The sequence below is a fragment of the Nannobrachium achirus genome, assembly GCF_963921795.1.
Source record: "Nannobrachium achirus genome assembly, chromosome: 6".
Taxonomy (NCBI): domain Eukaryota; kingdom Metazoa; phylum Chordata; class Actinopteri; order Myctophiformes; family Myctophidae; genus Nannobrachium; species Nannobrachium achirus.
The window spans coordinates 19,527,020-19,599,108 of record NC_137815.1 but is presented as its reverse complement, the minus strand read 5'-3'; the positions used below and the strand labels follow the sequence as shown (position 1 = coordinate 19,599,108).

Here is a 72,089-nt window from a genome sequence, read left to right as displayed (position 1 = left end):
TAAAGGAACTGTCTTTGGTCTATACTGTGTAACTCTAACTCTAACACACACACACACACACACACACACACACACACACACACACACACACACACACACACACACACACACACACACACACACACACACACAATTTGTGCCTTTACACAGTCATGGAAAATGTGTTGCAGGTATGCAGCACCTTGTGTGCATAATGTGACAATGTTTGAGGTGCAACGAAGGAAAACATAAATTAGGATTTTCTATAAGGGACATTTTATTAACTTATTTATCAGCTGGTCCGGGGAAAGTGCTGCATCTGGTGTGATCCAGGGAGTTCCAGCTGTTCAGATATGAACTGCAGCAGTATAGTAAGAGGGGTGAACAGGGGATGATGATGAGTGGAGTCATGGACCAGGGACGTGCTGGCCATTGGGAAAAGCGGGACAACTCCCGAAAGGCCGGCTCATTCCTGGCCGGTTCAGGCCGGCCATTAGGAGAAAATAAAAATAAAATGTAGGCCTTCGTTCCATTTTGGGGGCTGGGCGGCCAACAAAGTAAATCGTCACTGTCGGGCAAAAACCTTGTCTCCAAGTTTCAAATTTGTACATTTTTTCGCAAAGCCCTATCATCATACAAGGCCTTCGCACAACAGTAGTGAAAACAGCAGATCTACAAGCACACAATGCCTTGCGGTGCGAGGCGTTGTGTGCTTGTAGATCGGCTGTTTTCACTAGTTTAAATCATTTTTAAAATGGTTTTGGACATGAGGTTTCCACCCGACAATGACAAAATATAACTCATGTAATTAACCCACTGGCTTGTCACTTGTCATGATCTGAAATGGCAAATCTGAGTAGCAGCAGCGCTATAGAGAGAGATCTCTCTCTATAGCACGCAATGAGGGCCTCTACAACTCTTTTTCCCGGGCTGAATCAGGGGCCCAGCATGTCCCTGTCATGGACCACAGGTGCGTGGTGTATTTCACAGTTCAAAGTGAAAGCAGCTTGGGCATTATTGACACTTCAAAGCCTCCCAAACAGTGAAGGTGGAGGGAGGGTGGTGTGTGATGGCTGTGAAAGGATCATTTACACATGATGTAGGCTACTCTGCACCAAGAGCACAGAGTTGCACACAACACATGCTCTATTTACAGTATAACCGTTTGTTTTTGGTCATTAGAGTATTCATAGATTTTTCAACAAATAATATATCCACGGGTTTCCAACACCCCATAGTGCATTGCGCAGACGTTGTACCGAGCTTCCGGCACCGCAGCCGAGTGTGATACAACGGGTTGCATCTGCGACGCAACGTGAGCTTGTATGTCTGCTGTTAAACCGGAAGTGTGGTCCAAATAATCTCCAGTAAACTCCCGCGGAAACAGGTGGATATAGGCCTACACAGACAAAAGTAAAAAAGAAAACTAAGACAACAAACAAACTATTGTCTATACTATACAGTAACACTGATAGGGGCTTTTAAGCCGTGACATCATTTTGTAGTCAGACCTCCAAGCAGATTTATTGTCAATATCTGTCCCTCGCTATTTCAGATCCGTCCTTTCAACAATAAAGAGAAGAAAAATGTGTAAATAGTAAAAATATTTACAAATTGCACTGGGACCTTTTGGCCCCAAAAGTTCTCCTTATGTCAGACTTAACAGCCCACACACACACACACACACACACACACACACACACACACACACACACACACACACACACACACACACACACACACACACACACACACACACACACACACACACACACACACACACACACACACACACACACACAACACACACACATGCATATGTCTGTGTGAATTTATACTAAATATATCCAACGAATTCTATCAAATGAGTCTTGAATTGTGTGGCCATTGTTCTGAATGATCAACTACATATAGGCAGGGGATATCTTATAAAGTCCTGGAATTCCTTACCAAAACATTGTGTTTGTAAAGGTGTCTAGTAACACATCTCACAAAGACTGAAATTCAGTTTCCCTAGGAGAATCCGTTACAGCTGATGAAAGTTGGGATCCTATTAAATTAACTATACAGGATAAAACACACCAAAATAAATATGCTTCAAGTAGCATGTGTGGGGTCAAACTAGGGGCTTTTCATAATTCTGAATCCATTGCAAGCATTCCTTGGGGTAAAGGCGGCTCCGACAAAACTGTAAAAAGTGATGACTAAACCATATTTTTGTGGGGCTGTTTTTAGCCCAAGGAATGTTTTTCGTGCAAAACAAATGCTTGCAATGGATTCAGAATCATGAAAAAACCCTAGTTTGACCCCACACATGCTACTTGAAGCATATTTATTTTGGTGTGTTTTATCCTGTATAGTTAATTTAATGGGGGCCCAACTTTCAGCAGCTGTCATGGATTCTCCTAGGGAAACTGAATGTCAGTCTTTGTGAGATGTGTTACCAGACACCTTTACAAACACATTGGTGAAGAAATCTTTTGGTAAGGAATTTATTCCAGGATTTGACACTATTTCTGAAGATATCCCCTGACTAATAGTGTATTTTGTAAATGACAAGGTTGTTGATCAAGACATGGTCCTGAGCATGACTATCACCCTTTCCTCCACTAGAGGTCACTATAAACTAGCATAATATCAGTTGGAAATGTACATGATGACTGTAGACCAGTGGTTCTCAAACAACTTTACAATTTCAAGGTCTTCCCTTAACTCTGACAGGGTATAAATGGAACTATTTCTTCCCTGTCAGAGTTGCAGAATTGTATGGGTCAATTTAGACCCCCCTAAAGGAACCCACAGAGTCCCTGGAAGGAATCCACTTTGAGAACCTCTGCTGTAGACCATCTCCTCCTGTAGGAAACTCTGAAACTGCTTTAAGGAATTTCTGAAGTTGCTCAATCACTCAAAAGAAGAAAAAAATCCTATGTGCTTGTTAAAGTTAACTGGTGGGTGATGATGCGAAGTTGGCTGGGGTGACAAATCAAGTTTTAAATATCACTGCATCTGGCTGACAAGGGCATAGTCATAATCCTACATTTTCCATGAACACAGTGTCACAGGGTTCCCAGTTCCCACACATCTTTACCAATTAATTTCCAAAACCTTTCCAAAACCTTTCCAGAATATTTAACCCAATTTCCAGGACTATATAACAATAATTCAGCTCAATAACAGGTCGCTTACTCCTATGCGCAATGCCCAAAGACAGGTAGTGTATGCCAGTGGTTCTCAACCTTTTCAGGCCGTGACCAACGAAATAATCATATTTTAACTGGGGACCCCCACCCTGACAAGCACTAAGAGTTGAGGAATTTTGTATAACACGGTTCTATTGTGCGAGGCGTTGTGAGCATGTAGATCTGCTATTTTCACAATTTCTGCCTCTATATATTTGACAATTTGGCCCATGTTTAATTTGTCATTTCAGAGGTATTAACACAATCAATAACCAAAGACAATGCATAGCTATTTTTTCCAGGACTTTCCAGGACCCTTGATAAATTCCAAAACTTTTCCAGTACTGGTAAAATATTTTTCTAATTTCAAAATATTTCCAGGAATTTCATGACCATGGGAACCCTGGTTAGCGGAGCGGCTAACTGCTTTTTTTCACCAGAATCTTTCAGTTCATGATAAAAGCGTGAAAATTGGCATGGACAGTCTCCATGGATCACTTGACAAGAAAATTGTCCGAGGCAATTGAAATTTCAAGATGGCGGCCATTTTTCAAGATGGACACCACCGTAGTGAAGCAATTAAGTGATATAAGGGTTTATTTGATGATACAAGCATGAAAATTGCCATGAGCTGTCTCTGTCTCAAAGGCTCATTTGACAAGAAAATGCCCACAGTCACTTTAAATTTCAAGATGGCGGACATCTTTTTTAAGATTGCCACCACCTAAATGGAGCATTAGGCAATATAATTGTTTAGTTAGTGACACAAGCATGCTAATTGTTATGATCAGTCTCTGACAAGAAATCACTTCCAGCCACTTGACATTTCTATTTTCAAGATGGCGTCCCACTGGATCCTCAAAAGATCCCTTTTCTCATAGAAATGTATGTATTTTTCATTAAGGAAAAATGTATTTTAGATTACGCTAAAGAACCACTTTCAACACATGAATATACAACTGTGTTGATCATAGATAGATTAGAAAATAGTCAATATCTGCACTACCAGGGCACAAACTGGATGGTGTACAGATCACACAGGATTTGAATGGCATTGGATGAACGATCGGACTAAGTGTAGGGTTACGGCATGAACTTAGTTGTATCCCTTACATCAAAGTGCTTGGTAAAATGTGGTAAAATGATAAACTACTGCTGCTGAAGACACAGAAGATACCAAATATATCCATATTAAGAGGCCAAGAAGATCCCAGCACTCAAAAGCTTTGTGCTTTATCTGTGAAGATGAGAATGTAACGTCCCCTATACAGGACGCAATGATAAGCTTTGCAAGGAGCTTCTTGTCACTTAGATTCCTGGCACATTCATTAACCCTTTCATTAAGTTTCATTGTCATTGCGTCCTGTAAGGGGGACGTTGCACTGTCATCTTCACAGATAAAGCACAAAGCTTTTGAGGGCTGGGATCTTCTTGGCCTCTTGACATGATATCTTTGGTGTCTTCAGCAGCAGTAGATGCTCTCTTTTGGAAACATTTCAGGAATTGAGGAAACATTTGCAGATCCCCCAAAAAAATGCCACAGTGTGTTGATACTTTAATAGGTTTTTGAACTACAGTCATTTGTGGCAGTCGTTGCATCAGCCAAGAGATTTTGGGTTGGTCATGTTTGTATTTTGCTTTAAATGTTTATTTAAATGTACATGTTTGCCCCAGAGCATACGGCATGCTCAGCATTCTGTGTACCTTACATGGAGGGGCCTGGTGAAACAAACAATGTGGGTGCCCTGGGTGGTTACTGAGGCCTCCTGTCAGTAAACATCCAAATAGCCTTGCAAATAGCCTTGAACAAGGTTTAGGGCTATTTGACAGACCAGGACTGTTTTTGTTTAACCCATTAAGTTAAGACCTTGGGATCGATTCTGAATTAGCATCTTGTACGAATAAATATCCTCAAAATTGTTTCACCTTTTAATATACTGATATACTATATAGGGTGATTTTTGGATTAAAATATTATAAAAAGGTTAAAGCACTACAGTATATTCTGATTGTTATCATTGCTATTGATTGTTTGTTCAGTTTGTGTGATTAATAGTGTCTCTCCAGCTCTTTAATAAAGTGAAAATACAGTAGATCTAAATCTAAATCAGTATTTCTCAAACATCTTTGTGCCGCGAACACTCAAAATGTAATGTATTTGGCCCCAGAAGAGAAGAAAACATAACAGTACATCAAGTCCTGACTTTACGTCCAAGTACCAAGCCGAGGGCCACAACATTGCAGGGGGCGACGGTGGCGTTCCCTCTACTCCAGCGACAGTTTTCGTTGTTGTCGGGTGAAAATCTTGTATGTCCAAAACCGTTTGTTTTGAATTTATCATTTTAAAAATGATTTAAACTATAGTGAAAACAGCCGATCTACAAGCACACAACGCCTCACGGTGCGAGGCGTTGTGTGCTTGTAGATCTGCTGTTTTCACTACTTTCATGCGACGGCCTTGTATGATTTGCGCAAGAACGTACAAATTTGGAGATACGAGATTTCCACCCAACAACGACGATATACTAGTGTTGTTGCTGCTCTTATACCACCATTATTACTGGGGTTGGTGGGGGCCAGACAGTAGCCCCCTGCGGGCCGCAAATGGCCCGCGGGCCGCCTATTGGTGAACCCTGTTGTAGAGAGTGTCTCTACACACAGTGAGCTATTGGACTTGTTATTACGGCTGTCACCAGAGAGACGGGTGACAGCCGGAATGTAGACGACATCCGGGAGCAGGTTGGGTTAGTGCCCCAGCTTGTGTCTTCCATGAGGAAGAAGCCCAACAACCCCACTGTGAGGCCTTTAGGAGGGCCATTCAAGCCACAAGCGGAGCCTGCATGCATCACCATTGGGCCAGGTGGAGCCTGCAGTACCATTGTGGCTCAAAATCCACCACTCCTGAGTGAAATGTCTGGGGCTGGAGTCTGGTGCAACGCACAGGTCCTGGACCTGGTGAGACATAGGAGGGGCCCGGACAGGAGTCAATCCACAAAGCTTAGTCCCTCCATGCATGCGCTAGATTTTCCTCTCCCAGTCTCGGCCGAGTAGTTCCAGAGCGGTGGAGTGAATGGTCCTGTCTTTCTTTAATGGGACTGATGGTGGGTAGCTACCGGGACATAAATCGGGACTTAATCAACCCCGGCTGGGTCAACCAACTGAGGGGCATGATGTTGCGAGACCCGAAATCCTGATGAGCTTGGGCTACATCACTGAGGTGCATCCATGCAATGTTTTTTTTTGTTCTGAAATAATGGAACATTTCTTGCAATGGTATCATAACCAAGATCGTGCTCTCTGCTGAATTGTTTTTCCTCTGTGACCTGCTGACAAATGAAACATCTGTCCCAGTTAGTTTTCTCAACTGTTATGATGGCTTCTGTCATGTCTTAGGCAGAGGCAGAGGGTTTATCCTTGAACCACATTTTACCAAGCACTTTGATGTATGGGATACAACTAAGTTCATACCTTAACCCTACACTTGGTCCAATCGTTCTTCCAATGCCGTTTAAATACTGTTTAACCTTGGCTCGGCTCTCCCGTGCTGGCACAACCTGTCAATTCAGGTGCAGCTATCTGTTTTGGGGTAATTAGACAACATTTGGGATACTAACTTTCAATTAGCTGACATTGAACCCCATTCTGAGTTTAACAGCAGTGATATATCACCAGCGTGTCCTGGTAGTGCAGATAATCACTCTTTTCTAATCTTTCTATGATCCACACAGTTGTATTTTGATGTGTTAAAAGTTGTTCTTTAACATAATCTAAAATGGAATAACACCAAATCGTCCTTAATGAAAAATACATACATTTATATGAGAAAATGTACCTTTTGAGGATCCAGGGGGCCATCTTGAAAATAGAAATTTCAAGTGGCTGGAAGTGATTTCTTGTCATAAAGACTGCTCATATCAATTTGCGTACTTGTGTCACTAACTAAACCATTCTATTGCTTAATGCTCCATTTAGGTGGTGGGCTGGTGGCAATCTTGTAAAACGGCCGCCATCTTGAAAATTCAAGTGGCTGTGGGTGGCTTATTGTCAAGTTACCCACAGAGACTGCTCATGTAAATTCTCATGCTTGTATCACCAAATAAACCCTTATATCACTTAATTGCTTCACTACAGTGGTGGCCATCTTGAAAAATGCCCGCCATCTTGAAATTTCAAGTGGCTGTGGGTGGCTTATTGTCAAGTGACCCACATAGACTGCTCATGCCAATTTTCATGCTTGTATCACCAAATATACCATTACATTACTTAAATTCTGCACTAAGGTGTTGGCCATCTTGAAAAATGGCCGCCATATTGAAATTTCAATTGCCTAGGACAATTTTCTTGTCAAGTGACCCATGGAGACTGCTCATGCCAATTTTCACGCTTTTATCATAAAATGAAAGATCGTAGCACTTAACCGCTCCGCTAGGTGTCATGACATGTAGCCTACAACCATTTTGGCTTGCTCCAACACTGCATGTCTTTGGCGTGTGTGGTAGAATGGATGGACTGTGTGCTAGTTCACAAACAGTAACAGCTATTGTTCTCTCACACACTGGTCAGGCAAATTAGGCAGTGTGTGGAGGAGATATTTGATATGGCTTTGTTGCCCCAGTCAAATATCTGAGGAAAAAGAGGAAGAGTGCAGATGGAAATGTCAAAACATATTTGTGGGGAAAGAGGAGAAATAAAAACATTTTGTCTAGTCTGAATGGTTGCATGGTAAATACAATCCAGTAGCCATATTGGCTTAAGATCCCCACTTTGAAGGTCTGCTTGAAAGCCAAGACAGACAGAAGGCCTACTAACCATGTAAAACTAGTATAAAGCACATGCTGTATAGCCTACATTATGGGGAAAGCTTCCAAGTAACAGGCCTGAGCCAATACAATAGGACAGTTGAGCAAGTGGCTATACATCACCAATCCTGCAAACTTTGCAGACATAAAATAAGTATTTTGTCTCTTGCCAAGTCTCTTCTTCGACTTTAATGTGGAAGAAATGGAGGTGAATCATTCAAACAGCATTTGGACTATTATTGCAGTAACCAAAAGCACAAACGTTGACTATAACCCTATCCAGGGTAGAACAAAACATGACAAAAAGTCAACCTTTCTTTGCTATTTCCGCCTGTACTTATAAGGCTTTATATAAAAGGCTGCTGATTCACAATAGAACCAAATATAGGCACCCTGGTTGCTTTGGGATGTAGGGCCACTACCTGTATACCATCTGTAGAAGTACTGTATCATGTAAAATCAAGCAGCAGGTAGAAAATGAGAAAGGACTGACTTGAATTCCCTCTTTCAGGGTAGGAATTTTGTTTTTGGCAGTGGTGAGTCACTTTGTGGATGAATTTCATGACTTTTGCAGTAAAAGTAAAACTTCTGACCATCCATTCCAAGAAGAGGATCGACATCTTAAAGATATGAAAAAAAAAAACAATATCACATTTTGGGTCCAGGGGGGAGAATACAAGTTACTTTCAAATATAAATCCAGGGAATGTCTCTTTGTCTATCTGTGCTGGTTATGTTGTTAAATTACATTAAAAAAACTACGAATGCCAAATTTAACAAGGTATTATAATTATATTCTCCACACTTTTATTCCCCCCATCTTGACAGAATGGTGTATTCCCAGGTTCCGCAGGTCAGCTGCACAGGTGCAATTCATAATTGTGGCACGTTTACTATTATGCCAAGTTTAGCTGCACTTGAACAACTGTTCCAGACTGCCATATCCAGCCCTTAAAATAAATGTATCATGCCTGTTGCTAAGGTATGGCAACATGACTGGTGTCTTGCACGTGCGCGAAGACACCAGTCATGTTGCCATACGTTACCTTTTTCTGAACTGATCTCAAAAACCAATGCCCTTTTTAAGGGGTTGTTCCTGCACTATATAGATGACTGGTTATAACATGTCAGCATTTCTTAATTACTTGGTTGACGTCATTACCGGACAAAAGAGGAAGCAGGTTTCTTCCGTTTCATTTAACACTTTTAATGACCAGGTATTGTTTTCATAACACCTCCTTGAGGCATGTGTGACCTATACTGAATCATCTGCTTGTTTATTATTGTACAATGACTTGTTTGACATCAAATATTGTTCATGGTATTGTACATAAACCATTTCTAATTCCTGAACATTTCAGTTCAATTATTTTTGATGGACCAATAACATATACTGTATATAATTTATGGAGTTGCCAAAAAAGCACCCATTCCATAATTGCAGCATGCAGCAATATATGTTGCGTAGCGGCACAAACCTCTAGTAAAATATAAGTCATTTCCATACTTATTATCGTCATTATTGTTTATTCACTCCCAATTTGTTATGTATAGACTAATAGTTATGTCAAATCACCTCCACCTTCTGAAGCGTTGTCCTTTGTACTTATATACTAGTAACATCTAGCCTAGTAAACAACCAAGTCAATGGTGTATTCAGTGATAATGAAAGTGGCCGGGGGTCATCTTGTCCCTTACTGGCCTTACAGCATGGAAATGTTTACTTTTTTATAGATTTTTTACACCATTATAATGTTCTCGTTTGGATCATTAGACCGAATCACTGAATATTGGTAGGCCTACGTCTCCAGCTTCAGGATATGTATGATACTGATTTAATACGACTGTGGCATTTTATGAGTTCAGTAGTTTACAATCTAGGCATTTAGCAGACGTTCTTAATTCAGAGCCACTGTGGTTCTCAAAACCTTTATTTTGACCATCATAACTAAACATCATAACATAACTATGGCCATACTCTACCCTGATTGGTCGAGGACTGGCTGGTGGTAGTCCTTATATGGTCAGCACACATTCTAGTGAGGAGAATGAATGGAAATGTACCAATTATATTTTTATTTGAATGAAATACAATCACTGAATACCTTTAATGTACATTGTTAATAAATCATAATACTTGCCTAAATCCATTCCATTAACATCCCGTTATGAATTCATGAATGCATGAATTAATTAATTAATGGAGGAGAATGTGTTTGAGGTCAACAGGGCAGAAGGCTTCAAAATATATTTCTCTTGGCAATGTTGAGCTGACGACCAATGTTACTCCAACCATATGTTTGGGCTGGTCAACAAAACCTGAAGATGTGCATTTGGATATTTGGGGCAGATGATCTCATACAGTAGCCCAGGGTTCCCCAATTAGTTTTCCCCAAGGGCCGAATTATGTTACCAAGCCGAGGGCCACAACATTGCAGGGGGCGACGGCAGCGTTCCCGCTACTCCAGTGACAGTTCAGATATCGTCACTGTCGGGCAGAAACCTCGTATCTCCAAGTTTCAAATGTGTACGTTTTTTGGTAAAGCAAAGCCCTGCTTCATCATAAAAGACTGTCGCACAAAACTAGTGAAAACAGCAGATCTACAGCACACAACGCCTCGCGATGCGAGGCGTTGTGTGCTTGTAGATCGTCTGTTTTCACTATTTTAGTAAAATTTTTATTTTTTTCCTATAATTTTTATCCCACGGTTTTTGCAACCCATTTTCTCACCCAGTTCCAACTACCTAACCTGTAGTCCTGGTTTCTGCTCTTCCCCTGCCGCGCCAGGGGAATTGGGGTGCACCTGGCTGGCTAGGGGGAGGTAGTATAGAAACCAGGACTACTGCATGTTTTTGTGAGGGCATCTACCCTAGGAGACACTGGGAGAACATGCAAACTCCACACAGAAAGGCCCTATCGCCAACCCCACCTAGGGTGTGGGCGCTGATGACGCGGAGGGAGGAACACGCCCCCAGCGTCCCCTGGCTGTAATCGAACCCAGGACCTTCTAGCTGTGAGGCGAAGCGCTAACCACTGTGCCACCGTGCCCCTTTAGTACATTTTTTAGATGATAAATACAAAACTAACAGTTTTGGACATACAAGGTTTCCACCCAACGACGACGATCTACTAGTGTTGTTGCTGCTCTTATACCACCATTATTACTGGGGAGTTGGTGTGGGCCAGACGGTAGCCCCCCACGGGCCGCAAATGGCCCGCGGGCCGCCTATTGGGTAACCCTGCAGTAGCCTATACAATTCATCCATCCGCAGGATGTTTGCATTAATTGAACTCTGGGTAATTGTCTTGTCTTGTTGTGACTATCACTCAAATCCCACAATGCAGCATTGCTTCATTCATATTAGCAAAATGACCTACTTTCCATATTTTTATTTTTTTCAATGGACATTCTCTCTACAGCATTCGAACAATGTGTGTTTCTTTCTGTGTGAATAAGGATAACATAACTCATAATGACACACTTTTTTTTTATTGATACCGCATGATCCACTACACATTATTTACATTCGAGATGACATTGACAGATGAACACCTCTCTTTATCTTTGTTGCCCTTTTCCTCCCTCTACTCCACGGCTGAAGAGTGCTTTGTCTGAGATTGCGAGCGTGTTTTCGTCAGATAACACTTGAACAATGGCGGGGTTAAAATAGACCCCAGAGAGGGAAACCATATTTATTGCGGGCTGACTTTAAAATCCTGAGTGTTCATTTAAACCCATTTAGGCCTAAAATTATTGAATGCTTTAACTATTAAAAAATAGCAGATATACAAGCTCACAGCGCGGCACCGAGTGCCGCGCTGTGAGCTTGTAGATCTGCTATTTTTGAAAAAGTTGTGAAAATGTCATGCAAATCTTTGAATATATGTATTTTCAAAGCGAACATTTGTAACTCAGATTTTGCTTCTGGGGGGGTCCCTGGAACTACATATTTTGAGATGGGGGTCCGTGGCCAAATAAATATAATTTTGGGGGTCCTTCACATGAAAAGGACTGAACCACTGACATAGTAGTCTCTCAAGAACAGACTAACTGAGCTCCAGTTAAGTGAAAAGGACCTTTTCTTTGACGATGGCTGGCCAGATTGCTGACATAGAAACATAGGTTTTTCAAAAAACCTTAGAAGGATTCAAAAGACACTTATAGAATCGGGTCAAAATTCTAATTTTCACGACTTTTAAAAAATAGCAGATCTACAAGCTCGCAGCGCAGCACTCGGTGCCGCGCTGTGAGCTTGTATATCTGCTATTTTTCAATAGTTAAAGCATAAAATAATAATACACAAAATGTGTACCCGTTCTAAATGGGTTAAACTCTCGAGAGTGCACTCTTCAAGAGTTAAATCATTAATCATAGCACGGAGGGTTTCACTGTTTTCTCAGACGTGCACTCGTAAAGATTCAGATTCCACATTTAACCACTTGAACCCCAACGCCCCGTATTCTGAGAGAGCATTCGCCATGAATAACCGATGCACAAGCGCACAAGCTCGTATAGATCTGCTATTCATCAGGGGAGATCTTAAAAAGTCCTGGAATAAATTCCTTACCAAACAAAATCTTCACCAATGTGTTTGTAAAGGTGTCTAGTAACATATCTCACAAAGACTGAAATTCAGTTTCCCTAGGAGAATCAGTTACAGCTGCTGAAAGTTGGAGTCGACACACGAAAATACATATGCTAGTAGTAGCATGTGAGGGGTCAAACTAGGGGTTTTTCATGATTCCGAATCCATTGCAAGCATTTGTTTTGCACCAAAAACATTCCTTGGGGTAAAGGCGGCTCACAAGAAACTGTGAAAAGTGATGACTCATCACTAAACCATGTTTTTGTGGGGCCGTTTCTAGCCCAAGAAATGTTTTTTGTGCAAAACAAAATGCTTGCAATGGATTCAGAATCATGAAAAACCCCTAGTTTGACCCCTCACGTGCTACTTAAAGCTTATTTATTTTGGTGTGTTTTATCCTGTATAGGCTAGTTAATTTAATGGGACCCCAACTTTCATCAGCTGTCAAGGATTCTCCTTGGGAAACTGAATTTCAGTCTTTGTGAGATGTGTTACTAGACACCTTTACAAACACATTGGTTAAGAAACTTTTTGGTAAGGAATTTATTCCAGGATTTGACACCATTTCTGAAGATATCCCCTGACTATATTACTGGCGAAGAGATTTGTAGAAGGAAATAGGGATGGGACAATATGAACATATTCATGTCACGATTATTGTGACATACTAGCCTAGTGGTGGGCAAGTATTCAGGGACATACAGTCGACATAACTGTAGTACTGTAGTCATCATGGCATACACAGAATACTACTGTGTACACTAGGTTTAGCGTAGCTACTGTACTAATACATTACGTGGAAGAAAACAAAAAGCTGAATAAAATCACTTCTATGTCCCTTATGAGAAAACAGCACACACTACAGATTTATGTGACAGGAAAAATATATCCAAGTAATTTTCAGTGGAAAAAAATATATATAAGAAAATGATTTTGTACAGTATGAAGGAGAATGTCTTTTTCACACGTCTGATTATCACAGATAGATTACCGTCTTTCCCAGACGACTGCACACATGCTCATGTCTGCATGTGCACAAACAAAGACTCACTCACGCACTCACAGCTCACACACACACACGCACGCAAGCACGCACGCACACACACGCATGCACCCATATGACACAATATGAAAGGTTGAAATCTCGATTCATAGTCTGCAGATTCTGCACTATTAGTGGTACAGTAAATAAAGGTTTCAGCTGAAATTCAGTACAAAATATCTGACAGAGACATAAACATAAAACAATGATATATCACAACAATAGCTGTATAGCAATGGTGTACACTGTACAGTATGATTCTATCAACGCAGAGCACATTCAGCTCCATCTCAGCTCTTTGACAGGGCCGACTAGGCTTGGGCAATATTATTTCAAATCAATATCGATCACGATGAATGAAAAGCGGATCTACAAGCTCACAATGCGTTGTGATGCTGCAACACGTTGTGGGCTATTTTCGCTAATTGGGTACACCACCATTGTACAACAGAACAGAGTATCATACAGGGTTAAAAGGTTATTTGTACTAATCGAATTAAATTAAAATAAATCTGTCTGTATGTTTTCGTGAAGATTTGTTGATATATGTAAAGGGGGAGGGGAAACACCCAGCTTCTCAATTAATCGATTAACCTACGTGAGCAAGTTTATTGATCATCGGTTTATTGGTTATTGGTTCTGAATATCAGTTTCAATATATTTTTTGGTTAATTGTCCAGCCCTATAGAGCTGACGTGCTTCTGAGACAGAATGGATAATGTCATTGTCAGGCAGAAACCTTGTATCTCCAAGTTTCAAATGTGTATGTTTTTCTGTAAAGTAAAGCCCTATACTTCATCATACAAAAGTGTCGCACAAAAGTGGGGAAAATAGCCGATCTACAAACACACAACGCCTCCAAAGTGTCGCACAAAAGTGGGGAAAATGGCCGATCTACAAGCACACAACGCCTCGTGGTGCGAGGCGTTGTGTGCTTGTAGATTGGCCATTTTCACGATTTCAAATCATTTTTCAAATGATAAATACAAAACGAACGGTTTTGGACATACAAGGTTTCCATCCGACAACAACGATCAGAGAGTTCAGGGGATCAGTGCATCAGGTCCTCTCACTGCTCATGCTCTGTCAGCTTATCCAGGTTGCCGGGGCGATGCGTTGCGTAACCTCCAGCGTCACCCGCCGTGGATCCGTGGAAACTGTCACTCACACCCTGAGTAGGAGCACAGTAGAGATTTAGAACACTGGTTCCCAAAAAAACTGGGTCGCGATCCATTTGTGGGTCACAGCAGGGGCGTCAATTCTTTGTCTATCTGTTCTGGTTATTATCTTGTCAAATAACAGTAAAACAACTACAAATGCAAAATGTTACAAAATGGTCACTTTAGCAAGGTATTATAATGATATTCTCCACACTTGTATTCTCCCCACCTTGACAAAATGGTACAGGTGCAATTCATTATTGTTAATTGTGGCACGTTTACTAACATGCCAAGTGTAGCTGCACTTGAACAACCGTTCCACGCTGCCATATCCAGCCCAAGAAACCGTAGAAACTAGGGGGAAAAATAGAATGTACTTCTTAAAATAAATGTATCATGCCTGTTGCTTGTGCAAGACACCAGCCATGTTGCCATACCTTAGCTTTTTCTGAACTGACGCCACTGGGTCACAGACCAATTTTTATGGGTCACAAGTCTCACGACTAGACTAAAAAATCCCATTTTCTTTCCAACAAAAATCTTTTGAAATACTGTACATCATTTAATTTTTTGAAGAAAAAAAAAAATAAGAATTTTATGAATTTTCAAGGGTTAGGGTTAGGGTCTAAAAAGAACTTCAAAGAAGAGGTGAAAACAGACGATCTACAGGCTCTCAACGTGGTGTGTGTGAGCTTGTAGATCTGCTATTTTCACAAGGGTTAGGGTCAGGTGTCCCAGGCGAATGGCTAATTTCTCTTTTGGGTCACAGGATAAATAGTTTAGGAACCACTGATTTAGAAAGCTACTAACAGTGTGAATGGATTGACATTACCTTTTTAACATGTTAACCATGACAAATAGCTTGTAAATCTGCAATTTTTGCTCTCTCTCTTTTATCTTTTAGAGAAGCCAAATATTTCTATACTTTTTTTTTTGCGCCCAATTTGGTCGTTGTGCTCTCCACGTTTCTGTGTTGTCACTGCTGCTGTTCCCCAGCTGGCTCACCTGCCAGTGAGGAGCCCCCACCGGGAGGACATAGACATTCCATCCATCCTACACCTCTACATCAAGACCTCCCATCGGGGGGCTGACAGGTGCCGCCCCAGCCTGTAGACCAGGGTTCCCCAATTAGTTTTCCCCAAGGGCCAAATCATGTCTAGGGTACCAAGCCAAGCGCCACAACATTGCAGGGGGCGATGGTGGCGTTCCTGCTACTCCAGCGACAGTTCAGATATCGTTGTTGTCGGGTGAAAATCTTGTATGTCCAAAACCGTTCGTTTTGCATTTAGTGAAAACAGCCGATCTACAAGCACACAACGCCTCGCGGTGCGAGGCGTTGTGTGCTTGTAGATCGGCTGTTTTCACTACTTTTGTGCGACGGCCTTGTATGATTTGCGAAAGAACGTACACATTTGGAGATACGAGATTTCCACCCGACAACGACGATATACTAGTGTTGTTGCTGCTCTTATACCACTATTATTACTGGGGTTGGTGGGGGCCAGACAGTAGCCCCCCACAGGCCGCAAATGGCCCGCGGGCCGCCTATTGGGGAACCCTGCTGTAGGAGTACAATGACAAATATCACCCTCCCCGCCTGGCTTACCTCCATCAAAAACGGGCCAAAGCAGGTTCCTATATACTAGATAATGGGCCAAACCAGATGCATAATAATATATTTTTCTATATATATAGTTTTCTTTCTTTCTTTTTTTTTTTTTAATGTTTTTTAAACGAACACAATTGGCCCGTGTTTGGGAGAGGGAAGCCACTCGGAGAGGGTGATAATTGTCTTTGCATGTACTCCTACGGGCTGGAGGTGTCAGCGCCTGTCAGCAGGGAGTGTTGGGCAGGAGGAGTAGGTAGGTTGTAACAGGGACGTGCTGGCCATTGGGAAAAGCGGGGCAACTCCCGAACGGCCAGTTCATTCCCGGCCGGTCCAGGCCGGCCATTAGGAAAGAAATGTAAATAAAATGTCTGCCTTTGTTCCATTTTGGGGGCTGGGTGGCCAACAAAGTAAATCGTCAATGTCGGGCAGAAACCTTGTATCTCCAAGTTTCAAATTTGTAATTTTTTTTCGCAAAGCAAAGCCCTGCTTCATCATACAATGCCGTCGCACAAAACTAGTGAAAACAGCAGATATACAAGCACACAACGCCTCGCGATGCGAGGCGCTGTGTGCTTGTAGATCGGCTGTTTTCACTAGTTTAAAATCATTTTTAAAATGATAAATACAAAACAAATGGTTTCCACCCGACAACGACGAAATGTAATTGTGTAACCTTTCCTGTCTTCGCCTCCGGACGTCTTCAAAACCGGCAGACACAGGGGAACTGAATTCCATTCAATTCCACGGCCGAAGTTAACGCTGTAACACTTAATCCGTAATCCGTTATTAACTTCGGGGTACAACCCAACGTGTAACTATTTCCCGTTGCACAGTGGTGAATTAACAGTCACTTTTAATCAGGCAAAGTTCGTTTATTATCACTTCTTCAGTATCGTGAACATCAAACACTGCTTCTTTTCCCACATCAAACACTACACAGGTCAGAGATCAACTACTTCCTCCTCCACTATTCACCCCTCCCACGTCTCCCAGCATTCCTCTTAAAGGGCATATACACTCATTTTACAACAATTGGCCCACTGGCTTGTCACTTGTCATGATCTGAAATGGCAACTCTTTGAGTAGCAGCAGCGCTAGAGAGAGAGATCTCTCTCTATACCGCGCAATGAGGGCCTCTCCAACTATTTTTCCCGGGCTGAATCAGGGGCCCAGCATGTCCCTGGTGCTTGATCCACCTGTTTGCTTATATTTGCCTAGTATTTCTTTCCATTTGATGTATTGATGTTTATGTACTGATGTATTACCTAGCTTATTTTAAGTCGCTATGGATTAAGTCTGCTAAATGCTTAAATTGTAAATTGTAAACAAGCCCGCAACATTGTAGGTGGGGACTCCTCACTGGTCAGTAAGTGACAACACAGAAATGTGTGTAGGGAGGAATCAATTGGCATAATGACTACATTGGGGAGAAAAATGGGTCAGGAGGAAAGATAATAAGAAAATAAAAAGAAATGCTAAAATCTACTTGTTCTCAAAGTATCTGGCCTACACGTGAAACATGAAAATGTGCTTTGTTATGTTTGGTGCATCGACAAAACTCTGTTCTAATCCACTCCAAAACTTGTTGCAAAAAAAAAGATACAGAATTCATAATCTTCTGCTGTGCATAACACGCAGGATGGAAAGTGCTCTTTTAAAGAGACCCGATACACTTGTTTGATAGGAGAACCCATTTCCTCCTGATGGGGGGAAGTCTGAGCAAATAAGATAAAACCCTTAGGTCACTGACTTTTTTTTCCCCATAAACTGAATGGTCTTTGTGGACACGGGCAAAGAGATCAGTTTGACCGGGTTTGTAAATCCACTTGGAAACAACAACAGGATGAGAGCTAGAGAACTGGCAAAGTTACAGTACTTCCCCTCATTATCAGTGATGATGGTTGGTAACAGCTTCTGGTCGACACTAAACAACACGGTTCTTGTCTACGCTGACTGTCTTTAGCAGGGGTTTTCAAAGTGGGTGACGGGGCACCCTGGGGTGCCGCGACGGCAGTCCAGGGGTGCCGCGAGATCATTTGATAATATTTGGAATGTATTTGGACACTTGGAAAAATATTTGGTATCATTTTAAACGTATTTTCAGTCAGTTCTAACCAAAATGTCTATTATCTCAACGCTTTCCTCGCAACATAATCACTAAAATATCGTCACTGTCGGGCAGAAACCTCGTATCTCCAAGTTTCAAATGTGTAGTCTTTTGATAAAGCAAAGCCCTGCTTCATCATACAAGACTGTCGCACAAAACTGCGACAGTGCGAGGCGTTGTGTGCTTGTAGATCGGCTGTTTTCACTAGTTTAGTACATTTTATAGATGATGATAAATACAAAACGAACTGTTTTGGACATACAAGGTTTCCACCCGACAACGACGATATGCTATAAATATAAGGTGCTGGGAGTGAAAATTATAATGTAGGGGTACCTCGGATTAAAAAGAATATTGATGGGGTGCCCTGAGACAAAACAGTTTTGGAACCCCTGGTCTATAGCAGTGGTTTCATCCCTTTTCATATCAAGGTCCAATATTCATTCTGCATTTGAGCCGCGGACCACCATTTGATGAGATGTAACTTCTCAGACCCAACACGTCGAAGACTGTTGTCGTCGTTGGATGGGATTCTTACTCTCTTGAGAGAGTAAAATGAAACGCTCTCAAGAGTTACAGATCTATAAGGGTCCATTTGGTTACCAACTCTCCATCATTAAGCTGGGGACCACCTGGAACCCCCCTCAAGGACCACTGGTGGTCCCCAGACCACTGGTTGAAAGCCACCGGTCTAATAGCAGTATTCCATCTTCCACTGACAATATGATAACGTTGATAACTGCTATAGCTGTAAAAAATCTTCTCATATGGGGGTCCCTGGCATATCTTTTCAAATGGGGATCCGTGGGCTAGTAAGTGTCAATTTGGGGGCCCTTGACATGAAAGAGTTTGAGAACCACTGACATACACTAATAGTTGGACTACATGTACAGTACCTGTGTGCTGTGTTGGCTGAGGCCATTGGGCGTCCCATGGCGCTGTCCCATCTCTAGGGACAAAGTGAGCTGGTCAGGGACGGACAGGGGCATGCGGTTTGGCCGGGACGGCGGGCAGCTGGAGTTGGAGACCTTCGAAGGGACAAGGTGAAGAAAATAAAGATGAATAAAGATGAGTTGGGCGTTTAACCACTTAAACCCAATATACGGCATTGACCAAAGCAGGGACGTGCTGGGCCCCTGATTCAGAGTTGAAAAAGAGTTGGAGAGGCCCTCATTGCGCGCTACAGAGGGAGAGATCGCTCCATAGCGCTGCTGCTACTCAAAGATTTGCTATTTCAGATCATGAGAAGTGACAAGCCAGACAAGCCAGTGGGCCAATTACTGTACATGAGTTATATTTCTTCGTTGTCCGGTGGAAACCTTGTATGTCCAAAACTGTTTGTTTTGTATATATCATTTTAAAAAGGATTTAAACTAGTGAAAACAGCCGATCTAGGCGTTGTGTGCTTGTAGATCTGCTGTTTTCACTACTTTTGTGCAACAGCCTTGTATGATGAAGCAGGGCTTTGCTTTGCGAAAAAATGTATACATTTGAAACTTCGAGATACAAGGTTTCTGCCCGACAGTGACGATTTACTTTGTTGGCCGCCCAGCCCCCAAAATGGAACGAAGGCCGACATTTTATTTAAATATTTTTCCTAATGGCCGGCCTGGACCGGCCGGGAATGAACCGGCCGTTCGGGAGTTGTCCCGCTTTTCCCAATGGCCAGCACGTCCCTGGACCAAAGTACCCCGGGGGTCTATACGGGGCCCCCCTCCCCTACACCAAACCAAAAATAGACAATCTAGAAAAACGTTTCCCAAACAGTTGGTTTTGGGACCCATTTGTGGGTCACAGTCCTCAAACGGTCCTAGAAGTACTGTAGAAGTAGTGAAGCTTGTAGATCTGCTATTTTCGCCAAATGTTTTGCCTGTTTTTGCCGAATGTTCACCTATTTTTATGTCATGCCCAGAATAAAGGGTTGAAGTGGCTAAAGAGAATTGTGTTCTTCGTTATTGGTGCAATAATAATAATAGCATTTTGTGCCTGGAGGGTTGCACACATACTAAGGCATTCACCAATTATTCGAATATTCGGATATTCGAATATCAAAGTCACTATTCGACATTGTTCACCGAAGTCGAATATTCTTTATTTTTTATTTATTTTTTTTCTCTTTAAAAAATATATAGTTTATAAAGCTTGGCAAGATAGGAAGTCATAAGAATGAGTTTGTCAATGCCCCTGGTGGATGAATTTGCTCTATACCAGGGGTTCTCAAACCTTTTCAGGCTGTGACCCCCAAAATAAACATATATGAACTGGGGACCCCCAACCTGACAAGCACTCGGTTCCGCAGATAAATATTGTGAAAATAGCAGATCTACATGATCACAACGTCTCGCAACTTTGAATACATTGAGGTCGAATAATTCGAAAACTAAAAATCACTATTCGTGAATGCCCTACCACATACCTTCCTAGCCGTGCTGGAGGGCTGTCCTTGGCTGGGGAGATGCAGAGAGGGTAGGGAGGTGTTGTAAGACAGCAGACAGGGCGTTTGGTTTCTGTCCATGGATGCGGAGGAATGCGGCCGCAGGCCAGAGCTGGCCGCCGTGGGAGGCTTGATGGCCCTGCCAAGGCTGTGGGACTTGCTCTCCTTGCGTTGGTACTCTATCGGGGACTGCAGGGCTGTGGTGGTGCCGGAAGAGAGGGAGAGAGACAGAATTAACTTTGTTTTCTGGACCTTTAACCCATTTAGGCCTAGGATTATTGAATGCTTTAACCAGTGAAAAACAGCAGATATACAAGCTCGCAGCGCGGCACCGAGTGCAGCGCTGCGAGCTTGTAGATCTGCTATTTTGGGAAAAAGTCGTGAAAATGTGTGCAAATCTTTGAATATGTGTATTTTCAAAGCGAACGTTTGTAACTCAAATTTTGCTTCTGGGTGGTCCCTAGAACTAAATATTTTGAGATGCGGGTCCGTGGGCAAAATACATATCATTTTGGGGGTCCTTCACATGAAAAGGTTTGAGAACCACTGACATAGTAGTCTCTCAAGAACAGACTAACTGAGCTCCAGTTAGGTGAAAAGGATCTTTTCTTTGAGGACGTTTAGCCAGATTGCTGACATAGAAACATAGGTTTTTCAAAAGACCTTAGAAGGATTCAAAAGACACTTATAGAATCGGGTCAAAATTCAAATGTTCACGATTTTTCAAAAATAGCAGATCTACAAGCTCGCAGCGCGGCACTCGGTGCCGCGCTGTGAGCTTGTATATCTGCTATTTTTCAATAGTTAAAGCATAAAATAATGATACACAATAATGTGTACCCGTTCTAAATATGAAACTTAATTTTTACAGAGCGAAAACATTTACTCAAATGTTGCGCTCTGAAAATAGCAGATCTACAAGCTCACAACATGGCACGACGCACTGTGAGCTTGTGGATCGGCTATTTTCAGCATGCAAACAAGTGTACCATCAAAGGCCAGCCAAAATATACATTCTATTCGACACTAAAAAACTTCATATAAAATGTGACCTAATAAATGGGCTAATAAAATATTCCATCCATCCATCCCATCTTCAACCGCTTATCCGGAATCGGGTCGCGAGGATAACAGTTCCAACTGAGACCTCCAGATTTCCTTATCCTGAGCAACTTCCTCCACTCCCTCAGGGAGTATACAGAGGCGTTTCCAAGCCAGTGTGAAGATATAATCCCTCCATCTGCTCTTTGGTCTGCCACGGGGTCTCCTCCCAGTGGGAGGCGCATTGAGGACAATAAAAAAAAAAAGAAAAAAAGAAAAATAAATCGAACCGTTCAGGAAGTTCCTCTGGGAGTCCAGGATCTGGACCACGTCGTTGGCCCAGGCCAGGCGCTTCTCTGGGGACTCGGCCTGCATGATGAAGCGGATGACGCTGCCGTTGGTCTTCCTGGAGGTCAGCACCAGACGACAGGGATCCTCCTCTGAACTCTCCTCCATGCCCAGGCAGCTGACCTGCAGCACAGAGGGGGGCCAGGAGCTTTAGATCGGGGGTTTTCAAAGTGGGTGACGGGGCACCCTGGGGTGCCGCGACGGCAGTCCAGGGGTGCCGCGAGATCATTTGATAATATTTGGAATTTATTTGGACACTTGAAGAAATATTTAGTATCATTTTAAACTTGAAGTACAAAGTTATTTTGAGTCAGTTCTAACCAAAATGGCTATTATCTCCAAGTTTTCCTCGCAACATAATCACTAAAATATCGTCACTGTCAGGCAGAAACTAGTGAAAACAGCAGATCTACAAGCACAGATCGGCTGTTTTCACTAGTTTAGTACATTTTATAGATGATAAATACAAAACGAACGGTTTTGGACATACAAGGTTTCCACCCGACAACGACGATATGCTATAAATATAAGGTGCTGGGAGTGAAAATTATAATGTAGGGGTGCCTCGGATTAAAACAATATTTATGGGGTGCCCTGAGACATCACTTGAAGGAATACTTCACCCCCAAAATGTCATATTTATTTTATACTGTATATCGTCACTTTCGGGCAGAAAGTGAAGCAAAGCCCTGCTTCATCATACAAGACTGTCGCACAAGACTAGTGAAAATAGCCGATGTACAAGCAGCGAGGCGTTGTGTGCTTGTAGATCTGCAATTTTCACTAGTTTTAAAATGATGAAAACAAAACGAACGGTTTTGGACATACAAGGTTTCCACCCATCAACAACAACAACGATATGATGTTTTTGCCTTTATTGATAGTATAGTAAGTAGACAGGAAATCAGGCATCAGAGCCTGTGTGGTATGCGTCTGGACCGCTAGGCAAAAAAACACGACCTGCTCACGTATATTAGAAGTCACCAGATAAACAGACAGATGAATCTATCATGGTTAAATTGGAGTTTGAAGTTACAATAGGTTTGTATTGGAAGGCGGCGTGTCAGATAAAATGAGTATCAAATATCTAAATACTGAATCAAGCAACTTAAAAAACTGTCCCAGGTGCTCCCAAAAGCCTTATTAGACAAAAAAATTACAAAGCTTTTTTTTTAAGTGAAATATCCCTTTAAGCCCTGTATGAAAAATAGCACCAAAATGTTTTAAAAAAGCTCACAGCTCACCACACATTGTGAGTTGACAGATCTGCTATTTTAGCTATTTATTAAAACGTTGTTGTTGTTTTTTTTTTTTGGGGGGGGGGGGATTTCACCAATAATGACCACACAGTAATGTTTAAAATGCCAGTGTTGTTCGAACCTTGATGCTGTTTTTGAAGATGTACCCCGGCAACGAGAAGCCCTTCTTCTTGTCGATGGGTTCGCTGAAGATGACCAGCTGCTCGAACAGGAACACCTTCCTCTCCTTGGCTCTAGACAGCACGCCGCCTTCCTGGTCGCTGACACAGAACGTGTCCTGCTGCAGCAGCTTGCCCTGAGCTGTGATCTTCCCCTGGAACAGTAATGTATGCAATATTGATCAGGAAATATATGAACAGGCGCGCATTGTTCATTCATTTATTGCAGGGGTTTTCAAAGTGGGTGACGGGGCACCCTGGGGTGCCGTGACGGCAGTCCAGGGGTGCCGCGAGATAATTTGATAATATTCGGAAGTTATTTGGACACTTGAAAAAATATTTAGTATCATTTTAAACTTGAAGTACAAAGTTGTTTTCAGTCAGTTCTAACCAAAATGGCTATTATCTCAACGTTTTCCTCGCAACATAATCACTAAAATATCGTCATTGTCGGGCAGAAACCTTGTATCTCCAAGTTTAAAATGTGTACGTCTTTTGGTAAAGCAAAGCCCTGCTTCATCATACAAGGCCGTCGCACAAAAGTAGTGAAAACAGCCGATCTACAAGCAGTTCTTGTAGATCTGCTGTTTTCACTAGTTTAGTACATTTTATAGATGATAAATACAAAACGAACGGTTTTGGACATACAAGGTTTCCACCCGACAACGACGATATGCTATAAATATGCGCTGGGAGTGAAAATTATAATGTAGGGGTGCCTCAGATTAAAAAAATATTTATGGGGTGCCCTGAGACAAAACAGTTTGGGAACCCCTGATTTATTGTACCGTGGTTTTCCCAACCAGTGGTTCGGGGAGCACCAGTGGTCGATGAGCGAGTTCCAGGTGGTGGTCCCCAGCTTAAATGATTGAGAGTTGGTAACTAAATGGACCCTTATAGATCTTTAACTCTTGAGAGTGAAAAATGAAACCAAATGGACCCGTATATGGGCCCATTTGGTTTCATTTTACGCTCTCAAGAGTTAAATTATTGTTTAAAATCTGCATTACTTAATATACTAGTCTACACAATTGGAGAATGTAGAATAATTGTTATTTTGATCAACGGTCGGTTGCCTGTTATCACTCCTATGGTAACACATCAGTACAGCAGCTAAATCTCATCATGTAGTCTGTGGCTCAAATGCAGAATAAATCATTGACCTTGATATGAAAGGGGAAAACCACTGATTTATTATAATACAGTAGATCATACATGGGCAACTGGCGGCCCGGGGGCCACATGCGGCCCCCACCTTCACTTAATGAGGCCCGCAGGTTAATACCGGAATACTGATATATTACTGATTTCAGCTGTTACAATTCCAAACATGACCTGCTTTAATTCCGTCAGTCTATATTAGTAGCTTAATGACTAGTATAGTAGTATTAAAATTTCTTCTTTTATGTCCAACGTATTTGTATTTAGGTTCATAAAGTTAACATGAGTATATAAAGAAATGCGTTTGAAATTAAATCAAAATGTTACATTTCAGGATTCCAATTCAAAAATAAAACAAATAATTCAGGATTCCAATTCAAAAGAAGCAAAAATCGCCGATCTACAAGCTCAAAACGCATCGCAGCGCGATGCGTTTTGAGGTTGTAGATCTGCTATTTTTGCTTCTTTTGTATGAGATAGAATGACAAAGTACATAGGACGTAGCAATATGCAATGTGGCCCTCTGGAGTGAAGGTGGAAATATAGTGGCCCTCGACATCATCAAATTTGCCCACCCCTGCAGTAGATGGTCTATTATGATAATAGAGGATGATATTTTGGAAAAAAACTGAACATGCCTCACCTCAAAGCCTTGGAGTCTGCCAACATTCATCATATCGTTGCAACGTTTAGGCACAAAACACATAACCTCCACCGCTTTCTGATTGGAAGAAATCGGAGGGATTATTATGACAGATAAACAGCGACTCTAATCTTATATTTACAGCAGAATAATTTAGCATACAGTATGTTCCAACGGTGTGCGGGACGGTCTCTCCTCCCGGATCTGTGCAGAGAGGCCAACACGGAAGTGCCTCTCACCGTTTTTGGCCAATAATGTATAGTTTTTGACCGCGACGGAGGAGTGTCCTCCTGATAGTGACAGAATAGTTAATAAGGTTTTGGTGTTTGCCCCAACTGCCTTTCAAAGTGGCAACTGGCCAATCACAGTGTGTCCTTGCACAAGCTCCCCCCCAGGCACAGATCCGATAGGAAAAGCACGGTCACGTTCCAACATGGGTGCGTTGAATTAAGGACTTAAAAGAGGCCTCTAACCTGTAACTCGTCGACGTCCATTCCTCCTTTGGTGTAGTACTTCAGAAAGTCCTTTAGAGGGCCGATCAAAGACAGATTAATGCACTGTAGGGTCTCTGTTTCCCCAACATTTTAGCTCGAGAGACCCAACGGAGCTGCATGTGTGTGTGTGTGTGTGTGTGTGTGTGTGTGTGTGTGTGTGTGTGTGTGTGTGTGTGTGTGTGTGTGTGTGTGTGTGTGTGTGTGCAGCAGCTGTAATGGATCTGTTATGTAATGATCCAAATCAATCAATCAATCACATAGACTGGGCAAGGGGACGAACCAGTGACCTTCGGAAGACCAAACAGTCAGACAGCCTCCCCTACCCACTCGGTGTGTGTGTGTGTGTGTGTGTGTGTGTGTGTGTGTGTGTGTGTGTGTGTGTGTGTGTGTGTGTGTGTGTGTGCGCGCGCGCGCGCGCGTCTGTGTTCCGGATTCAATCTCGCACTGGACCAATCAGCACCAGCCTTTGTATAACAATGACCGGGAAAAAATAGTGTTTTAATTCTCAACCGATCCTTAAGAAGGATCTCATTAATTTTGCTTTCTCAGACAATCTTTCTATAGACAATCTATAAACAAGATCTATGTGTCATGGTATAGTTTAGCCTCACTATGACCATGCACATTAAAGGTGGATGCCATGTGTTTGTATTGTAATGTACATGTATTTTTTAACGTACCGGTATTAACTATTAACTGGTAGAGGAACTCAATGGAAATAAGTCTCAGGGCTTTCTTGCCATCCTCGAATTGCTGTAACCAGGCCTGGGATTTCATCATTTTAGGGGCAAGGCCACTTAGCCTGTGGTGTTGTAATTTTTTTTAGGGCACAAAGGCCAAATGCCAGGGCAGGAAGACCATCAAATAAAACAAGAATTTAGTCCATTGAAAGAATCTGTAGTGAAATAAATAAATGATGGTATTTACAATCATATCCATGCTCAGCCCTGCACCAATCAAAGTCACTGGATTGGTTTAGAGATGGGGACACGGGAGTTAAGATTTCAGATTCTCAACAAAAGACACTGGTGTCTACATGACAAGAAAGAGACACCGGTGTCTACTGTCTATTTTGACAAGAAAGACACAGAGGGAAAAGTTGTACAGTAAGGACACTGTTGCGTGTTGCCTCAGGTCATGCCATTGGTTTGAGGGGCACAAGGCCAAACTGAGGGGCAACGGCGGCCATAGCTTTCATGGCCTCCATGAAATTCCTGCCCTGGCTGTAACCATGTGGCTTTATTGCTTTTTCAAATAAATAAAATCTATAATTCTTCTACTATGGAAACTCATACCACACAGCATATAATGCATAATGTACCTTTAGCAGGAGCTGGTACTTCATGATCCTCTGCACAGGTTTGATGAGCAGGTCATTGAGCTGCAGTCTGTGGCCCAGCTGCTGTCTGAGCTCCTGTCGGGTCAAAGTAAAGCATTGAGCAGACAGAAGGCAAACAGGGACAAATGTGAGAAAACCCACTTAACACTGAGTTAAGTTGTTATATCATTTTGATAACCCATTTAGAACGGGTACACATTATTGTGTAACATTATTTTATGCTTTAACTATTGAAAAACAGCAGATATACAAGCTCACAGCGCGGCACCGAGTGCCGCGCTGCGAGCTTGTAGATCTGATATATTTGAAAAATCGTGAAAAGTGTCTTTTGAATCCTTCTAAGATTTTTTGGAAAAAAAAACTATGTTTCTATGTCAGCAATCTGACCAGCCATCGTCAAAGAAAAAGTCCTTTTCACTTAACTGGAGCTCAGTTAGTCTGTTCTTGAGAGATTACTATGTCAGTGGTTCTCAAACCTTTTCACGTGAAGGACCCCCAAAATTATATTTATTTGGCCACGGAGCCGCATCTCAAAATATTTAGTTCCAGGGACCCCCCAGAAGCAAAATTTGAGTTACAAACGTTCGCTTTGAAAATACACGTATTCAAAGATTTGCACACATTTTCACGACTTTTTCCAAAAATAGCAGATCTACAAGCTCACAGCGCGGCACTCTGCTTGTAGATCTGCTATTTTTCACTGGTTAAGGCATTCAATAATTCTAAGGCCTAATTAACTCTCCCCAACTAAAACAGATAATGATAAAGCAGAAACTAAACACTCTTCTTCATTATGGGGAACAGAAGAGGTTGAGCGCTCACCTCAAAGTAGGTCTCGATGTACTCGGAGACGATGTGTTCGGACTTGGGTTTGTTCTGACAGTACACCACGTACATGTGAAGACGTCGCTCCTGCAGGTTCAAGAAGAGATGTCAGTGAAATAATAATAATAACATTATTATTAATATTATTTAGTCCCTTTTAGTTGTTGGGGTATCGCTGTACATTTGAATACCGTCACTGTCGGGCAGAATCCTCATAAGTTTCAAATGTGTACATTTTTTTTTCTCGCAAAGTAAAGCCCTGTTTCATCATACAAGACTGTCGCACAAGACTAGTGAAAATAGCAGATCTACAAGCACACAGTGCGAGGCGTTGTGTGGTTGTAGATCGGCTAGTTTCACTATTTTAAATCCAGGTTTGAATCCCGGCTCCTCCTGGCTATGTGTCCAAGTGTCCTTGAGCAAGACGCTAAACCTCTAACTGCTCCCGATGATCAGGTTAGTGCCTTGAACGTTTTCCTCCGCCATCGCTGTGTGAATGGGTGAGTGTGAAGTACATTGTAATGTAAAGTGCTTTGGAAAAAAAGCTCTATATAATTACGGTCCATTTACCATTTTGTTTGGGTGATATAAAAAGAGAAATTGATTGACAGGTGACATTGATCAGGTAGAGAGAGAGAAAAGAGAGAGAGCCGGGAATGCTGAAGCCTTTTGTTTTCCTCTCGGTGTGACTGTGCTCTGGTCCCCGCTAAAACGAAAACTTTTGCAGGAGATTAAATAGCTCCAGTGGCCGAGAAATAATGATTTAATCTGCCATGGGTCAATTAAACATACTGGAGACTGGACTCAATGGCTAATAATGGGGCCGTCTGTGAGCTTAAGCTTGCGACCACTATGCAAATTAGTGTTTCGCCTTTGTTTTTGAGTATTTGTCGGTTTCACTGATGGGGCCGGGGGGTCCGCGTGATGGGGTTCGGCAGTGGCGTCAGTTCAGCAAAAGCTAGGGTATGACAAAGATGGGAGTCCTCGTGGAAAATAGGCATTACATTTTGGATAACACGGTTCTATATTGTGAAAATAGCATATAGATCGGCTATTTTCACAATGTCTGAATATGGCAGCCTGGAATGGTTTTTCAAGTGCAGCTAAACTTAGCATGTTAGTAAACGTGCCACAATTAACAATAATGCATTGCACCTGTGCAGCTGACCTGCGGAACCTGGTAATATACCATTTTGTAAAGCTGAGGAGAATACAAGTGTGGAGAATATAATTATAATACCTTGTTAAAGTGACCATTATGTTAAATTTTGCATTTGTAGTTATTTTACTGTAATTTAACAACATAATAACGTAAAGTATGGCAGCTGCATACCCCTGCCATACCCAATTGACACCCCTGGGGCTCGGCCCCAGCAGTCCCCCTCATGCCGCCGGGCCTGGCTGGACTACAGCAACATTGAGCATAGCGGAGCCAGCTTTCATTGTTGATGTGTGTTTTCACGATGTTGTTCTTCCTAGTTTTGTGTCGCTACCCTTGCTGTATTGTATGGTAATTACTCTCTACTTTAACTGATGATGTGCTACCTCTGGAAACTGAATGTCCCTTGTGGGAGCAATAAAGGTCTATCTATCTACCAAACTGCAGCAACAAAACAAACCATTGTCCGTCTTTTATCTTGGTATAATACAATCTGCAGTGGAATCGGTTCAAAAATGCACTTGTAAGTCCAGTGGTGCTTTGGGATTTTCTTTTCAGGGCGGACGGTCATTTATTGATGTCACGTGCACGCGCGGTCGCGCGCGCCTCTAGAGGCAATTTAGAAAGAACGGATCTCGGCAGATCTAATTGTGTAAAAACGAAATTTTCTAGTCTTAATTACATTTGCATTGTTACTTAAGATTTTATTTTCTAGTTTCATTTAATTCAATTAGAAAATACAGCGCTGCAGACAGTAGAGAAACAAGTTTGCTTTGAAAGAATCAAACAGTACAGAACCAAGTAGCAGGACTGGACGCACACACATGCATTCATTCACCACTGGAAACCTAGTAGGGTACTGTAGGTGTTAAATTAATATCCATATGAATAGGGTACTTGGGTAAACTTGTTATGCAAATATAGCCATTTCATTAGAAACTGTAGGCTATATGGCGCGTCGTCACTCGGATCTATGGGGAGTTCTAGCATGCACACGCGCAAGCACCGTTCCGTGCCGTCCGTGCGCATGCATGTGGGAAATATTGGCCACACGGCGTCCGGTCACGTCCGGCCTCGAAAGAGCTACTAGGTAAGTCGCACGTAACGTAATTAACAATCGGGACTTTAGAGTGTACCAAATATGACCCTCAGCTATAGAGATTTCCTCTGTCTGTTTCCAGAGAGACTGCTGAGTTGCCTGCATCTTGAGCTCTGACCCTTAATGCAGGCTGTATACATTAGTACAGTGTTTCTCAAACAATAGATGGGGACCCATACATCCCTTTTTGTTTCCTATGGAAGATGAATTATTACGTCAAAAGATTTTCAGAATTGAAAAAAGAAATATAGCAGATCGGTTGGTTACTCTCACTATTTCAGAAATAAGGCTTAAAGGTACGTAGGCTAAGTGATTTTCTTTGGTTAAAAACAGAGAATGCATTTTCAGGTCGGTGATGACACGAAGAAATGAGCAGATGAAATTGGAACTGGAACACTATAAAAAAAGTAACTGGTAAATGGGTACTTTTGTCACCTATTGCGTCACGGCGCATTGCGAGCTTGTACATCTGCTATTTTCACAGGGCAACACCCGAGTGCAACCAAAAATAAATGTACTTTTAGTTCTACTGGATCTCTTCTCCTCTAGTGCCTCCCTAACATTTATGTCTATTTTTTATTTGTTGACAAAATTGTCAATATTTAGCTTCGTTTTTATGTCGTTTTTATTTTGTATTCATCAGTACAAAAAGCTAGTTGACGAACATTTTTTTGTCATAGTTTTAGCTGACGAAATCAACACTGCACCAAATGTAACTTTTGGGTCTTGACTCTGGAGCTGAAAGGTTTGGGAGGCCCTGAGTCAGTGGAAGCTGCTACTGTAATGACTTGGAGCTCCAGTGTGATCCCGCTGCTGAAAGAACAACATGCATATGGATGGCATCGGGCCAACAAGACTTTTACACTGAAAGAACAACATGCATGTTGATGGCAGTGGGCTAACAGGACTTTTACACTGAAAGAACAACATGCATGTGGATGGCATCGGGCCAACGAGACTTTTACACTCAATCAGGAGTCCCTGGAAAGGCTTTGACCTCAAACCAAACCCATGGGGGAAAGTAACTAAAGCACATGCACTCACGTTCCACACTTAAGTACAATTTTGAGGTACCGTATTTTCCGGACTATAAGGCGCACTTAAAAGCCTTTAATTTTCTCAAAAAACTACAGTGCGCCTTATAGTCCAGTGCGCCTTATATATGGATCATTCATTGACATTGACATTCCCTTTAGCACAGCTCCATCTGTTGGATGCATAACGCAACGGTAGCGTCTATTATGTGCGCCTTATAGTCAGGTGCGCCTTATATATGAAAACAGTTTGAAAATAGACCATTCATTTACAGTGCGCCTTATAGTCAGGTGCGCCTTATAGTCCAGAAAATACTGTACTTTTATTTTATTTGACCATGTCCATTTTTCAATACTTTATACAGTCATTAATTCTACTGCATTACACCACAACTTTGAAAACGTTTAATGGGACATTATGCAATAATGGCTACTTTTGCTTTTGGTAATATAGGTATTATTTCAATGTCTATCCACGAGTTTCCAACGCCCCATAGTGCATTGCGCAGACGCTGTACCGAGCTTCCGGCGCCGCAGCCGAGTGTGATTTACAAGCTCACAACAGGCTGCATCTGCGACGCGATGTGAGCTTGTATGTCTGCTGTTAAACCGGAAGTGTGGTCCAAATAATCTCCAGTCGCCTCCAGCAAACTCCCGCGGAAAGAGGTGGATACTTTTTAAAATACAGGACTTTAACTGGAAAGAGCACAGTCACAACCCACTCTACCTACACGAGGATGGATTCTGCCAATGCATTTAAATGGGAATGGAGTGTGTATTTCTACATTGTGGTATACTTTTACACTAGTAAAGAATATTGAGTACTTTTTCCACCACTTCCTCAAACCCACAACGCCCAGGGAGAAGAACCAAAGGCAGCTTGCCACGCAGCAATGTGGGAAGCCATCATGCAGATACAGTACATGTCCACTCACATGCTTGATGAAGAGCTGGGCCAGTCGCTCTGGTTCACCCACACATTTCTCCAGCTCCCCCAGGAAGTAGCTGTGGGACACAGGGCAGGACTTAATACTCAGCATAACACATAGGCTACTGTACTGTAGGATCTCACGCACGCACGCACGCGCACATGCACGCGCACACACACACACACACACACACACACACACACACACACACACACACACACACACACACACACACACACACACACACACACACACACACACACACACACACACACACACACACACACACACACACACACACACACACACACACACACGTATTACTATACTTGTGTGAGGCTATCATAATTAGTGTGGTTTTGGGGCACGCACTTGGTCCATGCGTACAGTATGTCAGATCGACCAGCTTCATCGGGACAGGTCTGGTTGCATTTTGCTAAGAGATACTGTACGTTATATAGTTTAATTTATAGACAATTATTTGTGAATTCATTTTCTCCATTGTCTTGAATGGGAAAATGTTACTTTTCCAAAATATGGAGATGACTGACATCAAAGATGTCTGATGTCATCACATTAGACTGACACAGTATGTCCATATATGGTCATGCATTTATTAGTGAGTTAATTTTCCCCATTGACTTGAATTGGGGAAAATTCTAATGGTAAGACGGAATTCATTTGAAAGTGTGACTCGCGTCACAGCAACCCCACTTGCAATTTCCAGTTGCATCTTTCTAGTTTTAGGACGGCCTTGGAAACAGCTGGAGGAATAGCAGCGCATTGTAGATTGTAGATCAGCTATTTGTCGCCCACAACTATGTATTAAACAGGGAAAAAGCCAACCTCAAGCCCTAAACATAACATCTAAATCAGGGGTTTTCAAAGTGGTTGACGGGGCACCCTGGGGTGCCGTGACGGCAGTACAGGGGTGCCGCGAGATAATTTGGAATCTATTTGGACACTTGAAAAAATATTTAGTATCATTCTAAACTTGAAGTACAAAGTTATTTTCAGTCAGTTCTAACCAAAATGTCTATTATCTCAACATAATCTCTAAAATTTCGACACTGTCGGGCAGAAACCTCGTATCTCCAAGTTTTCAAATGTGTACGTCTTTTGGTAAAGCAAAGCCCTGCTTCATCATACAAGACTGTCGCACAAAACTAGGGAAAACAGCAGATCTACAAGCACGTTGTGTGCTTGTAGATCTGCTGTTTTCACTAGTTTAGTACATTTTATAGATGATAAATACAAAACGAACGGTTTTGGACATACAAGGTTTCCACCTGACAACGACGATATGCTATAAATATAAGGTGCTGCAGAGTGAAAATTATAATGTAAGGGTGCCTCAGATTAAAAAAATATTCATGGGATGCCCTGAGACAAAAAAGTTTGGGAACCCCTGCTCTAAATGCCTAACCCTAACTCCAACATGAATCTTTTCCTATTTGTAAGACTAAATCTAAAAAAAAAAAATTGAACCATAAAACAACCTTTTCTCTTGTAGGGACCAGAAAAATGGCCCTTACAAGTATAGTAATTCAAGTACACGCACGCGCAGCCACGCGCGCGCGCGCACACACACACACACACACACACACACACACACACACACACACACACACACACACACACACACACACACACACACACACACACACACACACACACACACACACACACACACACACACACACACACACACACACACACACACACACACACACACACACACACACACACACACACAGGAAGTAGCAAATAGTCGCATGGGACTTGACACACATGCTGGACCGCTATAATGTGGACTCACACACGTCCAGGCAGAAACAGGAAAGCGCTTCGCATGTACTTTGTTCTTATGAAAACACACGCAGAAATGCGAGTGAGGAAAGGGAGACAGAGCGCCAGATAAGGGAAGTGGGGCGGAGGGACGTGACTCACTCCTTGTGCCAGTCGTAAATCTGGTGGATGTTTCCAAACACGATTTTGTCCCTCCCTTTCATGTCGTCCGGAACCCCTTGGTTTGCCATGGTGCCCATGTAGCCCTGGAATGAATGATGTCAGAATCACAGGTTGTTACTCCACTACATTTATTTGAAAACGTATTCATTTTGAAAAAGACACTTATAGAATCAGGTCAAAATTCAAATTTTCAAGATTTTTCAAAAATAGCAGATATACAAGCTCGCAGCGCGGCACTGTGCCGCGCTGTGAGCTTGTATATCTGCTATTTTTCAATAGTTAAAGCATAAAATAATGTGTACCAGTTCTAAATGTTACTAATTACTTTGTAGATTTGGATGTTTATTATTACTACAAAACATACATTAACCACTTCAACCCTATATAACTTTTGGCCATTTGAAAATAACCGATCTACAAGCTCACAACGCGTCACAAATATTCGTAGACGTTCGAAAACGTGTGAAAGGGGACATTCTGCATAATGAGTACTTTCTACTTTTGGTACTTTAAGTACATTTTGATACCGAATGAATGAATGAATATTTTTTTCCGTGTCTGGGCGAATTTTGACCCATCCCATATGGGATTATCAGACACATCAGATACATACAGTACATGTAAACAAAGACAGACATTCCAGTGCAAATTCTGCCAGCAGCTAAATTTATAGAATACATATCTTCACATGGCCTGCCCTGCACATAGAATAAAGATAAACATTTAAATGCATCTATAGGTCACCCTTCTCCTCCTATCCCACGCTTTAAAGAGATATTCCGCAAATGCAAATACATGATCATTAAAGCACTCATACTCTATTAAGTTAAGATCAGGGTTGTGAACGTTTTAAAATAAACTTTCTCTCAAGTCATGATACAAAGGATAAAATAAAATAAAATACCAATACTTTTCTACTTTTAGGCTGAAGCCACCAAAGTACCAATATGGAGCGATTTTTGCAGAAATCCTCTACTGGCATGAAACCACTCCGTTCTCATTGAAATGCATTGAGGAATGGGGAATCCACTCTCATAGGTACATTGGTGTGGCTTCAGCCTTACTCAAGTCAATTTTGAATTCCGGACTTTTACTTGCAACAGAGTGTTTTTTAACAGATTATTTCTACATTGCAGTATTGATACTTTTACTTTGACGTACCTCTACTATGAGTCCCAGGTCTTCCACGTACAACCGTTCGGTCTCTATCAGCTCTGTCAGCACGTATCTGACGAGAGGAAGAGAACGAGGGAGAGAGAGGGAGATGATAAGCTGCATGAAAGATATTGGAAGGAAATACATATTAAAACACATTTAGGGCCTAGAATTATTGAATGCTTTAACTAGTGAAAAATAGCAGATATACAAGCTCACAGCGCGGCACCGAGTGCCGCGCTGCGAGCTTGTAGATCTGCTATTTTTGGAAAAAGTCGTGAAAATGTGTGCAAATCTTTGAATGTATGTATTTTCAAAGCGAATGTTTGTAACTCAAATTTTGCTTCTGGGGGGTCCCTGGAACTAGATATTTTAAGATGTGGGTCCGTGGCCAAATAAATGTCATTTTGGGGGTCCTTCACATGAAAAGGTTTGAGAACCAGACATAGCAGTCTCTCAAGAACAGACTAACTGAGCTCCAGTTAAGTGAAAAGGACCTTTTCTTTGACGATGGCTGGCCAGATTGCTGACATAGATACATAGGTTTTTAAAAAAATCTTAGAAGGATTCAAAAGACACTTATAGAATCGGGTCAAAATTCTAATAAAATGTACCCGTTCTAAATGGGTTAACACAATAATGCATCTATCCAGAAATGCATGAAATATGTGTGCACACTATTGAGGACCTTCCAACTGGGGGTGTGTCGAGTGGGAACAATTCGGTCTGACTGGCAGTTGTCCAGAAAACAGAAAATACAATGTCTGTCTGTCTGTCTGTCTGTCTGTCTGTCTGTCGGCCTGTCTGCCCATATGGAGTGACGAGTCCAATTCCAGTTAGCAAAAATCTAATTATGTTGCTTTCTGGATGACTTCACATGGCCAAGTCATAGCGTCTGGGGTATGAATCCAAATTTGGGCAAGGTTTTCATCCGATCAAAGCCCTAATGAATTCCGTGATAAAATCACAAAGTTAAATATTTCAAAAACAGTATTAAACATACAGTATTTGAATAAATATTCATCTGCTAAAAAGTGTGAATTAATCTGACATAATGCATCAAACACCCGGACTTTCCCACCCTGAATGTGACCTAAGCAAAATTGCTGCCACGTGAATATTGGTCAATAATTGGAGGTCTGGGTCTCACCAGTAGTGATCCTAAAAAATAGCAGATATACCGGTACAAGCTCACAGCGCAGCACCGAGTGCCGCGCTGCGAGCTTGTAGATCTGCTATTTTTGAAAAATCGTGAACATCTGTGAAAGACGTTGAATATTTTTGACACGATTCTATATGTCTTCTAGATCCTTCTTCTAATCTAAATCAATGGATTCTCCAAACTTTTTCATGTCAAGGACCCCCAAAATTACATGTATTTGGCCACGGAACCCCCGATCTTAAAATATGTTGTTCCAGGGACCACCCAGAAGCAAATGTTTGAGTTACAACTGTTCGCTTTTTAAAAGATATATTCAAAGAGCTTGTATATCTGCTATTTTTCAATAGTTAAAGCATCAAATAATCCTAGGCCTATTAAACCTGTGTTCATGTAGAGGTTAAACACCTACATGCTCTTCTCTAAGGCTAGTCTTCTGTCCTCCTCGCTGTCCACTGGAGCCGACCACCGCGTGGCCGAGTCATCGTCTCCTGGGATAATGCTGGATTCAGATTGGTCGCGCTGCAAAAGAGAAAATATACAGTGATATATTTTTGGTCATTTATGTTAATAACCCTGTGCACTGTGCAGCCCCTTACAATTAAGGGACACGAAGTAGAGATAGTAACAGAAAACAGAAAAATATTAAAAACATGAAAAAACTCTGCTTTAAGTAGCATGTGAGGGGTCAAACTGGGGTGTTTTCACGATTCTGAATCCATTGCAAGCACTTGTTTTGCACGAAACAACATTCCTTGGGCTAAAACACAGTGCTACAAAACTGTCAAAAATGATGAGTCATCACTTTTCACAGTCATCACAGTGATTACTCATCACTTTTGTCAGTTTTGTAGCGCTATTTTTTAGCCAAAGGAATGTGTTTCGTGCAGCAATGGATTCAGAATCATGAAAGCACCCCAGTTTGACCCCTCACATGCTACTTAAAGCAGATTTTTTTCATGTTTTTAATATTTTTCTGTTCCTGTGTAGTGGAGTCAATGGGACAGTGAATATACAAATGGCCATAACCTTTTTTCGCGATGTTTCCGGCAGAGCAGGCCTCTCATTCTGTGGACCTTAATGACCAAACTAATAGATAAAACAGAAATAAAAAGTGCGGCAGAAAATCACAGGTCCTCTCCAATTTTGAGGGACTGGGTCCCAGGCTAACATGAGAGACCTCAGCGAGCGCTGGCCTCCTCAGACCCGCGGTATACGAGACGGTACAGTGTGGTCTGCGGTGCAGCCGGTGGGCACGGGGCTCAGACAGCGGCTGTAATAATTAGGCTGCATCAGCAGCTCTACAGCAGCTTTCTGATCCAGGAAGCAGACAGCCTGCGAGACCACGGGAGGAGGGTGAGGAAATGAGAGGGACAAGCCATGGCAAGGAGCTCGCAGGCAGGCTATTAACCAGTCTGTTGGGTAATCCATCATTTATCATTAATCCCCCCTCTGGAAAAATGCACAACGCTCCAAACCCCAAGTCAGTGGTAACTACTGTAAGTACCCTTTTAATTAAATTTAGGCCTAGAATTATTGAATGCTTTAACCAGTGAAAAATAGCAGATATACAAGCTCACAGCGCGGCACCGAGTGCCGCGCTGCGAGCTTGTAGATCTGCTATTTTTGAAAAAGTCGTGAAAATGTGTGCAAATCTTTGAATATATGTATTTTCAAAGCGAACGTTTGTAACTCAAATTTTGCTTCTGGGTGGTCCCTGGAACTAAATATTTTGAGATGGGGGTCCGTGGCCAAATACATATAATTTTATCACTTCACATGAAAAGGTTTGAGAACCACTGACACGGTAGTCTCTCAAGAACAGGCTAACTGAGCTTTTCTTTGACGATGGCTGTAGCCAGATTGCTGACATAGAAACATAGGTTTTTCAACAAACCTTAGAAGGATTCAAAAGACACTTATAGAATCGGGTAAAAATTCTAATTTTCACAATTTTTCAAAAATAGCAGATCTACAAGCTCACAGCGCGGCACTCGGTGCCACGCTGTGAGCTTGTATATCTGCTATTTTTCAATAGTTAAAGCATAAAATAATGATACACAATAATGTGTACCGACTGTATTTGTACTTTACTTGAGTACTTGAGTATTTCCAATTTCCAATACTTTTACTTCTACTCCAATACATCTCGGATCCAACTATTGTACTTTAACTCCTCTACGATATTTTGAAAACTTTAGTTTATAGTTACTTATATAAATTATCATATTACTAGTAAGACGCCTCAGGACGAGGTCGCGCCAATTCTTGGCCATCTGGCCACTTGGCCAGTGATGTATATCGCACCAGTTGCACCAGACCCCTGCATGATAGTCAACAATGTGATGTCGGAACATGCCCATTACCAAATATGGGCATTCCCGGATATTCGCTTAATATTGATGACATCGGGACAGGGATCTCCGTATATGAGCATAAAAGGGACATCAAGCCACAACAGGGTATGGCAGGGGTATGCAGCTGCCATACCCTGGGTCCAGGGAGGAAAATAAAATTTACTTTTACATATAAATCCATGAATGTCTCTTTGTCTATCTGTGCTGGTTATTATGTTGTTAAATTACAGTAAAATAACTACAAATGCAAACTTTAACAATATTGTCCACACTTGTATTCTCCCCATCTTGACAAGATGGTATATTCCCAGGTTCCGCAGGTCAGCTGCATAGGTGCAATGCATTATTGTTAATTGTGGCACGTTTACTAGCATGCCAAGTTTAGCTGCACTTGAACAACCGTTCCAGGCTGCCATATCCAGCCCAAGAAACAGTAGAAACGGGCGAAAAAAATAAAATGTACTTCTTAAAATAAATGTATCATGAATGTTGCTAAGGTATGGCAACATGACTGGTGTCTTGCGCGCGTGCAAGACACCAGTCATGTTGCCATACCTTAGCTTTTTCTGAACTGACGCCACTGCACAGCTGTGACCGTTCTCAACTGTGGAATTCGTTATTTCCACAGTACTTGCGACCTATGGTCGCAAGTACTGTGGAAATAACGAATGTGGAGCGTTAAGTCGTGATAGATGTAGTTGAATTATGAGCCGCACTGAAACAAACAATGAGATAGCTGAGGCTGTGTGAAAAGGTCTGGGCTGACAGACTATGGCTGAGAGAGAGTTATTATATGCAGAATATATATTAGTCGTCACCTATAGCTCAGTGTAATCTCCTAATATGAATGTGAAATGTAATCCTCCTCCCCCTATCTGCGCTACTCTTCACTCCCTCCCTTAGTGCACTGAAGGATAATCCTTCTATTCATCCAGTTTGTAGGTCAGAACGCACTCTGTGTTTTCTTTTTAAGTCTCTCACGCTATTGCACGTAAAATGTCAATTTTTCACCCCGTGTTACCCTTACTTTACAGGCTTAACTGACTGACCGTCGGCCTAGCTAGCACTTTGACATACTGTACACAGCAAAGTCCTGAGTGTTGGGTGTAAGAATGGACCTGTAAAGCTTAGGGGTGCCACAATACTGAACCGAACCGGTATACCGAACCGAACAGCCCATACCGAAATTAATGAACCGAATTTCTTTTTGTTTTGGGGTGTGGCCACATAAAAAATTTCTGTACACTTTTTTTGGAGAAAATCTTCCTCCTAGTATAATCATAATAACTGATTATCATGTTTTAGGGGGGAAACAAATGATTGCACCCCATCTTTAAAATTAACTGAACATTTTGGATTCTTTATTTTTTCAATTTCAATTTTTACTGTACTGAAACCGTGAGCCAAAAACCGAGATACAAACCAAACCGTGGGCTGACTGAACCATGGCACCCCTAGTAAATAAACCCGTTAACTACTTGCTTACTACTAAAATGCTTGACTCGCCTACCTGACATTAGAGCTGAGATTCTGTAAGTTCTTCCACTACGATGTAAAAGATACTTAACATAACAGCTGAGAACATATGCACTACTGTAAATCCTTCCACCGCGACATAAAAATGAAGACTGATCATTTGCATGAGTTTTATCTATGCTAGGATTGAGATGCTACGATATATGAAGCACATTCGATCTGTGAAACATCCGCTCGTTTCTGCTAAATTTAAGGTTTGTTCTAAATATACAGTTGAATGCCTGCCCAAGGAACTTACTTTACTTATTTGATGTCATTGTTATGCTTGATTGATTGATTGATTGATTGATTGATTGATTGATTGATTGATTGATTGATTGAAGACTTTAAAAGTTATTAGGAAAAGGTACAGTTTCATGACAGTACAGTTCACTGGTACACGGTCAACTAAAAGGATAAACAGTTTAAACACCTCAAGAAAGCTTCTGGGCTTGTTTCTCGTATCTCCAAGTTTTAAGTTTGTACGTTCTTTCGTAAAGTAAAGCCCTGCTTCATCATACAAGGAGTTCGCACAAAAGTAGCGAAAACAGCAGATCCTACAAGCACACAACGCCTTGCACCACGAGGCGTTGTGTGCTTGTAGATCGGCTGTTTTCACTAGTTTAAATCATTTCAAAACGAACGGTTTTGGACATACAGGGTTTTCACCCGACAACGACGAAATGGTATTTACAATAGGAAGGTCAGGGGGAGGTAAGGATAGGCTTTGTTTTCTTTTACCAGTTTCAAGTAGTAGCTTAATGTTTACTCGTCGTATAACGGTGTCCTGCAGTGAAAATAGACAACATACGGGCTCACAAAGCGTCAGTGCGACATGCTGTGAGCTTGCAGAGCTGCTACAGTACTTTCGGGCACAGGACACCGTCGTATGACTATAAGCATAAATCACTCTTTACTTGCTGCCTCGCTAGTCTGGAACGAATCCTTACGTTCTCCCCCCAGAGCCCCCTTTTCGCTCTCAACCTTTCTCCCCCCCCCCCCCCCCCCCTCAATCGAGAAGGCACATCAGGGGCGTCAATTGGGTATGGCAGGGGTATGCAGCTGCCATACCATGGGTCCAGGTTACTTTACAATATAAATCCATGAATGTCTCTTTGTCTATCTGTGCTGGTTATGTTGTTAAATGATATTAAAATAACTACAAATGCGAAATTTAACAAGGTATTATAATTATATATTCTCCACACTTTTATTCTCCCCATCTTGACAGAATAGTATATTCCCAGGTTCCGCAGGTCAGCTGCACAGGTGCAATTCATTATTGGCACGTTTACTATATTATGCCACGTTTAGCAGCACTTGAACAACTGTTCCAGACTGCCATATCCAGCCCAAGAAACCATAGACATTTTTGGGGAAAAAAATAGAATGTACTTCTAAATAAATGTATCATGCCTATTGCTAAGGTATGGCAACATGACTGGTGTCTTGCACGCGCGCGAAGGCGCGCGTGCAAGACACCAGTCATGTTGCCATACCTTAAGCTTTTTCTGAACTGACGCCACTGAGGCACATGGACTATTGGTCCAAACTCCACTGGCCCCTTCCTCACCCAGCCCCAAGGCTTCTCCGGTTCTAGTTCCAATTTTGGTGTCTTCCCTTTGCTATCCCCTCAAAACCCCCGTCCGGCCGGCACCCCCGTGCAACACCCACCACCCCCCAAGCTCCCTGACCCTCTTTCTGCCTGCCTCGGCTGCGTGATCACTTCCAGATGCCTCTGGAAAAGCCCACAGGATTGATTCCACCACACACAGAGCTTTTGAAAGCTAATCAGCACAGTTTTCAGAGAAAGGTTGGTGTGTGTGTGTGTGTGTGTGTGTGTGTGTGTGTGTGTGTGTGTGTGTGTGTGTGTGTGTGTGTGTGTGTGTGTGTGTGTGTGTGTATCCTTGTGTGCGTGAGTAGGTGCGTGCGTGTGTGCCTAAGTGTGCATGCATGTCTATGTGTGTTTGTGCCTGAATGTGTGTGGTCTTTAAAGTGTTTGGAACGTTACACTTACGCATACATTGCAAGTAACCTAATTAATTGCAGATTGAATTGCAGAAGTGCTCAAGTTTTGTTTTGTAATTGAATCCATTGGAGTGTAATGTGACTCAACTTAAGTTAATTAGTGTAATGAATTCATTTTTATTTATTTTCATGCCTTTATTGATAGGACAGTAGACTGACAGGAAATGGGGAGAGAGGTGGCGAGCGACACAAAGCAAAGGTCGTCGGGAACGGGATTCGAACCCGCAACACACTGTCAGGCTGGCATTGCAGCCTATGGTGCAATGCAGCCTATGGTGCAATAATGAGGATAACATAGTGTTCTCGCCTTCGGCGAGCCCACAACTAGAATACAGTTCCTACGAAACAGTGTGGGCTCGCATGTAACACCATGTATGGGCACAAAGATCTACCCTTTGGCTGCACCTCATTGGCTAAGGGCCCTGCCTTTAGCCAAGTCAGAACTTGACTGATAGATTACGTCATTTTGAGGAGAACTTGACTGATAGATTACATCATTTTGAGGAGAACTTGATAGATACATTATGAAGATAACATTACGTGTGCTCGCTTTCAGCAAAAAATATGGTCTTAAAACTGTGTCTGATATGGAGGCAGGTATACAGATAGATGAAGAAAATCAGTCAACGTGTACGGTGTAGGCTACTGTATGCATGCCCATTCATGTGCAAGCGAGAAATACACAGACAGGCTCAAAGAAAGAAAGAAAGGTAGTGTATGCCAGTGGTTCTCAACCTTTTCAGGCTGTGACCCCCAAAATAATCATGTTTTAACAGGGGACCCCGGCTCCCTGACGAGCACTAAGAGTTAAGGAATTTTGTATAACACGGTTCTATTGTGAAAATAGCAGATCTACATGCTCACAACGCCTCGCATGTAGATCGGCTATTTTCACAATTTCTGCCTCTAATATTTCACAATTTGGCCAATGTTTAATTTGTCATTTCAGAGGTATTAACAAAATCAATAACCAAAGACAATGCATAGCTATTTTTTCCAGGACCGTCCAGGACCCTTGGATCAATTCCAAAACGTTTCCAGTACTGGAAACATATTTTTCTAATTTCAAAATATTTCCAGGAATTTCATGACCGTGGGAACCCTGAAGAAAGAAAGAGAGAGAGAGAGAGAGAGAGAGAGAGAGAGAGAGAGAGAGAGAGAGAAGTGGTTCTTACCTGACTGTGTGCATCTTGCAGAAGATCAGATAAGGGTGTTGCACTGAGGGGTTGCACTGGAGAAAGCGCTGTAGGACTCTGCAGACCATTATTCCTCTCCTGTACAGGACAAAATCAACGGCAGACATGAGAGACAGTGTTGATTTGGTCAGCAAATTTTGATTTAGTTTTAGTTATAGGCTTTTGAATTTACCGTTGATTTTGTGGACAAAAAATGTATTTAGGCGGCCCTTGATGGCGTAGTAACGACTGATTTTACATTTGGTTGCATGATGAAAATAGCCGATCTACAAGCTCACAATATGTTGCGCTGAGCCAGACACAACCAGACATAAAATGTATTTTGGTTCTACTAGATGTCTTCTCCACTAGTCCCTCCCTAACATTTTTGAGTAGTTTTTTTATTTGTTGACATAGCTTAGCATTTATTCAGATTTTTTTAGACACAATCAACACTGATGAGAGACAAAGATAAACATATACACATAGTCAGGGAATATTAATAAAAACCTGGGAATAAATTCCTTACCAAACGATTTCTTCACCAATGTGTTCGTAAAGGTGTCTAGTAACATATCTAACTAAGATTGAAATTCATTCAACGTCCCTAGGAAAATATTTGACAGCTAGGGTAATTATTGGTCTCATTCACTCACTATACACTGTAATATAAGGGAAAAAATTACTCCCAAAATATGCTTTAAGTGGGATGTGAGGGGTCTAACTAGTTGTTTTTAATTATTCTGAATCCATTGCAAGCATCTGTTTTGCACGGAAAACATTCATTGGGCTAAAAACAATAAATAAAAATTATGGTTTAGTGATGAGTCATCACTTTTCACAGTGGTATGGGGGTCCACTTTTAGCCCAAGGAATGTTTTTCGTGCAAAACAAATGCTTGCAATGGATTCAGAATAATTAAAAACACCTAGTTAGACCCCTCACATCCCACGTAAAGCATATTTTTTGGGAGTAATTTTTTCCCCTTATAGTACTATAGTGTATAGTAAATGAATGAGACCCAGAATTACCCTAGCTGTCAAAGATTCTTCCTAGGGATGTTGAATTTCAATCTTTGTTAGATATGTTACTAGACACCTTTACGAACACATAGAAATTGTTTGGTAAGGAATTTATTCCCAGATTTGACAGGTAAGCCCTTTGCACACAGGCGCGTTTATCCGCACGGATAAAACGGACAATTCATTTCTTTAAAAGAAAACAATGATTCTCTACGACCTCATGCACACCGGATCCGAATTAGCCGTGCGACGAGTGGCTGCGGCCGTGCGTTTTTTTCTCGATCGAACCCAGTTCGATTTGTGCGTCTTGTCGCATGCGGTGAAAAACTCATCACTCCTTTTATGACTCTTTTTGGGATCCGCAGCGCCGATTCCGCACAGCATTGCACACCAAATCCAATGCGTTTTATTCATGCAGCAAACGAAAAAAACGCAACTGTCCTGTGTGCAAAGGGCTTTATTCTGCAAATTTTCCCTGACTGACAACAAACATGCAGTTTGAAACAGTTTCACCGACGCTCACCGTGTCTGCCTGATGTGTCACAGGGAGGACGGTGACGCCGTCGTACGGGGTCTGTCCGTCGGGGACGAGGAGGGCCGAGGGAGACTTCCCTTCTGTCTTGGTCACCGCCGGCTTGTCCCCTTTACCCCCTCCTCCTCCTCCTCCTCCACCTCCTGCTCCAGCTCTGGCCTCAGAACTGAGCTTGCGGACGGGGTTGGTGAGCCACTTCTTCAGGGCGCTGACGGCGTGCCGGGAGCCTCCCGGCGAGGACTGCTGCTGCGAGCTGGAGGTCCCGCCCGACGCCTGGAGAGGCATGTTGGGGCCGAGTGTGGGAGGGATGCTGCCCTCGCTCCCCGCTGCAGAGTAGGATTCTATATACCCAGAGAGGTGGGAGAGAGAACAGGGGCGTCAATAGGGTATGGCAGGGGTATGCAGCTCAAGTTTCCCAGTCGGTGCAAAACCGGCTGGAGATGACGCGCTCTCTATGAGAGTAAAAAGTCTTTTTGTTTACTGGGTGCAGATTCTGGTAAGTATCAGGAAAGAAGAGGATATCCGCACTCTCTTAAGTAATTTCTTTCTTGTAGTTTTATTTCATTTTAAGCACAACAGCAGTCTCACCGCGTGAAGGACCGGTTTCGGCCTGTGTCCTTCCTTTTTACTGACGCTGAGGAAGGCCACAGGCCGAAACCGGTCCGTCACACGGTGAGACTGCTGTTGTGCTTAATGAAATAAAACTACAAGAAATAAATGACTTAAAGCGATAGTTCACCTATTTTTGACATGAAGCTGTGTGAAATACTTGCCATTAAAATAGTGGTTACAAATGTATTAATCCATTACCAGAGTCCCATGGTCAGAGTTCTGGTCAGTTTTAGATGAATATAAAGTAGTTCCGGTAATTTGGCAGGGGCTCATGGCCCAATCATTAAAAATAGATGAATCCACAAAACTAGTTTCATTTGTATTGTTGACCTATTTTTACCAAATAGACCAACTTTCGTTCAACTTTGACCCCTCTGTCACATGGTACTATTTTTTGTGTCCAGTATCACTACGCCGCTGCAACGTATTTCCCCAAAACAAGGTGCTTTGCAGGCAGCTGATCAGAACGAAACCTCGCTCTATATGGTAGAAATAGGCCAACAATACAAATTACGCTAGTTTTGTGTATTAATCTATTTTCAATGATTGGGCCACGCCAAATGGCCCCCACCCCATTGGAACTACTTAATATTCATTAGAAACTGACCAGAACTCTGACCACGGGACTCTGGTAATCAATTAATACATTTTAACCACTGTTTTAATGGCAAGTATTTCACACAGCTTTATGTCAAAAATAGGTGAACTATCACTTTAAGGGGTATGCAGCTGCCATACCCTGGGTCCAGGGGGGGAAAATAAAAGTTACTTTTAAATATAAATCCATGAATGTTTCTTTGTTTATCTGTGCTGGTTATTATGTTGTTAAATTACAGTAAAATATAACTACAAATGCAAAATGTAACAAAATGGTCACTTTAACAAGGTATTATAATTATATTCTCCACACTTGTATTCTCCCCATCTTGACAGAATGGTATATTCCCAGGTACCGCAGGTCAGCTGCACAGGTGCAATGCATTATTGTTAATTGTGGCACCTTTCCTAACATGTTTAGCTGCACTCCAGCCACAAGAAACCGTAGAAACCTGTGTAAAAAAACTGACAAAACTCGTTTTTTTCAGACATTGTGAAAATAGCCGGTCTACATGCTCACAACGCCTCGCTAGATCTGCTATTTTCACAATAGAACTTTGTTATACAAAATGTAATGCCTCTTTTCCATGAGGACTCCCATCTTTGCTACCCTAGCTTTTGCTGAACTGACGCTACTGAGAGAGAAGCAAGATGGAAAAAAGATCATGTGAAATTCTATGAGGGTTGGGTAAAAAAAAAAAAGAAGTGAAATGGCTAATTATAGGGTATAGAAATGCTCTTAGGTCAGATACTGTAGACTGTGGATCTCTGGACAAAAATGTTCAATTTCCTGTTTTAAGCCCGGACAGTATAACTTCGGCAACTGCAGTTACTGTGCCTGAGTGCCAGCCCCGAATGATTAACAACGCAGAGAAAAATATTGCTCTGATGGGTAACAGCTGGTATATCTGAAGAGGAAAGATGCCGTTGTCCCGTTTTCACGTGTCTCGAAAACCCCTTTGGTGGCCATAAACGAGGTCTGTGTTAGGAGGTGTGCTGTAACATTGGCATATTAGAATAAAGCCATTGCCTAGAGCAGGGGTCTTCAATGTTTTCAGGCCAAAGACCCCTTAGTTGAGAGAGAGATGAAGCAGGGACCCCCACAACCTTTCATAGATTCCTTATAGTTTCATTGTTTGACAGCACGATCAGCAGTATATTTTGGATTCATGTTAATGTGGGTTTTCAGATATTTAACCACTTGAACCGTCAATACTTAATAAACTTGACCTTTCACTGTACTTAGTCCGCTCTTTTCCCCTCCAAAGTTCTCAGAATATGGACGCAAGGGTTCAAGTGGTTAATATAAAGAAGGGGGAAAATCACAAGTTTCTATCTCACAAAGATTTGGAGGACCCCCAAGGGGTCCCGGACCCCCTGTTGAAGACCCCTGGCCTAGAATCAAACGATCTCCTCTCTCTGCGCTCCTCTCATACCACGACAAGCAGACATGTGTGAATAGTGAATACTGCTGCACTGTAACTGTAACAATTAATACATTTAAAGGGGCACTCCACCACTTTTCAACCTATGTTCATATAATTGGTCCTCACTCAAAAATAGCCTTTTTTTTTTTCTCAGAGGAGGGCTGTGGGCAGGTCAGAAACCCATCGTCTTGTGACATCATCGATTGCCAATCCAGCTTATAGAAACTGCAGGCTTTCTATTCCTGAAAAGTTGCTATTTTAAAGTGGAAGCCATTGTTCTCGCGATAATAAAAATCTAAATATTTTTTTTCAAAAATATTGGTTACATTTTTTGGGGGGAAAATGATGATGTCACAAGACGATGGATTCTGAACTTCCCACAGCTCTCCTAGGAGACTTGGACAGAGTAGAAAAAAATTGCGGTATTTTATTATGAACATTAGTGAGGACCTATTATATGAAGATGGGTTGAAAAGTGGTGAAGTCCTGCTTAACTTCGGCAAAACAAAATATATAATTGAAGAAGTCAAATCAATTTAAGTGCATCTATATTCCATACTTAAAGGAGTAGTTCACCCCCAAAATGACTTTTTTTCTATTGATTACTCATGCCATGGAGAGTAGAGTTCAATAATATTTTTTGGTTTTTGTCACATTCCTAAGACAAAAATTTGATTTGAGTAAATGTACCCCCATTGATTCCGGATGGTGACCCGCTTCGAAACGGGTCACCATCCGAAATGAATGGGGGTAAATTTATTGTTATCACATTTTTGTCTTAGGAATGTGACAAAAACCTAAAAATATTATTGAACTCTACTCTCCATGGCATGAGTAATCAATAGAAAAAAAGTCATTTTGGGGGTGAACTACTCCTTTAATATGATATATTTCATATGGAGACTCAATGTGCTTCAAAATCATAACAAACAAATATGAACTAAGGAGGGCATGACTAGTAATCGATCATCATATCGGTATCGGTAAAATGCGATATCGGTATCGAACCGAAAATAATATATTGGTTTTAGCCCTTGTTTTATTCTATAATATTTCTGTTTGAATGTGAAGCTGAAAAATATTTTTGTGATGATGAAGGCGGCAGGTTAAATCAGTATTTTTGTCTGGAAAAACTTTTAAAAGGGTCAACAAGTTGGATTAAAGGTGATACACCATGCATTTAAAAAGTATTTATGTCATATTGTTTATGTCCCAAAAAACGTTTTTCAAAAGGTTTGAGGCTAAATTACCACTCCTGAATAGAGAGCCTCTCTCATTTTTGAATGGCTCAACTAACCCTTCAAATATGTTTATTTTGGGTGTCACAGCCTAAAAAGGTTTGAGAACCCCTGGTATAGAGCATTAACAAATTCATCTACCAGGGGCGTTGACAAAAAAAAGAAAACACGAATATTCGACTTCGGTGAACAACGCCGAATAGTGACTTTGATATTTCGAATATTCGAATATTTGGTGAATGCCCTAAACTGCACGCTAGCTAAAAGCTTGTAAATAGAAATATGTTTTTAGTCTGCTTTTAAAAGAAGACTGTTGTAGCACACCTTAGTTCAAGTGGTATAGAATTCCAGACCGTAGGACTGTACTAGTGACTGAAGGCACCATAACCTGATTAGAATTTATTCTAGGTTCATAGGATACATTTGAAGTTACCAAATTACAGCATACTGTATATCTTCTAATAGAATGTGGATGATGAGAAAAGCATAAAAAACAATCATCGAGCCAGCCAGAGAGCTACAGGGATCAGATTCAGCACCATCTCAGACATTTCCTGAACCGTGTGCAGTGGTGGAAAAAGCTCTCAAATGTTTTACATAAGTAAAAGTATCAATACTGCAATATAGCGTCGTTGTCGGGTGAAAACATTGTATGTCCAAAACCGTTCGTTTTGCATTTATCATTTAAGAAAAGAACTAAACTAGTGAAAACAGCCGATCTACAAGCACACAACGCCTACAGCGGCCTTGTATGATGAAGCAGGGCTTTACTTTGCGAAAGAACGTACACATTTGAAACTTGGAGATACGAGGTTTGAGGTTTCCACCCGACAACGACGATAGAAATTTTCTGTAAAGGTACGGGTAAAACTACCTATAGAGAGTGGATTCCCGATTCCGCCAACGTATTTCAATGAGAATGGAGTGGTTTCCTGCCAGTAGAGGATATCTACAAAAAAAAAAAAAACGCTCCATTTCCATTGAAATGCATTGGCTGAATGGGGAATACACTCTCTATAGGTAGTTTGGTGTGACCGTACTCTTACAAGTAAAACTCTGGAATTCAAAATGTACTTGAGTTATGAGTATGATTGTATTGGCATCAAAATATGCTTAAAAGTAAAAGTACATGTTTGAAAATAGCAGATCTACAGTACCAGCTTACAACAAGTCAAGATACGACACGTTGTGAGTTAGTAGATCTGCTATTTTCAAATAGCCGAGGTATAAAATAGGGCTAAACTGTTTTTTTTGTTTGTCTTATAATATTATAATTTACATCTGCAAAGTAACTAGTAACTAAAGTTTTCAAATAGATGTAGTGGAGTAAAAGTACAAGTATTGGAAATTGGAAATACTCAAGTAAAGTACTACAAACACCTCAAAATTGTACATTTGAATACAGTACTTCAACCAGTAAGACTCCCTAATCGGGAGATAAGCGACTGTAGGTCGCTTATCGCCACAAATAAGGCAAAAATGTGTTTTTCCAAAATCTTCCTGATCCATGTTGATGACATGAGTGTAGACATACTGTGTGGTGATTTTCGTGATTTTAGGGCAAAATCTGTAGGAGCAGTGTCCAAAAATGTGTTTTTAAAAATCGGCCTGAAGGTGGCGCTATATGGGACAGATTCATGTTGATGGGATGAGTGTAGACATACTGTGTAGCGATGTGCGTGATTTTAGGGCAAAAACTGTAGGAGCAGTGTCCAAAAATGTGTTTTAAAAATCGGCCTGAAGGTGGCGCTAGAAGAGGGCCATGTGAGAAATGAGGGGTGGGGTCTCCGCGTTGCCTTGGTGGACGAATAGGTACCGGGCCCGGCTCTCCCGGACGCTCCTAGCCCGAGTTACGGCATTTTATGTGAGCTGCAGTGGAGGGGGTCCTCCACTGGGGGCGCCACCACTTTTGCATCCGTTCTGGAGCACCAGGAGTGGGTGGTCCCCAGGAATTCCCCGTGAGCAGCCCCGTTGGGGTGGTCATTTTTGCACATTTGGTCATTTTTTACACCTGGGGGTCCCCCAGGGACCTGGGGGTCCTTGGAGGTTGTAGTTTGGCAGGTAAAGTACCATGCATAGTAGTACTTAAGGACCGCAGGAATACACAAGAAACGGAAGGGAGAGTGATTTAATCCGGTTCCTCCGGCCGTCCGGACGTAATTGATTGTCTCCGTAACCTTACGGACAACACTCAACCCGACGGATAAAAACCGATAAGAACGTACGTACACATGAACTACCCGTGGCGAACTTGTGTCAACCGTGGGGGCAGTAGAGGGAGAAATGTTTCGTCTTTTTTTCTTGTATCCATTTCGTAGGAGGAAGTAAAAAAAACAAACAAAAAAATCACAAGTACACGCTGAACAGTGAACAGGCCAGGACGGCGAGGACGCAGACCCGCATGTCAGCCTAATCAGTGCTCTCTACCAGCTGAGCTCTCTCGAATGCGGTGACTAGCGCCGATGGTTAGTGTCGTTCAATCCGAGTGTATCCTCCAAGGGTGTCTATAAACCTCTCTGTCAACAATGTAGGCTAGGCGCTATGTATGTAGCATGTAGCATTTGCTCATTGGGAAGATGCATTTGGGTGCCATCTAGTGGATATAGTATGTACATATAGGCTTTATTGAACCCTGTTACACAGAGACCGTACGGTAGTATGAATGTCAACGCAATTACCGTACGTACTGTCTCGCCCCCAAACGTACACAAAATCAACCATACGTAACTATAAATGGCCCTTAAGGAGTGTGTGTGCAAAATTTGGCATGGATGGGGGCAACGGTTGTGGAGATATGAGCAGGGCAAAAGTGTGACGTGTGACGTGTGACAGACAGACGGACAGACGGACGGACAGCCGGTGGAGGTTTTGATAGTAAATGCGACCTACGGTCGCAATAAATGTACTTAGTTACTTTACACCACTGACTGTGTGATGCAAAAGGTGTTCCCGATTGACCCGTCACGTCCTATCCGCCACAACGCTCTCTTTCATGCGATTCAGCATGTTGGGCATATTCCGCGTGAGCTGTCACTCGTCGTTTTACACCGCAGAAGGATTCGGCTTTCAGTCTAAGCCTGTGGATTATGGAAACGGGCACAGCAACCTCAAAACATACTGTTCTAATTAAATACCCTGACATTAACATGTCATTATATTCTGCTGATCCAAGTGAAGCAAACCGTTTCAGGAATCCTATGTTGTCACTCTGGCCACCAACCAGAAGCTCATATTGTCTGTCAGCACTTTTATTTAAGAAAAAAGGGAAAAAATTAAGCTGAGGGCCCTGGAGAAAAGCGGAGACAGACTTTTGGCAAAATTGTCCAAATCGTCGTTGTTGGGTGAAAACCTTGTATGTCCAAAACCATTCGTTTTGCATTTATCATTTTAAAAATGATTTAAACTAGTGAAAACAGCCGATCTACAAGCTTGTAGATCGGCTGTTTTCACTACATTTGTGTGACGGCCTTGTATGATGAAGCAGGGCTTTACTTTGCGAAAGAAGGTACAAATTTGAAACTTGGAGATATGAGGTTTCCACCCGACAACGACGAAATGCAAGTGTTCAAAAGGAGGCACCACATAGACAGTAAAAAATAAAACCTACAATAAAATGAGAACTGATCGCATTTCAGGCTTGTGTCATAATATTTATCTGTGGAACCGACGAATCGAGAGAAACAAAATGTAATGCCTCAACTCCCTACACTTCCAAGTGCTTGTCAGTTCAAATATGGTTCTTTTGGGGGGGTCACGGCCTGAAAAGGTTGAGAACCACTGCACTAAGACATCGGTCTCCTTCACAACTCTGCAGTTTTCACTAGTGCAGTGGTTCTCAACCTGTGGGTCGGTCCCCAAATCATTTTGGTGGGGTCCCCAGATGATTAACTTAATTTTCCTCACTCAACAGTAAACAAACCAACATATTGATGTATAGCACATGTGTATAGCACATTTCTAAAGTGACAATTTAAGGACTTTTTAATACCTCTGAAATAACAAATTAAACATTGACCAAATTGACAAATGAAATAATAGAGGCAGAAATTGTGAAAATAGCGAGGAGTTGTGAGCATGTAGATCTGCTATTTTCACAAGAGAACCGTGATATACAAAATGTAATGGCTCAATTCTAAGACTCGTGCTCGTCAGGGTGGGGGGGTCCCCAGTTCAAATATGATTATTTTGGGGGTCACGGCCTGAAAAGGTTGAGAACCGCTGCGCTAGTGAACTGCAGTCAAAGAAGCTACTCTGATGAAAGTAGATCATTCATTACTTTGCCTTTGACCAGTGAGAAACACAAACTCATTTCTGTAATGGGATGTGTAGAACGGCAAGCGGATTATGGGGGGAGGGAGGAGAGGGACTGGATGGGTTTAGTGCAGACCTGGGCATTGTGCGGCCCTTTGGTTCACTCTGACGGGCCCTTATTTTACCTCATGCATGTACTAAAGCTGCATTTCTTTTATTTTGAAGTTTTTTATTCATGTACATATGGACGCAATGCGTACATCAGCACATTTGCGTGATCATTGGATGTTGTCTCAATAACAAGCAGGTGGTCAGACTGGTCACACGTCAAGGCGATCTGCCTCACCGTACCCATCAAAAATGGCTAAAGTGTCCCTTACAGAATAAGCACATTTCTCCCATTGAGATATCATCTTTGCAAACTCAGTTAAAAGAATAGGGTTTGAAATAGCCACACTTAAAAAAAACTAAACTATTTGGCAAAACGTCAAGTGGTGTGGGCAGGGAGGAAATGCACTTCAAGCCATACAGTCCTAGTCGGAGGTTCTTTAGAATGTACCATATCGGCTTATTCATTTCAAAATGTTATTTTATGCAGAGCATAGTGCAAGAAGAAAGGATTATACAAAAGAAAGGGGTTTTCAAACTTTTTTGACTCAGGGCACCCCTGTAAAAAAAGAAAATCACACCCAATGTGAAGTGAGCGGTGGTCGTGCTTCCATAACGTCTTCAGACTAGGATTTGAGTCTAGGATGTACAGGCTATGCTACACACACACGTTTTGCTATGGCAAAACGCTGAGGAAAAAGGCTACAGACATACGACATATGACATCACTAGACAAACATGATGCTACGTACACACATTTTGCTATGGCAAAACGCTGAAGAAAAAGGCTACAGACACACGCACAGCCACTTATAGGAGTGGTTTACCACCGCTCAAAAAACGTTTCGTCCACGGCACCACTGAATTACATTGTTAATTTTTTGAATCTTACATCATATTTCCATCAGAACTGACTGTGGTGGTAGGGCGAGGGGAGTGTGCGGTGGCACAGCGGTGGGTGTGGTTTGTTGGCATGATGTGGCTGTGGGTGATGCCACTGAAGATATGTATGCATGGCAACTTTGACTTATGAACTATGAAGCGTTTAAATATCATGCTGACTGATACCACAGTTTTTTCAGTGGAAAAAAATGTGTGCCAAAAATATGTCAAAATGCCAACCTTTAACCCATTTAGGCCTGAACACATTATTACGCAATAGTTTATGCTTTAAATATTAAAAAAATAGCAGATATACAAGCTCACTGCGAGCTTGTAGATCTGCTATTTTTGAAAGATCTTGAAAATTTGTGCAAATCTTTGAATATTTTGACCCGATTCTGTTTTGATCTGTCTTCTAAATCCTTCTAAGGTTTTTTTCTTTTTATTTTTTGAGCGGTGGTCACACCGTCTCCATAGCATGGCCGTGTGTGTATCCGTCTATGTGGGTGGGTGGGTGGGTCCGTATGTAGCCTAAGTACCCCTGGTGACCAGAGAGGTGCTGTTGAGTCTAGTCTGCCCTGAGCATCAACTGCAATACCAGTGGTGGCCTAAGTGACATGGATGGATGGATGGCTCTCTCTCTCACACGCAAGCAAGCACCCCCCCCCCCCCCCCCCCATATATATATTTTTTTATTATTATTATTATTTTTAATATTTTTTTAATATTTTTTATTATAATTATTATTATTATTACATATTTGTTTTGCTGTTGCGCAGCCTCCACGACCACCGCTCAGTTCACACGGGTGTGATTTTTTTTTAAACTATGTTTCTGTCAGTGGTTCTCAAAATGTTTCATGCCAAGGACCCCCAAAACTACATGTATTTGGCCACGGACCCCCATCTCAAAATATGTTGTTCCAGGGACCCCCCCCCCCCCCCCATCTCAAAATATTGTATCAGGGGCCCCCCAGAAGCAAATATTTGAGTTACAAATGTTCACTTTCAAAAAGATATATTCAAAGACTTGCAAAATATATATATATATATATATATACTGTATATCACGTTTTTTCAAAAATAGCAGATCTACAAGCTCGCAGCGCGGCACCGAGAGTGCAGCGCTGTGAGCTTGTAGATCTGCTATTTTTCACTGGTTAAAGCATTCAATAATTCTAGGCCTAAATATTTCAGAGGCAATCCTTACATTCACTCTACACTGGGAACACAGCCGACATGACAACGTCAGAAAAATGCTACCAACAACCGATTCCACTGCTACTTCCAACCAGCATTCATTAAAGCCAGATGTCGCCTGATATGGATTTGTCAAGGCAGATTCAGATTCAGATCAGGAGAAAAGGAAGGCTGATCTCTCTCAAAGATTCCAATATTCATATTTAATTAATATATAGATCTCTGTATCCTAAAAGGTATCTCATTCCACTGTCTTCACGTGTTTTTTGTTTACTCTATATTACATTTCCAGCTCTTTTAAGCACTTGTAGTGGTTTAAATGTACCTTTCTTTTTGAACTCTTAAATGTTTATCCCACCTTTTTGTAACCCATTTCTTTCACCTGGTGTCAATTGTCTTATGTAATCCTGGCCGCTACACTCCCTCTGCCAACCTGGGGAGAACAACGGACTGACCTCATGCTTCCTTCTATGCATGAGGAGCCCAAGCCGCTTCGTTTCACCTGACAGGGGGGAGTTTCCCCCGGTTGGACGTAGCATGTAGATGGAACACGTTATTCCAACGAGTTCCTTTCCCCTCCATCAGGTGCCCCAGCTGGCCAGGGGGAGGCAGTATAGAGACCAGGATTACTGCATGTTTTTTGCGAGGGTACCTACTAGGGCATTCACGAATAGTGATTTTTAGTATTCTAATTATTCAACCTCAGAGTATTCGAATAGTCGAATATCCGACAGGACTGGCCAAACTGACCAAACTGTCAAATATTAAGTAAGCAAGAGGCGAACATTGTGAAAATAGCCGATCTAGATGCTCACAACACCTCGTGCTGCGAGGCGTTGTGAGCATGTAGATCGTCTATTTTCACAATATTTATCTGCGGAACCGAGTCACATTAAATGTAATATCTAGAATTCCAAGTGCTTGTCAGGGTTCTTATGACTTCCTATCAAGCCAAGCTTTATAAACCATGAAGAAATATATATTTTTTTTAAAGACAAAACAATAAAAAAATAAAAATAAGCGAATATTCGACTTCAGTGAACAAAGTCGAATAGTGACTTTGATATTCGAATATTCAATGGAAACTGATGACGCGGAGGAGAGAACACGCCCCCAGAGTCCCCAGCGGGAACTGAACCCAGGACCTTCTAGCTGTGAGGCGACAGCGTTGCACCACCGCGCCCCTCGAAAGTCGAAACGTAGCCTTGCAACAGCCAGACTCTCCCAGGGGAGAGTCTGGGATTTGTCCATAGACAACGCATTACGCGATTACGTAGTTACTTACTTTGACTGACAGGTCTTTTCCAGATAGAAACTGTTGTTCGTTTTTTAGTTATGAGGTGCCGTTGATTTCAGATAAAACTTCGCTTAATGCAGCTTTTATTTGCGATTTGTGAACTCGTGTCGGACATGGGGTCCGCCATGTTTGTTTACAAAATGCGAGAGCTGTAGCAGCCGCTCGACCAATCAGGAGCGGTGTGAGACGGGTCGCTCAAAATGCAGCCTTTTGATTGGAAATTAGAAACCCAAGTTCTAATGGGGCTTTTAAGCCGTGACATCATTTTGTAGGCAGAGGAGAATCTGCCCCCAGAGCATTTTCTGTCCCTCGCTATTTCAAAAAACAACGACTAAACAAAAACGACTAAAGTATAATTCTAACACTTTCCTTTCAACAACAAAGAGAAGAAAAATGTGTAAATAGTAAAAATAGTAAAAAGATTCACAGAAACTGGGGGCAGAAATTCTCCTCTGCCTACAAAATGATGTCATACTTAACAGCCCCATAAAGAGGCTCGATGGGAGGGACACCAGACCGAGAAAGGAAGCATATTGGTGATGACGTAGCTCGGGATGGCCTGCGAGGCTACCCGAAATGTACCTTTCTATGCATTCCAAAATGTAAAAAGGAAAAAGATAATTACGCTGGATAATTAACATCATCAGCAATGTGCTTAATGCTGAAATGTTGAAAAATAAAAGTAAACTAATCTGCCATACTGATGTCTGTAGTCGCTGATTCTGATATTCAAATCAGAGAGATCCGATATATCAGATAACCTAAGCACGTACGGTATGTTCAGACGCTCACAGTACAAATATGTCTTTTATCACGACGGTCCAGTGGCTGTAAAGTTTTTAATCTTTCCTATGCCTCTCTCTCGTTATATTTGATATGATGCTTTTAGTGTCTGGTCATATAATGCCACTAAACAGCCATCTTAACTGCCTAGAGAAGTGAGGCGACCCGACAGGACAGGTAGGCAGGGGTGTCGCACCACATTCTGGGCCCTGGGTACTTTAACTATTGAAAAATAGCAGATATACAAGCTCACAGTGCGGCACCGAGTGCCACGCTGCGAGCTTAGATCTATTTTTGAAAAATCGTCAATGGTGCATAGTCCTTTTCATGTGAAGGAAAATTTGAGTTATAAATGTTCGCTTAAAAAATACATACGTACATTCAAAGATTTGCACACATTTTCACAACTTAAAAAAAAAAAGCAGATTTACAAGTTTGCTGTGAGCTTGTATATCTGCTATTTTCAATAGCTAAGTATGCGATAAGGTCTTGCTGCGCGGTCATTATGGCTTATATGGACACGACGGGGTGATAATTCCCCGAGGCGGAGCCGAGGGGAATTATCAGCCCGAAGTTTCAGTTTCAGTTTGCTGTGAGCTTGTATATCTGCTATTTTCAATAGCTAAATATAAAATAATTAACCCATTTAGGCCTAGAATTATTGAATGCTTTAACCAGTGAAAAATAGCAGATATACAAGCTCACGCGAGCTTGTAGATCTGCTATTTTTGAAAAATGTGTGCAAATCTTTGAATATATGTATTTTCAAAGCGAACTTTTGTAACTCAAATTTTGCTTCTGGGTGGTCCCTGGAACTAAATATTTTGAGATGGGGGTCCGTGGCCAAATACATATCATTTTGGGGGTCCTTCACATGAAAAGGTTTGAGAACCACTGACATAGTAGTCTCTCAAGAACAGACTAAATGAGCTCCATTTAAGTGAAAAGGACCTTTTCTTTGACGATGGCTAGCCAGATTGCCTACCTTTTTAAATCTCAGAAGGATTCAAAAGACACTTATAGATTCGGGTCAAAATTCAAATTTTCACGATTTTTTCAATAGCAGATCTACAAGCTCGCAGCGCGGCACATAGTTAAAGCATAAAATAATGATACACAATAATGTGTACCCGTTCTAAATGGGTTGTTAAGGCCACTCCACCTTGGGCCCTAGTAACTCAGTCCCGGGAGGCTCTCTCCATTCCGAAATTGACTTCTTATTGTCGGAGTGGCAACACTCCCATGGGCCTAAGGTTTAGGGTTAGGGTTAGAGATAGGGTTAGTGTCGGAATGGAGACATGTCGGAAAGGAGACATGTCGGAGTGGAGAGATGCACTCCTCAGTCCCACCCCCCCCCAACCCCCCCCCCCCCCCCCCCCCCCTTGTGACGCCCCTGTCTCTGCATGTGGAAATGGTTGCAACAAAGGTTTTCCACAAACACATCAGCATTCTCTATGAGCCCGGCTCTTAATGGGGCTTAATGGTCAAGCTGTGACGTGCAACGCAGCGCTGAGGAAGCATGGTGAGCGGCCCAGGCGCGCGGTGTTTGTTTGAGGTGCTTATGTAATGAACCCTTTTCCCACAAGGCAACAGCTGGGTCGCCATATGGACCGCAACCAGAATGTTAGCGGCGCATGAGTGCATGTGCCGTATAAGCTTGCTTGCTTGTGCAAATGCCTTGTGCGTGCGTGTGTGTGTGTGTGTGTGTGTGTGTGTGTGCGCACACGCGCACGTTCGCTCACGTTCGCTCACGTGTATTGAACGAGTGGTTAAGGGAATCTGACTGATTCTGCCCTACAAAGGCAAAGTGCAGTAACCACGTACAAGAATTTCACTAAAAAATTGGTTTAAAAGTGTTACAACTGGTCAGTCAAATGAGATATAGGCATATACGTGATAATACACTGATTGTATATCTGTTCTTGAGCTAAATGTTTATCCCCCAATATCATGAAGGCTAATTTGACCTTTGGGCGAGACAAATAAATCGGTGTGTCCGAAAACGTAGTTACTGCACTCTGCCTTTGTAGGGCAACACTGTGATCACTGAAGACGTCACACATCCTTAAATTTTACAGTGTTGTTTCAACACATTTCCTACACCCTACCATTTACAGGAGTGGTTCTCAAACTTAAAAATGTCAAGTTATTCCCTTAACTCTGACAGTATACAAATTGGTTCCATTCGTATACTGTCAGAGTTAGAGACTTGTATGGGTCCATTTGGACCCTAAAGGAACCTAGAGAGTCCCTGGAATCCACTTTGGGGCCTTTTCCACCAAAAGAACCTTGGTTCAAGAACCAGTTTTGGAACCTTGGTTTGTTCTTGCGAACCGGACGCGAACCGGCCTGCGTTTCCACCAGATTGAACCATATAGCCATTGTCCTTGTCATCACGGTTCTCTGGAAAAACAAGGATTTTGTGGTTCCTGTTCCGAACCAACTTTTACGGTTCAGAACCAACTGGGTTCTCGGTGGAAAAGCTCACCTCTGGTTCATCCCATAGGCGGAAGAACAGTGGTGAAAGTGGTTTGAAATTCTTGCCGGAACTGTCCCAAAATTGGCCGCGCGGCGAAGCTGCGCGGCCGGAAAAAAATTGGGAGGCTCTAACCCCCCAAAACCCCTGAAATGCATAGAAAACTGCATTTTGGCATAGTTATACACACAATAAAAACACTCCAGGTCCTACACCTGAATTAGGCAATGGCATTACACCTACTGTAACATGAAACATGATTGAAATCCTAAAGGAAATATCTATAATAAGCCTCTTCATATTGTTCATTGTTCCATACAGAAGGGTAAGCAGTAGGGCTAGCAGAATCACCTAAGATAAGATAAGATGTTTATGGTCACTGTACAACAACATTTTGTTTAGTATATCCACATAAACACATACAGTAGCAGCATCAACAAAGAAAGAAATGCTGGTAGAGCAACATTATTCTATCCTAGTCATGTCACCATATCCTGCTCTCTTATTTGTTGTCTCCCCAGGCCCCCACACACATGTAAAGCATGTTTGAAAGCTCTATTATAAATTCCAGATAATATAGATTATTATTAATATTATTATAACCAGTTATCTAAAGTAACTAAGTACATTTACTAAAGTACTGTATTTAAGTACAGGTTTTAAGTATAGCCTAGCCTGCTTTACTGGAGTATTTCCAATACCTAAGCTAGATGCAGAATAGAATCATTATTTTGGTCTATTCTGCCTTTGGTCTAGGCTGCGCATGCAGGCACCATGGCAGGAGTCTCTCCTAGAGATGGGATTTATGGCTCTTTGAAGTGAGCCGGATCTCTGGGATCCGTTCCTTTCAAAGAGCCGTTCAAAAGACTGGCTCATTCGAAGGAACGGCTCCCTACTGTGAACCGAATCCTATCGTTCATTTCAAAGAGCCGTTCAAACGACTCGATTCGTTCACGAACGTCCCACCTCTACTCTACCCGCTCCGTGTCAAACACTGAAACAGAATCGATTACACTGACCTACACAAACCCACGGGAATAATTTAGAAGCACTTTATCAGAAAATATAGTCTAACTAGTAACACTTGTGTAGCCTACTGTATGTTAATCTGACTTTAGTATAGGCTATTGTTTTCTTCCTGGACGTGCGTTTGTGGCAGGTTATTTAACATGGGATTTTGACAGCTGGCTTCTCCTTTTCTTAACGGAACTCCGTTCCGGCCCCAAATGTTTTAACGGAACGGGGGTTCCGGCCGTTCCGGCTCACTTTCACCACTGCGGAAGAAAGAACCTGAACCGGTTCTTTGCTGGTCAAAAAGCACCCTTTGACAACCACTGATGTACAGCTTACAATTTTCAATTTAGGCATTTAGCAGACGCTCATCCAGATAGACTTACAAAAAAACAACAAACAAGGTAGTCACATAGAACAATGAAGGTCCTCAACGAAACAGAAGGATTAAGAGTTCTGACTGTATAGTGCTCAGCATCCTCACTGTAATCCGGATGGTCTGGGATGAACAGCCATCAGTGCCACCCAGTGTGTATGGAGCCTTTGGAGGGACATTAGTAGATAGATATATTTTTTCTCCTTTTAATTGAACCTGCATCACATCAGCCAGGGGTAATTCTAAAGTTCTCATCATTGTGACAACGACAACCAGGTCTGGAATTTTGTCATTTTAGGAGCAAGGCCACTTGGCCTTTTTTAGGGCACAAAATCAAAAACACAATTTTTGTGAAAGAATATGTTGAATTAGATAAATGATGGTATTTACAATCTGATCCATGCTCAGCCCAGCCAATCAAAGTCACTGGATTGGTTTAAAGATGGGACTCTGGGGAGGTAAGATTTCAGAATCTCAACAAAAGACACTGGTGTCTACATGACAAGAAAGAGACACCGGTGTCTACTGTCTACATATTGACAAGAAAGAGACAGAGGAGAAAGTGGTACAGTCAGCTCAGGTCATGTCATTGGTTTGAGGGGCACAAGGCGAAACTGAGGGGCAACGACGGCCATGGCCTTCATGGCCTCCATAAAATTCCTGCCCTGACGACAACCCTGTAAATCTGCTGATGCTGCTAGAAGATAATAACAATGAACTCCAACCAATCTATTTTTCATATTCTCACATTGGTTTAGATTAGAATTGATTGATTGACTGAATACTTTATCAGCAGGATTGTTGACAGTACAGGTAGCGCAGTCAGAGGTTGTGCTAAAAGGATGAGAAACTGTACTGTAATTCATCAGTAATATAGTACTTATAATACAATACATTGCAACCATACAATATCATACAATACGATGCATATTGGTAGAAAAGTCACGTAGGATTAACAGGTATGTTTACAGAGGAAGGAGGGGTGGGGGTGGGGGTGGTTTGCAGAGAGTGCCACTACCAAGGAGGAGTTACACTATGCTCACTTGCATTTTGACGCCAGCCGTTCTTTTAATTTAGTTTAGCTCCGCGTTCATGTTTGCTATTTTGACTAGAAGAACAGTAGGGGTTGTCTAGCTATAGAGCAGGGGTCTTCAACAGGGGGTCCGGGACCTCAGAGTTACTACAGGGGGTCCTCCAAATCTTTGTGTGATAGCAAAAAAAATAAATCTCAGTTTTTTATATGCATGCACTTGTCTTGAACCCTATAGTGTCCATATCCTGAGAACTTTAGCCAAAAATAGCCATCTACAAGCTCACAACGCCTTGCAGTAGGTTTGGTGTAGGGGGGAAAAAGAGCAGACTAAGTACAGAGTGAAAGGTCAAGTTTTTTTGACAGTTCAAGTGGTTTAACATCTGAAAACACATTGACATGAATCCAAAATACACTGATGAGTGTGCTGTCAAACAATGAAACAATATGGAATCTATGAAAAGGTTGTGGGGGTCCCTGCTTCATCTCTCTCTCAACTAAGGTTGTCTAACAATGAAACAATATGGAATCTATGAAAAGGTTGTGGGGGTCCCTGCTTCATCTCTCTCTCAACTAAGGGGTCCTTGGCCTGAACACGTTGAAGACCCCTGCTATAGAGGGTATGCGCGCGACATCATCATCATACTTGGGAACGCCTACTGAGTGGTAAAAATGTCGTAAAAAAAGGTTGTATGGTCGGGTCGGGCGGGGGGTAGCGGGGGGGCCCTTTGATTTGGAGAAGCGCCAGGGCCCGAAAATCCTTAATTCGCCACTGTGCACGCAAACACACACATAATTACACAAAAGTGAGAAAGATCAACCGAAAGACAGAGAGACGACCCTCTTGCGGTCTGTGGTGCAAACTACAAAGTGGTCTTTCTCCAGGGACGTGCTGGCCATTGGGAAAAGCGGGACAACTCCCAAACGGCCGGTTCATTCCCGGCCGGTCCAGGCCGGCCATTAGGAACATAATAAAAATAAAATGTCGGCCTTCGTTCCATTTTGGGGGCTGGGCGGCCAACAAAGTAAATCGTCACTGTCGGGCAGAAAAACCTCGTATTTCCAAGTTTCAAGTTTGTACATTTTTTCGCAAAGCAAAGCCCTGCTTCACCATACAAGGCTGTAGCACAAAAGTAGTGAAAACAGCAGATCTACAAGCACACAACGCCTCACAGAGCGAGGCGTTGTGTGCTTGTAGATCGGCTGTTTTCACTAGTTTAAATCATTTTTAAAATGGTTTTGGACATACAAGGTTTCCACCCGACAATGACGAATTATAACTCATGTAATTGGCCCACTGGCTTGTCACTTGTCATGATCTGAAATGGAAAATCTTTGAGTAGCAGCAGCGCTATAGAGAGAGATCTCTCTCTATAGCGCGCAATGAGGGCCTCCACAACTCTTTTTCCCAGGCTGAATCAGGGGCCTAGCACGTCCCTGTCTTTCTCCATCACACAGTGGTCTGTGTGCCCCGCTCACACCCTTATATGGTCATGGTCTTTCTCTATCACAGAGTGGTCTGTGTGCCCGCTCAAACCCTTATATGGTCATGGTCTTTCTCCATCACAGAGTGGTCTGTGTGCCCCGCTCACACCCTTATATGGTCATGGTCTTTCTCTATCACAGAGTGGTCTGTGTGCCCGCTCAAACCCTTATATGGTCATGGTCTTTCTCCATCACAGAGTGGTCTGTGTGCCCCGCTCACACCCTTATATGGTCATGGTCTTTCTCCATCACAGAGTGGTCTGTGTGCCCCGCTCACACCCTTATATGGTCATGGTCTTTCTCTATCACAGAGTGGTCTGTGTGCCCGCTCAAACCCTTATATGGTCATGGTCTTTCTCCATCACAGAGTGGTCTGTGTGCCCCGCTCAAACCCTTATATGGTCATGGTCTTTCTCCATCACAGAGTGGTCTGTGTGCCCGCTCAAACCCTTATATGGTCATGGTCTTTCTCTATCACAGAGTGGTCTGTGTGCCCCGCTCACACCCTTAAATGGTCATGGTCAGTGACAGCAGTTACTTATCTAGATGCTGTGGGAACGCCACTTCAAATGCCAAGACACTACCCCAGGTCTAATGATCTCTATAGCCCCTATCCACATGTTACGTGTCTGTGTTGCAACTTGAGATTCTTGCATCCAAGAAAAGTCTGATCCGATCCGATCCTATCCTATCCTATCCTATCAGGCAGGGGTAGGCGATATCTATACTATAATTTTGCGAATGTCTGTCTGAGTGAGTGAGTGTCTGTCTGTCTGTCTGTCTGTCTGTCTGTCTGTCACAGCGTTTCTCCTCAGTGGCTGGAGCAATTGATCTGAAATCGCATCACCATTAGCATATGAACACACCTGACATAACTGTGAAGCCCGTTTGACACTTTCACAAATCATATGCTGTATATTAGCATTTTTATGGTGTAACTACTATCTATTCTGCATCTAGCATGAGGCATATATATTCTGCATCTAGCATGGGGCAACATGTTTAACCAGCTCTGTGTGTGTGTGTGCGTGTGTGTGCGTGTGTGTGTGTGGGTGGGCGGGGGGGGGGGGGTGTTGGCTGGCCCTCTTTCAGATGTTGTCATGTAGATCGGTACACAGTATCTCTGTAGCCTTTAAACGAAACGGTATTTCTTACATTGATGCTCCTACATATTATCATGTAAGCACCAGAAAGTTACTTTCCATCCCTCATATACTGTGTGCACAGTGCACACCCCATAACCCACACACTGCACATCATTTCGGAGCTCATATCTTTGAACGGGTAAGGACTAGTGGTGATAATTATCGTTGAGACAATACAATGTCTCCACGATACAATGTCTCCACGATATTCCTATTCAGAGGTATCGTAGATATCGTGATACAATTGAGGGAGCCTTGTAAAAGAAAGATCCTGTTTAATCGTTAATACAGAGATTTGGTCTAAATCAACAGTTCTCAAAATGTTAAATGTCATGGTCTCCACTTAACTCTGACACAATAGCACACAAGCACACAAGCACACAACAAGCACACAACGCCTCGCGGTGCGAGGCGTTGTGTGCTTGTAGATCTGCAATTTTCACTACTTTTGTACGACGGCCTTGCATGATTTGCGGAAGAACGTACACATTTGGAGATACGAGGTTTCCACCCGACAACGACGATATACTAGTGTTGTTGCTGCTCTTATACCACCATTGCTACTTGGGTTGGTGGGGGCCAGACAGTAGCCCCCCCGCGGGCCGCAAATGGCCCGCGGGCCGCCTATTGGGGAACCCTGCTATAAGGGCACCGCAGACGTGTTGACCACGGATGTGTTGACCATGCAGCTCTCTCCATCCCTCTCTGTCCTCAGCAGCTCTCACTGCCTCACTGAGTGCAAGTAGAAGTCTATAAAGAGGGTCAGAGCTGGTGCATGCCATTAGATGAAGTCATCATCATTGCAATAAAGCGCAGGCATTTTGGCACTCCAACAGCCCCGGCCTCACTTCCTCTTGGGCTCTCGCCAAGGAAAATACCTTGCGGCCTGCACTCCTCTCATCCCCCAAATATATAGATCACCCTACATCTACTAACTGCTTGTCACGGCTGTTGAGCAGTGGTGGAAAAATAACTAAATTGTTTTCTTAAGTAAAAGTATCAATGCTGCAATGTAGAAGTACTCTGCATTTCAATGAGAATGGAGCGTTTTTTGCAGAAATCCTCTACTGGCAAAAAACACTCCATTCTCATTGAAATGCATTGGCGGATTCCACTCTAGGTATTTTGGTGTGAGGGCACCCTTACAAGTAAAAGTCTGGAATTCAAAATGTACTTGAGTAAAAGTACAGAAGTATTGGTATCAAAATACAACCAAAGCACCAAAAGTAAAAGTGCAAAATGTTCGACACGTTGTGAGCTTGTACTGTAGATCGGCTATCTTCAAGCCTAGCCTAGGTACAAAATAGGGCTAAATCAGTGAATGTATGTTTTGTAATCATTTATATCTGCAAATTAACTAGTGACTAAAGTTTTCAAATAATTGTAGTGGAGTAAAAAAAATGCAATATTCGCCTCTGAGATGTAGTGGAATAGAAGTAAAAGTATTGGAAATTGGAAATAACTCAAGTAAAGTACAAACACCTCAAAATTGTTACATTACTTGTGCAAATCGTTGTTGTCGGGTGAAAAACGTGTATGTCCAAAACCGTTCGTTTTGCATTTATCATTTAAAAAAAGAACTAAACTAGTGAAAACAGCCGATCTACAAGCACACAACGCCTCGCAGCGCGAGGCGTTGTGTACTTGTAGATCTGCTGTTTTCACTACTTTTGTGTGACGGCCTTGTACAATGAAGCAGGGCTTTACTTTGCGAAAGAACGTACACATTTGAAACTTGGAGATACAAGGTTTCCACCCGACAACGACGAAATGTACTTTTTAAAGTTACTTTACGCCACTGAGTTTATCCGCTCAGGGTTGTGTGTGCGCCAGGGAACCGGGTCTTTGGACTGACTCCACTGTCAGCTCACACACAAACCTCGGCACGGACACACAAAGCCGTTGACCATATTTGAACGGCGACCATTTTTGCTATTAAATCATACTCGGGGGGATGGGCGGGTTGACTGCCACGAACAGGGTCAATTTCCTTTCTATTTGGCTCACTTATACACAGGATGGTACAGTGATGACATCACATGCACATGGTTGCAGCAGGCTAATGGACTATTAGTCACAGGGGGGGCTTATGCACTAGACTAGAGTGATTTATGTGTTATGAGATGGTTTGACTTGCTGGAGGGACTTGAAATAGTTTTCGGAGTGTGTCTCCCCCCCCCCCCCCCCCGACACACGTCCACACACGGTATCAAGCGGAGTCTCGTTGTGTTTATAAACCGTGGCTGAATATACTGCCAAATGAAAGGAGGGACAGAGATGAGAGAGAGCGCATTTGTTGACGTGACAGTGAAGAGGAAAAGGTCTACGGCAGGGTTCCCCAATTAGTTTTCCCCAAGGTCCGAATTATGTCTAGGGTACCAAGCCGAGGGCCACAACATTGCAGGGGGGGGCGGTGGTGTTTCCACTACTCCAGCGACAGTTCAGATATCGTCGTTGTCTGGTGAAAATCTTATATGTCTTAATGTCTAAAACCGTTCGTTTTGCATTTATCATTTAAAAAATGATTTAAACTCATGAAAACAGCCGATCTACAAGCACACAACGCCTCGCACCTTTTGTGAGACGGCCTTGTATGATGAAGCCGGGCTTTACTTTGCCAAAGAACGTACAAATTTGGAGATACGAGGTTTCCACCTGACAACGACGATATACTAGTGTTGTTGCTGCTCTTATACCACCATTATTACTGGGGTTGGTGGGGGCTAGTAGACAGTAGCCCCCCGCGGGCCGCAAATGGCCCGCGGGCCGCCTATTGGGGAACCCTGGTCTACGGGATGAAAGTAGAGCGAGGGCCAGGAAGAGGAGGAGTGAACAGAGGAAGACAAGGCTCAAAAACGGATGGGAAAGCGTGAAAAAAAGAAGTTAAGAGTCTGACCGCTTTATGTTCCTCCGGACTCCCTGTTGATTCTAGAGAACTGAATGGGGAAAGGCAGAAGAGAAAGATAAGATTAGATGGAAAACAAGAGAGTTGGCGAGACGGGGTCTGTGCTGGTTGTCATTGCAGAAGGTCACCTAAACTCTCCCAAACAAATCTACTCAACTTCACTACAATACAATACAATACAATAAAATCTGTTATTTGCAGGTCTTGTGTCTGTCAATGAATCACAGAATAGAGAAGAACTGTTCTATAATCACCCTCTGACAACTGGAACAACAGAGGATTTAAAGGTTGGGACAGCGGTGTGTGTGTGTATGTGTGTGTGTGTGTGTGTGTGTGAGCGTATGCAATCTGGGCATCTGTGTGCGTGAGTACCTTTTCGTGTGCGTGTGCGTGTGTGTGTGTGCGTGCGTGCGTGCGTGCGTGTGTGTGTTTGAGAGAGAGAGAGAGAGAGAGAGAGAGAGAGAGAGAGAGAGTTGAGGGGGGCTTCTTAAGCCTTGCTTTTTGAGGAAAGGAATGTTGGGAGAGTGACTCAGTGACTCCTGCGTTTCCATGATTCAATGATCCAAGAGCAGCACATTCCGAGACATTGCAGAGTTCCAGATGTTGGTCTGTCTCTCACTTTGTGTTTGGACCTGAGGCTGTAACGCCAGCGACCCAACGCTCTATATGTGTCACACACACAACCAAACAAACACTGTCTGCGCGTACTGAAGTGAAACCGCATGTAAACAACAAAATCCCAAATGGATCTACCTCTGCGATCTTGTTATGGCTACTCAACTCTACAAACAGTGCAATTATACTGTAAAAAAAACTAAAGTTGCTCAAGAACACTTTCTCCTAAATCCTCGTCAATTTCCTCCTGAATTCTATAACTAACAACAAATGTTTCGTAGTAACAATGCCACTGCATGCTCTGCTCTCTGTCTCGTATCATCAGCAGCATTGTCCAAACGGCGAAAGGTCAGAAAAGTAACTTGATGATGGCAAAAGAAGTTTAGGGGACTCAGTGTCTTTCTAGTCCCCTGATTCCTCAGGGGTGTCAGTAGATTCTTCTCTCTGACTTCAGAAACAGAGCCCCTGACGGTGTTGTTGTGACACACTCCATCTCTGCGTGTCAAAGCATTGCTCAAATCCCCCAGTGGTATCTGACCTATGAGCGGACGGATTAACAGAAAAAAAAGCTTGACTCTGTAGATCCGCATATTTATACATGGGTGACATGCTGTGCTACACACTGCAAGCAAACCACACTCAGCTCCACCGCAGCAGTGCTCGTGATGGAAGAGAGCAATCCCTGAAACGGTGGCACACGAGCCCAATACGTACCTGTGACACGGACGTAACAGCAGCCACATTTGGTGACAACCTTTTGGAACAGGTGTGGGCAAGCACATTCCCGTTTGTGGCGGCCGCCTTTCATGCCGATCCCCTCCCGCTCGCCTTGGCAGCAGGGGCAGACATGGCACGAGGGCACACGACGCACACGCTCGCACGCAATCAAAGGAGGGTGGGTATATTCCTGTGGTAATCCTGAGAGAGCTGGAAGAGCCCCACACACAAACACACGCACCAAAGTCTTAACAGTTCTCCTCCACTCACAGATGTTGTCCACGGTGAAGACGGACGGGGGGGTCTGAATGCTGTCAGGACACCATGTTTTTGAAGACAGAGATGGGATCAAAAGACAACGCTCTCTGCAAACACTCTGATCACTGACTCACTTGGCCCACACTGTGTGTGTGGTCAGATAGTGAGCAAAAGATTGTGAGAGGGAGCAAAAGTGAGAGAGAGAGAGAGAGAGAGACAGCAAGAGAAAAGCTGGGAGAGAGAGGGGAGGGGATGACTCTCTCTCTCTCTCTCTCACTGCATCCCGGTCCCACCTACTCTGGCAGCTTCTCCCTCCCTTTCTGCTCACAGCCCTCCCATTTACCTCTGCTCTGAGTTCACTATGACCATAACACTCAGTATCATTCTCTTGTTGTCATGGGTAACTCTAGATAGATACGTTTATTATCCCAAGGGAGGAATTCAGAAATTCACAGCAGTTAAGGTTACAGGAAAGTAAGGAAAAAGAAAAAGGACTGTTGTGTACAGCCGAGCGACAGAAATAAACAAGAAAGTAGAATCAACCATACAGGAGAATCAACCATACAGAGCAAACTAAGTTAAACAATATACAGTATAAAGTGTCGAGAACAATTGAAAAAGTCACAACAACAACATAAAAGTAGTTTAGATGTGTACTGTAACTCTCATACAGTAGCATGTGTTAGCAGTGTTTCTCAAACTTTTAAATTTCAAGGTCTCCCCTTAACTCTGACAGTGTTCAAATGGAACCAAATGGACCAGGTAGGGTCCACATTTGGTTCCATTTGTACACTGTCAGAGTTACAGACTAAATGGACCCATACAGGGTCCATTTAGATCCCCCTAAAGGAACCCACAGAGTCCCTGGAATCCACTTTGAGAAACACTGTGTTAGTTATATTTTCCATACATGTGGCGAGTGTATGGTAAATCACATCTAAACTGTCTGTATGCCTATCAACAATCAATCTATCTGAGTGAAAAAAAAGATAGCAGACCTCAATGTCTCTCTCTTGTGTGGAAACTCACACGCAGTTAACTGAGCAAGTAGATCGCAGGCAGGCTGATTTAATCTCAAAGCAAAGATTAAGGACTCCTGAGTAGATGCTCTTCCTAGCACATCTGTCCAATCCCGTGGCAGCACACAGTGCGCTCCAATTAGATTTATGTCTAAACTTAAGTGACCCCCTTACACAAGACATGTAAACACAGCACAGAAGCTAACGGAAGGTAGTTTTAGGAATGCCTCTCATATTTTCTGCTGTTTATGTTCACATGAACAAAGGCGAACACACATGCACAGCACAGTTGCACACGCACTCACACATTTATAGGTTGACTGGCACGACCCTGCAATCTCACTCTACCCAGGAGATTATAGCTATAAAAATATCAAAATGCTCTTGGTCCTTTGGCCATCTACTTAAGCCCCTTTAAAAGCCCTGCTTAAATGACAAACCCGGAGAGCTGAAAAACCCCGGGCCTTGCCAAAATGTGAGCCGTGTGTGTGTGTGTGTGTGTGTGTGTGTGTGTGTGTGTGTGTGTGTGTGTGTGTGTGTGTGTGTGTGTGTTATTGTGTTATAGGGTATAAGGTATATGTGTATGTGATAAATCAAATTAGCCAATAGCTACTAGTGGGATAAAATTATTATAATAATAATAATAACAACATATCACATAGAGTTCTCAGTTTCAGCCGAGCCCGTCAGGGCCCCAAAGAGTCTGGTAAGGCCATGTGCGGCCCGACAAATTAATGCTAAATTGGTTGTCTCGTTCTGCACAGTAAATAAATCATTAAAATGACAAATAAATGAAAATGTATGAAGTACAAGCAACGAGTAAATATTTTGAGTAGACGGACAAACGACAACGTCTGACTTTCCAAATCATTATGCCCCTCAGCAAGAGAAACAGCTACATTTAAAAAATAAACTAAAAAGCTCATCTTTCTGTTGAAATAAACTCACCTGCTAGAAGAAATGGTGTCTGCCATGAGATGTTGATTAGACGCAACACGCGCTGACAACAAGCATTATGTGATTATGGAAACTCTGCTTCTGTCTGTCTGTATCCCTCTCTCTTCTGCTCTGTCTCTCTCTCTCTCTCTCTCTTGCTTCTCTCACCCCGTTTGTGCTACTTTTTGTGATTTGATCCACCGCCTACGCAAGTTGAGCAGCCTTTTTCCGCCAACCCCAGCGGTTCTCAAACATTTTCATGCCAAGGACCCCCAAACATATTTGGCCACGGATCCCAGATTTGAAAATATTTTCTGCCAGAGAACAACAGACTAGGGCATTCACCAATAGTGATTTTTAGTATTCGAATTATTCGACCTCAAAGTATTCGAATAGTCGAATATTCGACAGGACTGGCCAAACT

The 72,089-nt window shown here is 42.4% G+C and overlaps 1 protein-coding gene across 1 annotated transcript; it reads right to left on the bottom strand.

Moving 5' to 3' along the window:
- Positions 1 to 14,654: 14,654 nt before the first annotated feature.
- arhgef25b (Rho guanine nucleotide exchange factor (GEF) 25b) lies at positions 14,655 to 69,543 on the bottom strand (the record flags this gene model as incomplete). The annotated part of the gene is made up of 16 exons (XM_080728008.1): positions 14,655 to 14,756; positions 19,358 to 19,489; positions 20,878 to 21,092; positions 22,227 to 22,407; positions 23,665 to 23,856; positions 25,506 to 25,583; positions 25,979 to 26,029; positions 27,321 to 27,413; positions 28,161 to 28,250; positions 32,391 to 32,460; positions 34,335 to 34,438; positions 35,517 to 35,583; positions 37,082 to 37,191; positions 43,745 to 43,843; positions 45,290 to 45,639; positions 69,450 to 69,543. The coding sequence occupies 16 exons, from the start codon at positions 69,541 to 69,543 to the stop codon at positions 14,655 to 14,657; spliced, it is 2,028 nt and encodes a 675-aa protein (XP_080584134.1).
- Between the last annotated feature and the right edge of the window lie 2,546 nt (positions 69,544 to 72,089).